The sequence below is a fragment of the Phoenix dactylifera genome, chromosome 2 (genome assembly GCF_051530095.1).
Source record: "Phoenix dactylifera cultivar Ajwa chromosome 2, Ajwa_hap1_PhDact_Kaust_v1.1, whole genome shotgun sequence".
Taxonomy (NCBI): Eukaryota; Viridiplantae; Streptophyta; class Magnoliopsida; order Arecales; family Arecaceae; genus Phoenix; species Phoenix dactylifera.
The window spans coordinates 56,796,386-56,857,333 of record NC_143191.1 but is presented as its reverse complement, the minus strand read 5'-3'; the positions used below and the strand labels follow the sequence as shown (position 1 = coordinate 56,857,333).

Genomic DNA, 60,948 nt, shown 5'->3' with positions numbered 1-60,948 from the left:
GTAATGCTACGAAATGCTTACGAAAAAGTTTTTCTATTTCACAGTGCTCATGTACCTAATTTGTTTATTTTCTTTTCCACTCAAAAAGGAGTCAAAATTTGGGGACTGAAAGTGGGAATGAAGAAAAAGTATACCTTAACATGGTTGTAAGGTCTTCATCCTCAAGATGGAGAAGTAGTTTTTACTTGAATTTCTTGTATGCATAGAGATGAAAAACTCCAAGGAAAAACCCCAAACATATTAGAGTTTCGAGATAAACATAGACTTGAATATTTACTTAGCATACTTTAGATAATAACACACGTGAAAATGTAGCATATGCTAGCTAAATATGTAAAATATGTAATTTCCATATTATAACTATAGGATTGTACGGTTTAATATGCAAATAAAAAGTTGTGAGAAATTAATACACAAATATAGAAATTGTGCGGACTAATATGAAGAAATTGATGAAATAAACATTCTTTAATTTTTGTATGTGGGAAGTTGTAGACCTCAAAAAATGAAGAAAATTACAACCATAATTGCCAACTTGAACAAGAATTAATAGCTCCAATGGAATACTGTCATGAGAAGGATAATTGGAGTTTGGAGCTTCTAGCTGCTAACCAATCTGTATGCTGATTAGGTTCTTGAAAGTATGCTCGAAGATCACCAAAAGGATGGATTCTAAAAAGATTAGTCACCCCTCCACCCAGACTAGACTAAAACACATTTTGATACATACGCATTATGTTAAGATATTGGAGAGCATAATCAGATTCTTCCAAATTCTTTTGGAAAATCAAAATCGGAGAAAGTGGTGATTTATCATTCTCGTCCATCATCTGACCAAGGAGACAATTTTGTGAAAAAAGAGTGTCCAACTGTGGCCGTTTTGTGTTTGATCAGGCTTGGTCAGTGTTGTGAAATTCTGTATATATGATATATCAATCTCTTGCTTATACTTCGGAGCCTTCTGTGTTTAACCCGGTTGGGCTTAAACCGTCTTCCCGGGCCGGTCCTCAGAAAGAAACTTGCCCTAATATCGTCACCTGGTTTGCCGACATTAAGTCCGTATGAACTGTACGAAGCCCTGGGCGACGGAGAAACTTGCCCTAATAGCGTCAACTTGTTTGCCGATATTAACTCAGTATGAAGTTACGAAGCCCTGGGGCGACAGAGTTGAACCCTGTCAAAACCCTACCGCTCGCTCGCGCTCTCTTTCTCTCTCTCTCACACCCCCGGCCATGGCCGACGGCGAGCGGACCTCATGGCGCCTCCGGTCTGGCCCCTACCTCGGCGAGATCTCCGCCCTCTCCTTCCTTCCCCTACCTTCTTGCCTCTCCTCTTTCCCCCTCCTCCTCGCCGGTAACCCCCTCTCCCTTTCCTCCTCCTCAATCTCTTTCGTTCTTTGAAAGCCTACTTGTTCTTATTTCCTTTATCTTTTCTCGATCAGGAACTGGATCACAGCTTCTGGTCTACGACGTGGAATCCGGGAATCTCCTCAACTCCTTCGACGTTTTCCAAGGGGTCCGGGTTCACGGCATCTCTTTGCGATTCCCCAACCCAAAGAAGGAGTCTTCCTCTCCGGACACCGCCTGTTTCTTGATTGCAGTGTACGGGGAACGAAGGGTGAAGCTGTTCCTCTTGCGTGTTGATGCAGCATCTAGCGGTCGGGTTCGGGATGGAGCGGGCGTCGGGCTCAAGTTAGTTTTCCGGTTACCAGCGTTCGACCACTGGGTCCTGGACGCGTGCTTTCTGAAGGTAAACTTTGGCATTTCCCATAATTGGATTTTCATTGGATGGTGTTTGTTGTTTGATTCTGATAGTTGGTGGCAGGAGGATAGTATTCTTGTTCTGGGTCTCAGTGATAATTCGGTTGCTCTCTGGGATCTTAGTATGTCCAATGTCGTTTCCCGAGTGAAATCCTCAGGTTTGATATCTCTTTGGAAACTTCACTTAGTTAGATTTAAGGAGATATTTATGTAATTGGCCTTTTACTTCTGCTCCATGAAGTAATTGGTCAGTATTTTGGTATATCTTGGTGAAAGTTGTTCTTTTTATGCGCATTCATTGTCTGCAGAGCGGTGCCTTTTGTACTCCATGAGGATGTGGGGAGACAGCATGAAGACTCTCCGTGTGGCTTCGGGCACTATTTTTAACGAGGTGTGTCTTTCTTATCATTTACTGTTTGATGTCTAAAATTGCTTTCTTTCATTGCCTTGGCAGTTTGGATCAAGGAAAGGTCTTTCTATGCATGAACTAGGTCTGTGGTTGACCTAGATGAGGTTTTCTAACTACTAAATTTTAGTATCTACAATTGTTTCGGAATCTTCAAGTTAGTCAATTTTTGGACTACTATGCTGCTGTCAATCTTCTTGCTTAGAATTCGATCAAGGCATCTAGTGCAGGGAATTAATCGTAACATTGATGAACTTCAATTTGAAGTTGCATGCTTGAGCCATATCTTGGACAATGAATGACTTTGTCTTGTTTCTTTGGAACACCCCGCTACTTCAACATCTTCTTGCATATTGTCCCTCTTTTACCTTTTATGTTTTGCTTACTAAAAGTTCAATTTGGCTGTGGACATTTCTTGATTCAGTGGTGTGTCATAAATGTGCTTTCATATGATTATAAAAGAAGGAAAGTCAATCAAAGATTCTGTACATTGGTGGTGGCTGAAAAAATGCATTACTTGTAAAAATATGCCCTCTATCACTTTTGACTTATTCTCTTTTTAAATACTACTCTCTTAGACATTTTTTGTTCTGTTACTAAATTAAAGGCAGTTCATATGTTGCTTTCAGGCAAATGCACTTGTATGTCGGCATATGCCTGTGAATGTATGCATAAGTGCATATACATGTGCGTGTTCGGATATAACTCATGGCAGTTTACCATCTATTTAGTCTTGGCCTTTATTGAGGTTTTCATTCTCTGTCTTGTCCTAGCTTTTGCAAAGAAGACAGAGATTATTTCATAGTATAGTCTCTTTCTTATAACTACTGGAAGTGTGTTGGTGTACACATGCATATGCATGCATGTCTATGTTTCAAAGAGTACTAGTAGCACACATTATGTGTTTGAAAGGTATTAAATCTTCAAATTTTTGAAACTAAGTGGCAATTTGACAGATAATTATTTGGAAGTTAATTCCACGTGCTCCTCTTCCATTATCTTCTGCGAAGGAGTCTTATAATCCCAGCGTATCGGGCACAAAAACTTGGCCTCATGATCAACAATACTTGGCCCTGCATTTAAGCAGACTCACCGGACATGAAGGTTCAATCTTTCGTATAACATGGTCCGCTGATGGATCAAAATTGATGTCTGTTTCTGATGATCGCAGGTGAATAAGCTGGCTAGCTTTATCTTCTATTATTTTTTTTCAATGACATGAGGCTTTTAGTACATTGGCCGTTGTATCCTAGGTCCTTAAGTTCTATAATAATTAGTGCATTCCTCATTGTTAGGACAGTGCTCGTGTCTGGATACTTAGTGATCAAAGGCAAGATTTTGGTGATCTCGGTGAGATTCCTGGTTATCATGTTGCAGGAAGCCTCACATTGTTTGGACACAGTGCTAGAATCTGGGACTGCTATATCTCTGATTCCGTAAGTTTCTTATTTTCTGTTTTTTTCTTGATTGGTTCTATGTATATGATTAGTATATAGTATCCGCTATCATATTTAACGCATTACCACCCTTTTGTTGAGTGGGATGCACTGCTTCTGCTGCATGTGTTTTGAGGTCCATAGTTGGAGATGCTGCTTGACATACTTGGGCATATTGTGTGTTCAGCTTATATATTCATATTATCTTGCACTTTTTGATTCATAGTAGCCTTGGTGGTTCTCAGTATATTTTTAACTTTATAGTTCTGGAAAGAAACATAGCTTGCTCATCACATTATCCTCAAACAATTATCTTTACAGAAACATAGCTTACTATTGTAATCTTGAAATAAGTTTCATCCGATAAACAAGTTCATCCAGCTCCAATTTATATTTTATTATTGGAAGTGCCTTAAACAAGGGAAAAAAACCAGTGTGGTAGTGATCTAGTAATGTGCTATTTAATTGTTTTGTACCTTTGGTGAGATGCCCCCACTCCAGCACCCCTGCCTGGTGGCAGAATGTTGGTGATATCAATAGGAGTGTTCATCTCAATGCTGAGAATCGTGCTGCATAGTCGACTCTGTTTTGATGGTTAATATCAAGTACCGTAAGAGATAGATTGGATACACTTTTTGGGTCTTCACAGTTTACATTTAAATCAACATCTCTAAGAGACGCAAATATGCATGTCAACAATTCTGCAGTTGTGCCAAGGATAAGTCTTTGAATGTGGTGTCAAACAATCCAAGCTAGCTCCCACTTATTCATGGCTCAGCCTTAATACGCCAATATATTACTTGGTTACATTTAGAAGGCTTCAGTATTCAAGTTCATGCGGTATGTGATCTGTAGGTATTTCTGTTGCTTGATAGGCAAAAAAGCATATTCTACATCTGATGGTGAGATGCTTGTCTTGATTTAAAAATTTGGTAGCATCCTCAAGTGTTGGGCCCTTGTAGGATCATGTTTTTCAAATTTTGCTGGGTATATGCACATAAAACAATTGTTTTGTCACTGTTTATCATATTCTAAAATTCATATGAGCATTCATGCATTTGCCATTGTTTCAATCCTTGTAATGAATTAAAGATGACCACTTGTAAGCTAAGATATTCATCGCGCCATTTTTTTTGAAAAGTTATAGGTGATTTGTCCAAAAGTAGTCGTCTTTCAGATTTGTAAAGAAACAAACAACTTTCTCAAATATCAATAGTCAGAGAGTTGAGAAGTACTGAGACCTTCTTCCAAGGGACCAGATTTTCATCATCGAGTAAAAAAGAAAAAAAAAAGAAACTGATTGGATCTGTGAGATCATCCTAAGGATGCAAGGAATCTCCTTGGAATTGCGACTTTACTATTGATAGATGAATAAATGATGTTGTGATGGTTATATTAGGCTCGACCTATTTAGAAAGTTCCGACAGAATGTAAAAGTGCCTCCGGATAATATATTTGAATTAACTTGTGGTATATTTTCTCATGAACTTTTTGTGATAGGAGACTGTACCATTAGTTCTCCAGTCCATAAATAAACAGTCTTATCTTAATAATCAATGTGTGAGAAAAGCTTTTTTAATGAAAACTATATATAAGGAACTGTTATACACAAAGTAGGTCGGGGAGATTGGCGTATGGAAACATTTGCATATGAGCATTTTGTGCTATTAGACGAAATCTTTAACTATAGATAAATGAATTAGGTTGCATATGATTCCTATTTATCTGTATTGCAGTCATACTTTGTCAAGTTGAGGTAATTGAATGACAGACCTTACATTCAGTGCAATGGCACATTTTCAATCACAACCCTATTTTATTCTGAGAAACATGGATCTCTGATTGCTACTTCAAACTGAATTTGCCATTTAGATAGTTATTACAGCTGGCGAGGACTGTACATGTCGTGTGTGGGGAATGGATGGTAACCAGTTAATGATGTTCAGGGAACATATGTAAGTAGTTGATATATTGTACTGAATTAAACTTCATAAATTAATGGATCTTTTGGTTAGCTTATATAAACTGCTATTGCAATTGTGATTCGTCTAGTGGAAGAGGAATATGGCGATGTGAATATGACCCAAGCTCTTCCCTTCTTGTTACTGCTGGATTTGATTCTGCAATCAAAGTGCATCGACTCCATTTCTTTTCATATGGCGAGGCAGCAGAACAGAATGTGGTGTCCAACGAGCCAAAGGACCAGAAAGAAATCTTTCAAATTTGTGCTCCTAAAGTATCAAAACATCTTGGTCTGATGGACAGGTAATATTTACTTTTGATTTATTTTACCTTCAGGTAATGTAGCTTCCTTTCCTTTCAATTAAGTGTGAAGGGATGATATTAAATAGAAAATTGGGAAAAAAGAAAGGTTAGCCTCCTTTACTTTTGATTTTTTACCACTCTATTTCTCAAAGCTCGATCTCCCCCAAGATAAACCATATGCCAAGAGAAACCATGAACCAGAACAAAACTTGCCCCACCCATGAGTAAATATTTCGTTGTAGCCTCGTTAGACTATACACTTCTCTTGGTCATGTTTTCAAAAATTGCCAAAATGGGATGGTACGATTGGTACCGTATTGTTTCAATGCAAAGCCGACATACTATTGATGCCGGAATGCTGCAATAGCTGTAGCAGTACATGCCAGTGTGTACCAGTGGACAATATCGGCCATACTAGTCCATGCTGGTGTGCACCGGTGGTATATTACCTACCACACCTATCAATATCAATGGGTTTATAATTTTTTGCAAGTTGTTGATTTTGGTACGTATTGTCAATACCAGTATAGTACCAATGCTGTACTGTTCTGATGAAAAATTGTACAAGGGTTGATCCTGGTTTTAATAAAACCCTTCTCTTGGTATATCCAGATAATAGCTAGGAGCATAAATTGAAACATTCTGGAGCTACAAAGATAGTTATTTAGTTGTTAGCACCAAATGTTATGCTAGTATATAGTCTAGTACTAATCAACTACTAAATGGATAATGTGAACTAATCCTATGTTTCATTATATAATGAAATAATGAAAATAGAAGAAAATGAAAACATATAGGAAATACAACATATAAAAATAGAATTAATATATCAATGCAATAATACAAAATAATTTCAAAACTGAAAAATTTAACTAGCCATATGGGGTAAAATATCTATGAATTTCTAGAATATTCTATTCAAAGTTTTTTTTCATTAATATCCACTTAGAAGATCATTGCTTCTACTGATTTGATGCTTTGCAAGCTTTATAGTTTGTTTTAACATACTAGTATGGTTAAATAGTCACTTGATTTTCTTTGAAGAAAGTAGAATTCTAGCATTGGTGAAGTTGGCAATGTAATGTTTCTTTACATTTATGAATTCTTAACCTTGTCATCTTGAACTTAAAGATGCATTTTGGGAAGAAGATATAAACTCATATTCTTATAAATTCTAAGTTTGGTGTGGTCTTGAAATCAGAATTCTAGGCTTCAAAGATGCTCCGATAGAGCATCTTTGGAGCACATGTTGGAGTACTTGCACATGCATCTGTTAGGGGAAATATTAAAGTACATGCACACATGTATGGAATGGAATGTTGACGCCAGCCGGCTTGAAAGATAATCATGCTATCAGGAAGTGAGGAAGGACTAAAAAGCAAAAAATTCAAATCAATCTCTCCAAATTCCATGGACAGGAAGCATCTTCTTATCATTGCATGCTTAACTCTTCATTGCAGCTGTATTTCGTTGATACTTCTTGGTCCAGCTCCTAATAGTAGACTATAGTTTAAATCTGAAATCTTTAGTTTTTGATCAGTCATGTAATATCAGGTTTTACTTTGATTGGACTCTTAAGTGAACAGTAATGCATGACAATAGTCGAATAGTCCTTTCATCAAGGTCCAATGTTAAATATGTTGGAATAACTCTCCTCCTCCTCCATTACTTTCTTGTATGAGTGAGTGACTATTCTTCTTTACACTCAGCAACAATGCATTAAAACAGCAGCAGACTCTGCACAGTAAAATTGAACTAGAGTATAAACACCATATCCATTAAATGTAAAACATGTTGCCCATTCAATTGCTGCATGAAGTTCCAAGTTCATAATCTTTCCATATGACGTCTTAATATCTGTGTTGTTGCAGCAAAAGTGAATATGTTCGATGCCTACAATTCACTCGAGAAAATATTCTTTATGTTGCCACAAATAATGGCTTCCTGCATTGTGCTGAATTGTGTATTCCTTGGAATGTGAGATGGACTGAACTTGCGCAAGTAAGTGGAGACGCACCAATCATTTGTATGGATATAATGGTCATAAACTCTTTAGAGCATTCTTTGGATATTGTTGCTGTTGGAGATGGTAAAGGAAATGTGACAGTAATCAGACTAATCAATGATGATTCCACCCCTAGAATGGCATTATCTTTCACTTGGTCAGCAGAGAAAGAGAGACAGCTGCTAGGAGTATACTGGTGCAAGTCTTTAGGATGTAGGTAAGTAATATTACGTTATATTATGCTCCACCCATTTGAAATTCTTAACCAATACTTGATTACTCTTTGTTTCCTTCATGCAGCCACATTTTCACTGCTGATCCTAGAGGAACACTGAAGTTGTGGAAAATAAAGGATGCTTTACTATCTGATGCTCATGATACTATTGCAGATCCTAAAGTATTTCTTATTGCAGCATACACATCATGTTTTGGGGCACGAATCATGTGTATCAATGCATCAGTTGAAGAGGAGGTAATAATTTGTGTTGTGTGTTTATATAAATCTAATAAGCAATACCCTAGTGTATATACTATAATGAGAAAACAAATAAAGTATCTGACAAACTGCTTCATACAATCTTCATTATTTCTACCTTGTTCATGTCATATCTCTTGACCATATCAAAAGGATCTATGCATTTCATTCCCCCCCCCCCCCCCCCCCCCCCTTTTGTTTTGCTTTCTGATGGATGGTGTAGCTCATCTTATGTCAGCTCATTTCTTTCCTCTTTGTTTAGATATTTTTCCAATGTATGGATGAACACAGTGTTGCTCCTTCATCACATGAGCTTATAATGCATAACCAATGAGATAGATCTACCTACTTATTCGCCTTTTAGTCTCTTTCCTAACTTCCTGAGTGCTGAGTCAGGTTAAGAGGATGATAGTACCTCGATCCATAAATTTGGAACCTTTTGATGTAATGTAGATTAAGTTAGACTAAACTTAAAAAACCAACTCAAGATTGTTGTGTTAGACATGGCAATACGTCATGGACAAAACAATTTGGTTTGCATTCATAGATTTTCTTTTTGTATTGTTTCTATTATGTAATATATCTTTTGCACATGCAACCCTATGTGGCTTGAGCATGTATAATTTAGATATGCATCTCATTCTTAGTTTGCTGCTATATAGCTTTTACATTGGAGTGACTTTGCATCATTGTGAATGCAAGTCTGGAAAGTTGGCATGATTCATATAAGGTTTACTCTAGGTTGAAAACATGTCTCAGTTATCCTCTTAGTCCTTTTGAGTGGGTCGGAATAAGGCTTTATTTTTGTTTTCTAAAGTCTGTCAAGAATTATTTCCTTGATGCAAAAGTTAGTAAAAGGACATTGAATTCTGTCATTGCTTAATTGACTGTGACTTCTTTGTAGATTCTGATATGTGGTGACAAACGTGGTAATCTTACTGTCTTTCCCTTGTCGGAGGGCTTGATGGCATCAAGTTGCAGTGAGACAGTGGAGATCCCTGTTATTAATCGTTTTAAAGGTGCCCATGGGATTTCTAGTGTCACAAGCATTTATATTGGTACACCAAATCTTGGCCATGTTGAAATACACACGGTAAGACAAAATTTGAACATGGATCGTGCCACCAAAAATAAGGACTGAACTCTTTTATGTTTCTCACTGCTTTTACAGACTGGAGGAGATGGATGCATTTGTAACTTTAAGTATGACAAGAATTTGCAAGAACTGGAGTTTATTGGGATGAAGCAAGTGAAGGAGTTAAGTACAGTCCAATCTGTTGTCACCAAATCGAACTGTGAGGAGGACTTAGCACTTGGCAGTTACACACTAGGTTTTACATCTGTAGATTTTATCATGTGGGACTTAACAAATGAGACAAAGGTGATTCCAGTCCAAAATGTTAGAGCTTTTGTTGTAAATTACATGCCCTTCTTTATGCAATTCTAATGCGCCTCTATACATGATTTGCAGATAATACAGATTCCTTGTGGGGGGTGGCGCCGTCCATATTCTTATCATCTTGGTGCAGTACCTGAATACCAGAACTGTTTTGCTTATCTGAAGGTTTGTAGCTGTTACTTGTTCTCGCACTTGTTTAGTAAGTTGCTTCACTTAACCAGCCTCTTTGATAAGCAGTACAGAGAAATTTCACAAAAACTTTGTGTGCAATGTTTCATCAGGCCTTTGAGGGGTTTGAAAATCTTTGGTTCACTATCTTTTTGCACATGAATATTCTGTAACAATTCAAATGTTATCATTAGCTAGTATAGTGAGTCAAGAAGGTGCATGAATTTTACAGTGAAATGAAGATGCAATGCAATATGGTTGCATCGCTGTTTAGGAGGAAACATATAAAGTTAAGTGACATGAAAATTTGATTGTTGGTAGCAAAGGAAACAATTTGATGTTTAAATGATTAACATGGTGGCACATATACAATCTGCATACTTGATCCTTTTAGAATCTGAGCGAAGAAATTTGCCATCCTTAATTATACATATATGGGTATCGTGTGATATCCAAAGGACTGACATTATTGTGCATTCTTAGAGAATATTTAGATTTCTTTGAATGTGTTGCTTTTTTCCATTTTCATCTGTCATTGTGTATGTTATAACTCCTTTAAATATTCAGATCTGATATTTTTTTCCATATATTTTCCTTTTGCTACCATAGCTTGTATTTTCTGTATATTTCCACACGATATTGGTGAATGATGCTTATCAATATTGTATCATTATCATGCCATATAAAGTGTTAACTTTTTTGTGTTGTCAGCTCCTATTCCCATTGCATTGACCAAATAAAGTTCAGATATCTGTTTCTAATTGCTTCCTCGAAAAAGTCAAAACACATGTCTGCCACTATGAAACACCCAATCACTATCAGCAAAAAATGAATAGGAAACAGAATCCTTTGGTACATCAGCTACTCGCCTTTTTATATATTGGAAGCTTATCTTTGTGTTCAATTGTGTTTTCATTTAAAGCACTCAAGGTTTTGACTTAAGTTTTGTAAGATATAACCCTTACATGCATAAATTCCTTCCACAAGGCTCAACAAGCTAACCATATAAAATATCAAAGGTGGAAAGCTCCTAGTGAAAATGTTAAATTAAAATTCAATTAAGTTCTTCGGTCAAGGATATACCTCATGATTCCTTAAATTTCATCAAAACCATGTTTTCTAAAGTTCAAAACTGTCTGTAAGTGTTCTGAAGGACATGGTTTTTTCTTTCTTTATCACTCTGTAATCTTAGATTCTGTAGAATTAAGTGCATATTCATATCTACCTTGCTTTGTGTGCCAGTCAAGAGCTTGTAATATCACTAATGTATGTTAAGTTTTGATAGTTCCCCCTATTCCATGACCATGCACTTCCTTGAGGAAGCTTAAAACTTAATATGAACTGCATTTTTGCCAACTAAGCAGGCAGTATTATGATATTAAAATAATATGTCTCTCTTTTCCAGGATCACACCATTCATATTCACAGATTATGGTTGTCCTCTGCGGGGAGTAAGTTATTTCCTCAGATTTTGCACATGCAAAGTCATGGAAGAGAGATGCATTCGCTACGTTTCATTTTTCCGGAGTTGCAGTCAAATCTAAAGAGAAGCCGTTATTTATGGGTTGCAACAGGCTGTGAAGATGGAACTGTGCGATTAACAAGGTTGGACTATGTGATTTTGTTTCTGAATAAAGCTTGAACTGTGCGATCAACTTTATTATATCATGTTAATGTTGATTCATGACTTTCGGTAGAAAGTTATTTACAAGTTATTTATCATCTCCATCCCCTTCTTTCTTCCCTTTTGCAATTTTGACTTATGCAACCCTAAGCTCATGGAATATAATATCTGCAATCTTGATTCTAGACAAGGAGATTTGACTAGGATGTGTCAATTTGATAAGAGAATTGATAGATCAGATATGTTGTATTGATGGCGGAAATGGGTTGCAAAGAAGTCATGTGAACAATGAACTATTGCAAGTTGAGTAGGCTTCATGATAAACCTAGAGGGAAATGAGAAAGTACACATGTAAGGAAGCTTATAAATTATGAACTGTGCCGATGATAAAGAATTATTTAGTTGACTATTGGATGTGCATTACATGTCATTGTTTGTGCTTCTAAATTGCATTTCTCTGGTTGAGGTTGAAGGGTCTGAAAAGAGGAGGGGATGCCAGTAATGTCTTACAAGTAACAAGAAGGAATTAGGGATGAATTCCGTTGCTGATTATTTTTCCTTTAACAAAACTCACAGAATGTAGGATTCATATAGCTGAATGTGAATAGATTGGATATAGCTGCATTATATTTATCATTGTCTCATCATACCTTGCACATAGAATTAAAAAAGAATGATGTTTGCTAGACCTGACAGGGAAGGATCCTGCATATATTTACTCCATGTCAGTTAACAGGTGATACCTTCAGTGCAATTTTTGAATTATTGAGTCACTTTGTCGTAAATATTGCAATTAACTTTCATTGTTTTATTCAAAGACCAGGAAACTTTAAGCTAATGGATGATAACTTTCAATATGATTGCTTTTAGCAAGAACTTCCTAGACATTCCTCACATTTTGTCAGTCTACAATAGTTTAATGTGATACTTGTCCATTTCTTCAGGACATCTGCCATGTTTAAAATGATTTATGTACATCCCAATTGCCTTGAAGAAAATGTTTTTGAGGGATTTTCTTGTTGCCTTCATCTACACGATTCAAGAATAAATTTATTCAGTTTCATTTCCTTTCTCCATAAACATGTCTTGAAAAATGACATGTCTGACATTTACTGATTTTCTATTAACCCCATAGAGCATTATATGATATGTGGTGAAAACTTAGGAGCGTGCAATCAAGTTCATGAGCATATCAAGAGGCATAGGAATTGGAAGAATTGGTAAAAATAATGGAGAAATAGTTGTAGTTATTTGTTTACAATGAAAACTAGAGCTAGCCCCTTAGAGGATAATTCCAATCAGTGTGGAAATGTTGGAAGAAAAGAAGATATAGAACTAAATGGAAGTGAGGAGATAAGGGATAAGCAAAACTTCCATTGGTATCGAATGCTGCCTGTGACCAAAACAGTTGGCAAGAAAGAATTAATGATGCTGAGCCCCAAGATGTATAGGATAGATATTTTATGGTCATGATATATGATAGCATGTGAAATCACGAATAAACCAAGTAGATACATTCCCATATTAGGTTTCTTGATTTTGTAAGCATGTTAGAATCTGCAAGCTAATTTGTATGTGCTTAAGGTTGTGCATGTTGAATATTTGCATGTTGTCTTTTCATTTTTCATTTTCTATGTTGGATGACTTCAAATTATTTTAAAAACATTATTTAACCAAGTTAGGCTAAACCCTGGATCTGTGTGATGCAGATACACACCTTTTGACATCAGAAGTTGGTGTGAATCTAAGTTGCTTGGTGAACATGTTGGTGGATCAGCTGTGAGGTCTTTATGTTTCATACCAAAGATTTATACATTCAGATGTGAAACTTATAATGGCTCTGGAAAATGTAAACGCCATCCTTCAGTGCCTAGGAAAGATGACCAGTTCTTACTTATATCTGTCGGTTCCAAGCAGGTCTTAACTTCTTGGCTTTTTCAAAATGAGACACCAGGCGGTGAACTAGCAAATTTAAATGGGATACTTGCAGAATCTGAATGTATGTCCGTTCCTTCCAAACGAGATTTTTCATCAATATCTTTTCAGTGGCTCTCCACTCATATGCCACCAAAGTTTTCTGGCAGTCAACGCAGGGTGGAAAAGCTGATGGAAATTTTTGAAAAGGAGAAGTCTTCCACTATAGAATCTACCCCATTTTGTAGATCACATTCAGTTGAAAACAGGGTGCAAGAGGTCAAATCTGCCTTCATTGATCAAACTGAAAATGACTGGAGATACCTGGCTGTCACTGCTTTTCTTGTGAAACATACAGATAGCAGGTAAACTTACATGATATCACATTCTAGTTTCCATTATTCCCAATTTCTGGGTGGACCTCTGTATTTTCTTTATTTTATGCGTATAACTCTATAATTTCTTTTTTGTTTGATTGATTCAACCTGATCATACATATTTCCATTTAAAATAATAACACAGTTTAGCGTTTCTTCCTTGATACATCAGGTTAACTGTGTGTTTCATAGTGGCAGCTTGTTCTGATGCTACTCTTATGCTGCGGGCTCTTCTTTTGCCTTATCGGTTGTGGTATATAATTTTCATCAAAGTGCAGTTGTTTTCATCTGTTCTCTTTTCCCTCTTTCCTTCAATAAAATCTTTTCTCACAATGATGTCTGAGAAAAACTTATGGCAGTATCCTTTTAATTATTTCCTTCTACTTATGATTCCTTTCTTATCGACATGCGGTTTTGCAGGTTTGATGTTGCTCTATTGGTTTCACAAATGTCCCCAGTTCTAGCACTACAACATATTGTTGTTGCTGGGCGTTCCCACTCTAAAGGTGAGTAGTTTATCACAGTAGTTTGGTAATATCTCTAACTCATTCCTTAGCACAACCTTAGTTAGATACAAAACATGTGCAGATTAAAAGTAGTTTAAGGTCATTTTCATGGTGTCATATTTGGCGTGTTAGGAAATTAATGCAGTAAGCAATTTGTGGAACTGAGGCGAAAAATGAATGGAGTTTAATGTAGTTGGGGAAGAAATAATTTGATAAAATATCCGGGACTCCAGAGTGGAGCACACTGAGGAAAGCAATGGAATATCAATCTGCAATATTTTTCCCAGTTCTGTTCTGTTTGTATAAAATCTTAAGGTCGTTAGCATTTGCATGTTCATGCGCTCAAGAGTGTTTTCCAAGCATTTTGCTGTTGAAGGGAAAGCGATTTATTTGGCATCCTAAACATCTTTCCCTGGAATGCTTGTAGATGCGTGAAAATTGAGCACATTAGCAGGTTTTATTGTTTCCATTTGAAATAAATAACGTCGGCAGGTTCATATAAACATGAAATTTTAAAATGTTTCTAATACAGAATCAACCATGATGTTTGGGTCTCTCTATCTGCATACTGCTTCTCCATAACCATTCTATTGCCTTTGCCTGTTTGCAGATGATTCTCACAACGGAAATGTGTATATTGTTATTAGTGGATCTACAGATGGAAGCATTACTTTCTGGGATCTTACAGAAATTGTTGAATGTTTTATGCAACTAGTTTTGGAGATTCAACCACAAATGCTTATTGATTGTCAAAGACGCCCTCTAACAGGAAGAGGTAGCCAAGGTGGGCGATGGTGGAGATCAATGACAACTCAATATTCAAAAAAGGGTGTGCAACATGCTTCTAGTAGAATTAAAGTTGGCAATGATGTTAATGGCCCAAGCCCAGATAAAACTGCAAATAAGGGTTTATCGGTGCAAGAAACTGATGCTGCGAACAGTGAAACAAGCTGTCGACAAACAATGGGGAGCTGCCATATGCCAGAACGAGTTTCCAATATGTTGGCTTCTGAAATACGTGAAGTACAACCCTTCTATGTCTTAAATTCTGTTCACCAATCAGGTGTCAATTGTCTGCATATTTCAGAGATGAAGGATTGCTTTCATTCAAGATCTGAAGGAGCTTACTGTGTCTTGAGTGGTGGAGATGATCAGGCAGTGCACTGTGTTTGCTTTAAGTTGGAAGTGCATTTGACAGACCTGGTTTCAAAACCCGGGGATCTTGGAAAGCAGGATGGGACAGTTCAGCAGCCATTGGGTATTCCACTGTGCATTTATTTTTCATATTTCTTACATCCCTTGGCAGTTCAGTAAATGAAAATTTATTTCTTGCAGGATCCAACTTCACCAGGAAGCGTTCTGATCTCAGTTTGAATAATGAAACTATGCTTAAAATAGTCAATCAAGATAGAGTTGCATCGGCTCACAGCTCAGCAGTGAAAGGTAGCTGCTAATTGTTCTTGTTTTTGTGCTTTTTCCACCGACTCATGGAGTCCTTCCACTTTCACCATGCCCAGCAATGCGAGTGCTCACTGCAACGTTAAAAGGGCACGTGGTTCTCACTTTGTTGCTTTGTTATGTAGGTATCTGGACAGATGGTATTTGGGCTTTCTCTACTGGTCTTGATCAACGGATCAGATGCTGGCAGATTGACCATTGTGGTAAACTAACCGAGCGTGCCCATTTGATCATTAGTGTGCCGGAGCCAGAAACGATGGATGCCATGGTCTGTGACAGGTAAAGCTTTTTGAGGATCTTTTCTGCTTTTCAGTTAATGTTTCTTGTATGAACCTGGTTGGCTAATATATCATTGATTCTTGCTATCTGGTCATCCAAAGAAACACATATCAAATTGCAGTAGGTGGCAGAGGCATGCAAATGGTTGAGTTCTATGCTTCTGATGAGGAGGATTAATAAATCTTGGTGTCCTTTTACCCGTAGTTCTGCAGGTTCTGAAACTTGCTAAGACTTTTCAAGTTCATTAATTGTATTTTTCATAGTTATAAATATTTGTTTTCACTCATTTTCTTCCTTTATTCTAACCTTTAAAAAAATCCAGAAAAGTAGTGTTTTCTATGTTCCAGTATTAATGCTCTCGTCCTTGCAGATATACTTTGGACTGACGTCCTAAGAGACTATCTTGTTATTGACTTTGGGGGCAATATTGAAGAGCATGCTCTTGAAAATAATTCTGATTCGGTGCAACAATTCTTATGCTTCATTTATTCTCAAAGAGAACTTGTAGATGCTGATGATAACTATTCAGCATATTGTGAAAATTTTTGCAGTCAACTTAAATGCAGATGCAGGTTTGAAGAAAGGCCTTGTTTCCATCTATTAAAAATCTAAGAGCTCAGGGTTGAGTTGGTCTTTGTAACCAAAGTTGTGTCCCGACTTACCCCTGTAAAAATATTTATTTGGTATAACTGCAGAATTTTCATGTAACATATGCAAACATAAACAGCATAAGAAAATACGGCGCATGCCTCATTCTTTCTTAAGAGTAACTTCAGCTTTACACAAGAATTTATCCTGCCACTTCTTTATTTAAAATTCGAGTCTTGTGATATTCTACACAGTATCATCAATAAATTTGGTCATTTCATGTCCAGAAAACAAATCCAGTATATGTTCTCTTTGGAACTGTTGCTTGGCTTCAGGAGTTGTAGAGAATATCATTCCGACATTTTACTTTTGTATGGTGAGTCTGAGACTAATTTCTTCTTTATGGCGGCTATGTATTTTATTCGGATATGGGCATTGCCGTGGGATTGAGGGCTCAAAGGCAGTGGCTTGCCCGCTAAAGATGGGAAGAGAGAGCCATGGCTTGTGGCTCAATATTTCCAACAATACTTTTAAATAAATAATTCAAATAATAATATTTTTTTTAACTCTATTTATTTGTCATTTATGGCATATTTACATAAACATGGTTAATACTGGATATTTCAAATATTAAAATATATTTACATAATTTAGTAAATATTTTAAAATTAATTATTCATATATTACAAAATATATTCTTTATTACAAATAAATTTTATTTGTAGTACAAATAATATATTATTATTAATAAATCCTATGTTAGATTTTTTGGATAACTAGTAAATATTTGGTAATCATTTACCGCTAATTAATATATTAATATATTAAATAATTAATACTTATAATTATTATTAATCAACAAGTTAATGTATTTATAATATATTTTCGTTGCAGGCTTTTTAGAAGCGCCACTATGTTTTCATGTTCTCTGCGGAAAAAGGTGACAAAAGGTTCAGAAAGCTGGCGTGGAAGTCCATTCCCAAATGCGTCGCAACCACGGTCCGCTTTCCTTACCACTGAGTCCATATAGGACTAGAGAAAGGCACGACTTGCAGTATCTTGATGCTTTCGAGCTCATACATTTTTTTTTATTTCTTATGAAAATAGAACTCTAACACCACTGAGACCCCTTACACAGGAGACGGTCAACAAAGCTTTCATAGTGGAGAAAAGGCTCCATAAATGCTAGGCAGAGAGAAATCTCCTAGGAAGCAGACTAGATCTGATATATAGAATTTAGTCTCGAGATGCTACCAGATGTTTTAGATGCGAGAGCTGTATTATCAACGAGAATGTATATAGCTTGAAGATATAAACTGTTTTGCATGCTTGTGTGGGAGGGGGTGTTGATCTAGCAAGATGCTTTGTAAAATATTTAAATCACATAAAAAAGGAAATCTAACAATTATAATAAAATAGTTGTAAGAAAATATCTGGCCTGTGAGGTGTGAGAGGCATGCCAAGACGCACTGTCCTAAAGCCGTTGTTGCCTCCCCACGTGCAGGTATTGGCGGTCAGCGACGGCTCCAAGATACAACCCAAACGGCTCACAGCGGGTCTAATCTACAGTGCACGTCTGTAGTAGGCAGATTACCTAGTCTATATCGGTTGCCCAAAATATAAAATAATATAGAAAATTATAAAAGAGAGAATGGTGGTAGAGAGAAACAATGAGAGCAAGAAGAAGACTCTTGTATATGTATTTTTGTTAGATGCAGGGAATGGCTCTTTTATAGGCCTTGTGTAATCCAACCATAACGGTTGAATACTTATGGCCTCATTAAGGCCATAATGAAAGATAATGGGAAGTTTTGAAACTTCCAAATGGAATTTGAAATACTTAAATGTTACAACAACTCTTTTAAAAATTTGGGGGTTACAAATCTTTTTTATTTACACCTCTTTAAAACTTTTCAAAATTCATTCAAATTCCAACAGTCCCCCACAAGTTTCAAAACTTTATAAAATCATATACATATATATATAGAGGAATTTGGGCAGCTTTATACTATGCAATGGGTGCAGGTGTCTTCCGGACTTGAACCTACACTTAGTGTTGACAGTTCTAACCTGAAGGATCATAGTGAACTAAGTCTTGAACTAGACCCTTTGGACCAGATTTTAACATGCCACACACATAGTATTGATATAGACTTGGTGCGGGTTAGCGCTATTTATGGCCATGCGCTGAATCTTGATTCTCATGAGAGTTATTAGAGAACAGCCCAATTCTCATAGTCGCGGCCTCACGACAACTCTCATTTAGGTGAGTCCTCCAAGAATACATGTGACCTGTATCCTGCAGGAGTATGCCTGCCTCGGGCTCATTCAGGGTAACACCCTTCCTTAACGTCACATATCAAAGCACTATTGCCATAGGGATGAGCATGAGACTTTCTCTTTAAAAGTAGTGCTGAAATGAGTCACGCAATATGGATTGTTTCTACCCATTGAACCTTCTTCATGGGATCTCCAATCACAAAGGTTGGGTTACCTCCCTAGGTGACTCCCTTATGGGCTTAAGCCCATCCCCCTCGACAAGTCAATGATAGCTCTCTTAGAAAGAGATTTGGTCAGTTGATCAGCTATATTTTTCTCAGACTTTACAAATTCCAAAGACACAATATTCTTATTCAATAGGCTTTTAACTGATTTATACCTCACTTGCAAATGCCTATTCATTTTCTTATTGGTATGTGCTTGCCTTACTAACTCTATTACTGCCTTACTATCACAATGTATGGAAATGGCAGGTATGGGTTTATTAACTAAAGGCATGTCAAGCATCAAGTTCTTCATCCACTCAGCCTCAGAGCAAGTTGTATCTAAAGCTATAAGTTCTGACTCCAAAGTACTGCGAGAGATAATAGTTTGTTTCTTAGATCCCCAAGATATTGCTGCTCCACCCAAAAGAAATACATACCCTGAAGTGGACTTTACATCCATATTGTCTGTTATCCAATTCGCATCACTATACCCTTCAACTACATTCGGAAATCCCTTATAACACAATGAGTATTCCAAGGTTCCTCTAAGATATTTAAAGACTCTCTCTAAAGCAACCCAATGATCTTTGCTAGGATTATGAGTATATCTACTAAGTTTCCCAACAGCATATGCTATATCAGGCCTAGTTTTATTTGCTATGTATAACAATGATCCAATCATTTGTGAGTACTTCAGTTGAGATACTGGTTCACCATTATTTTTCTTCAAATGCACATTTACATCATATGGTATTGATATAGATTTACAATCAAAATAATTAAACTTTTTTAACATCTTTTCTATTGTACTGGTTTGATTAAGAGTAATTCCATTAGGTGTTCTTTCCAACTTCATTCCTAAAATTACATAGGCTTCTCCTAAATCCTTCATGTCAAACTTTCTAGAAAGATAAGACTTAACATCATTTACTATCTCCAAATTTGTCCCAAATATTAATATATCATCAACATAAAGACATAAGATCACATGTTCTCCATTACTCTCTTTGTAATACACACACTTATCATATTCATTAATCTTAAAGTCATATTCTAAGATCACTTTATCAAACTTCTCATGCCATTGCTTAGGAGCTTGTTTTAAACCATACAAGGATTTAACTAACTTATAGACCTTATGTTCTTGACCTTTAACTACAATACCTTCAGGTTGCTCCATATATATCTCTTTATTTATGTCTCCATTTAGAAAGGCAGTCTTAACATCCATTTGATGAATCACTAGATTATGCACTGATGCTAAAGCAACTAAAATTTTATTCGTAGTTATCCTAGATACATGTGAATATGTATCAAAGTAATCTATTCCTTCCTTTTGTGTAAAACCTTTAGCTACTAGTCTAGCTTTGTACTTATCTATGGTTCCATCAGGTTTTAACTTCTTCTTGAACACCCATTTACACCCAATAGCTTTATTTCCAAGAGTTAAATTAGTTAACTCCCAAGTGTTATTTTGAATAATAGACTCTATCTCACTTTGTATAGCTTCCTTCCAAAATGGAGCATCTAAAGAAGACATAGCTTCCTTATAGGTAGTAGGATCTCCTTCTGTTAAAAAGGTATAAAATTCGTCTCCAAAGTTTTTCTCTATTCTAGACCTTTTACTCCTTCTTAACTCTAATTGTGTTTCTGGTTCCTTAGATGCACTTGTACTAGTGGAAGGTTTATCATTAGTAGATGATTTATCTATTACTTGGTGTGAAATTTTATTTTTATAAGGAAATATATCTTCAAAATAGGTAGCATCTCTAGATTCTATAACTGTGTTATTTGAAATTTCACTAATCTCAGAGTTTATAACTAAGAATCTATTGGCACTACTATTTTGAGCATACCCTATAAAGACAGCATCTATAGTTTTAGGCCCTATTTTCTTTCGCTTAGGCTCAGGGATTGCTACTTTAGCTAAGCACCCCCACACTTTCAAGATTTTAAGATTAGGTGTTCTTTTCTTCCAAATTTCGTAAGGGGTCTTATCATTATCTTTCACAGTTACTCTATTCAATATGAAACATGCAGTAAGAATTGCTTCTTCCCACAAATTCTCAGGTAGCCCAGAACTTATCAACATCGCATTAACCATATCCATTAAAGTTCTATTCTTTCTTTCAGCTACTCCATTAGATTGAGGAGAGTATGGCGGAGTTATTTCATGTACTATTCCATATTTCTCACAGAAGATGCTAAAATTAGTAAGGGTATACTCACCTCCTCTGTCGGATCTGGGTTTCTTAATCTTTCTTTCTAATTGATTCTCTACTTCGGTCTTATAAATCTTGAATTTATTAAACACATCATCTTTAGTTTTTATTAAGTACACATAGCAGAATTTCGAACAATCGTCTATAAAAGTCACAAAATACTTATTTCCTGCTCTAGTAGGTGGTCTGTTCGAATCACATACATCACTATGTATGAGCTCTAAGAGTTGAGTGTTTCTTTCTACAGACTTATAAGGCCTTTTAGGTTGTTTGGCTTGTACACACACTTCACATTTATGTTTGAAGTTTAGATTGGACTTAGGGACTAAGTCTAGATCCATCATTCTTTTAATTTTCTTTAAGTGTACATGTCCCAATCGTTCATGCCATACATTAGAAGATTCAACATTGAAAACACTTGAAGAGATAACTTTAACTTCTAAAAGTACATTTAATTTAAACAACCCCTCACTAATAAATCCTTTCCCAACAAATATATTATTTTTTGAAATTACAACTTTATTGGATTCCATAACAACCTCGTATCCTTGTTGGACTAAGGATGACCCACTAACTAAATTTCTTCTGATTTCTGGAACATGTCGCACTCCTTTCAAAGTTAAGATCTTTCCAGATGTCATCTTCAAATCTATGTCTCCAACTCCAAGCACACGTGCAACAGAGTCATTACCTAATGTTACACTTCCTCCACTTGATTTCTGATAAGTTTTATAATAACCATGATCAAAACAAATATGTACATTAGCTCCAGAATCTAACCACCAATCTTTATTTTCATAAGTAAAATTAATAGAAGAAGAACTAAAGTTATACCTAAAGGATGGCTCGGCTGAATTCTCTTGATCCATCAACATATAGACTTGGGCCTTTGGATCTCTTTGATAGTGATTTGATTTGGGCTTGGGCTTATACTCCTCAATCTTCTTGAAGAAGCAATCTTTCGCATGTGATTAGTTCTCCCACAAACAAAGCATAGCCTTTTCTCACTTCCTTTGCCCTTAAATGTTTTATTATTATTATTATTACGGTATTGGAAGTTTTGGTTTTGGTTAGAACGATTGTGGAACCTATTATTTTTCTTGAAGTTCTTACCCCTATGTTGGAAATTATTTCTTTTGTAAAAATTCTTAGTATTATTTTCAACTAGGTTCACCTTAGGAGTCTTTTCATCCTCTTTCTTAGTATTGGCTCTATGTTTTTCCTCAACTCTAAGAGAGTTTATGACTTGGGTTAAGGTTAACTCTCCTTGTTTATGCCTAAGGGTCCTAGCAAAATCATTCCAAGATGATGGCAGCTTATCTATAAGACAGGAGACTTTAAAATCTTCACTAAATTTGGTTCCCTTTTTCTCAACTCGTTTCAGAAGTTCTTGATACTCATGAATTTGATCTCCCACTAGTTTATTGTCTACCATTTTATAACTATTAAAATTTGAGACAGTAAACCGATCAATGCCAGCATCTATCATTCCATATTCAGCCTCTAAAGCATCCCAAAGTTCTTTTGCACTTGAGGTAGTGGCATGATACACATCATAAAGATGGTCAGACAAAGCACTAAGTATTCTATTATAGCAGTGATACTCTACTTGCTCATTAGTCATTCGAGAAGGTAACTCTTGATTAGACCGTGGTTCCTCTATTGCAGATACAAGTTCTAACATAGTCAACCAATATTTAAGTTGTCTTTGCCACCTACGAAAATTTTGTCCACTAAATTTTTCAGGCTTAATACTATTAGCTTCTTCCATATTTGCCATTCTAAATTTTAAAATTTAAACTCTAAGTTTTTAAAGTTTAAAAGGGCAGTAGAGTATTCAACTGTGAGGAAAAAAAAATAACAATAACGTCACTAATGAATAAATTTAAACAAGATGTTCCTAAGAGTATCTCTTAATAATATACTATGTAATAATAACTTTAAATAGTAAACTGTTTCTTTAAAATTAAAACAGTAAACTATTTTTTTTTGTTTAACAGTAAATTGTTTTCTTTGATTAAACAGTAAACTGTTTTTTTTATTAAACAGTAAACTGTTTTTTTATTAAAACAGTAAACTGTTTTTTTTAAATTAAACAGTAAACTGTTTTTGTTAAAACAGTAGACCGTTTTTTATTAAAACAGTAAACTGTTTTTTTAATTAAACAGTAAACTGTTTTTTTTATTAAAACAGTAAACTGTTTTTTTTTAATTAAACAGTAAACTGTTTTTTTTGTTAAAACAGTAAACTGTTTTTTTAACAGTAAATTGTTTTCTTTGATTAAACAGTAAACTGTTTTTTTCTATTAAACAGTAAACTGTTTTTTTATTAAAACAGTAAACTGTTTTTTTTATTAAACAGTAAACTGTTTTTTTTGTTAAAACAGTAAACTGTTTTTTTGTTAAAACAGTAAACTGTTTTTTTAATTAAAACAGTAAACTGTTTTTTTAATTAAACAGTAAACTGTTTTTTTTGTTGATTAAACTGTAAACTGTTTTGTGTTAAAACGGTAAACTGTTTTTTTATTTGATTAAAACAGTAAGCTGTTTTTTTTTTAATTAAACAGTAAACTGTTCTCTTTAATTAAGCAGTAAACTGTTTTTTTTTAATTAAACCGTATACTTTTTTTTATTAAAACAGTAATCTGTTTTCTTGATCAAAACAGTAAACTATTTTTTTTATTAAAATAGTAAAACAGTAAACTGTTTTTTTTAATTAAACAGTAAACTGTTTTTTAATTAAAACAGTAAACTATTTTCTTGATTAAAACAGTAAATTATATATATATATTTAAATTAAACAGTAAACTATTTTTTTTAATTAAACAGTTTAATATTAAAATTGAGAATCTAAAGCTAAACTATATATATATTATTATTTAAAGTGTATCCAACAATGATTTCTATCAAAGATGAACAAAAACAGTATTCAACAATGCATCTTGCAGAATATATAAACATATAGATGGAACAATATAACAACGGCTTTAGAATGTTGATCTAGCAAGATGCTTTGTAAAATATTTAAATCACATAAAAAAGGAAATCTAACAATTATAATAAAATAATTGTAAGAAAATATCTGGCCTGTGAGGTGTGAGAGGCACGCCAAGAGACGCACTGTCCTAAAGCCGTTGTTGCCTCCCCACGTGCAGGTATTGGCGATCAGCGACGGCTCCAAGATACAACCCAAACGGCTCACAGCGGGCCTAACCTACAGTGCACGTCTGTAGTAGGCAGATTACCTAGTCTATATCGGTTGCCCAAAATATAAAATAATATAGAAAATTATAAAAGAGAGAATGGTGGTAGAGAGAAACAATGAGAGCAAGAAGAAGACTCTTGTATATGTATTTTTGTTAGATGCAGGGAATGGCTCTTTTATAGGCCTTGTGTAATCCAACCATAACGGTTGAATACTTATGGCCTCATTAAGGCCATAATGAAAGATAATGGGAAGTTTTGAAACTTCCAAATGGAATTTGAAATACTTAAATGTTACAACAACTCTTTTAAAAATTTGGGGGTTACAAATCTTTTTTATTTACACCTCTTTAAAACTTTTCAAAATTCATTCAAATTCCAACAGGGGGCATATGGGAAATTAGTGCAGCTTCCCCCATTTTATCATTTAAGTCTTTGTTTCGAGTCGATTACCCTATCATAAGCTTGAAATGTGATATTATCGATTGTTCCATCATAGATAGAAAATGTGACCGTGGTTAATCTAAAGTTAAAATAATTTGATATATTTCATATGCATTTTTGAAATGAACGGATGGGTAAGGGCATTGGATTAGTTACATTAATAAAGTATGCCTGTTATAGGTCGAATGCGACACAATTGATTGCCCTATTATGTGCGAGAAATGTGACACTATTTGTTGCCCCATCACGAGCAAGAAAGACGAAGCTATCAATTGCTTCATCATGGGCGGGAAACATGACATTTTTGGGCGCCCCATTATGAGAGAAAGTGATTGTTGTTTATCCAAAGTCAGAAATAACTTAAATTACTTATGGACTACTGTCGAGATATTTGTCGAATTCGCGTGTCTTATGTTATGAAATGATTGTAAATTGTTTATGATGAACTACTATTGCAAAAGAAATTCATTTATTGTCTACTAAGTAGTAGAAATAAATTTTGAGTTCTGGATGATTGGCATGTGTATTTCATGATAATAATAGATCAATATGATTCTAATAACTATTTGTTACGGAAAGTTTGTTGTTGGTCATCAATTTATTTGTTCATTTATTTATATTGATGTTTGCATTTGAATGAGGATTCTTACCGAGTTATTAGCTCATGCCAATTCTTATCTTTCTTTTCAGAGCCACATGATTCTTAGTACTTGGTTGAGATTTGCAGTCTACTTTCTTAGTGAGAGGTGAAAAGAATTTAGAAGATCTTCAATACTATTGGATGTTTGGCCATTGTAGTTGGATTATTTTTTGTTAAAATGGTGGGCTCTAATTTTATTCTCCGAAATGGTGATTTAATTGATGTTTTGTTCATTCAATAAACCTCGCATATTTCATTGATGGAGATGCTTTCCTACACAAGAGTTCCAAACTCTCCGTGTCATTCAGAGTGTGCAGTTTATATGGAGGAAAGCTTGACCTGGCATGGTTTGCAACTTCCATCTCACGGGTAGTAACCGCCGTTGTTTCCATTAGGAAAGAATGGATGCATTTGTCTCCAAACATCAACACTCCATACATCATCCATCACGACCAAATACTTTTTGTCTCTTAGGAAATCATGGAGCTTCTCTCTCACTTCTTCTTCACCCATCTGCTCTAAGTCTTCTTCTGTAATTTCTGTAGTTGTTTCTTTCTTCTTTTTGATTCCCATTACTTTTTTCATGATGTCCTTCGCTAGCTCGATAACTTGGTAGTTCTGAGAAACTGAAACCCAAGCAGCGATATCAAAATGTTTTTTAATTGCAGGGTCATTATACACTCTAGAAATTACACATCGTGCTTTCTCATTCCCATCAAGCAATTGACTCACTATTTCTTTCGTATCATTCTCGAAGCCTGTAACTTTAATGTCATCATCATTCGAGTGAGGAGAGGATGCTATCCGTCGCTAATGGCCGGGGAATCTTCTCCATAGTCTGTGCAAGAAACTTTTTTTTTGTTAAAAAAAAAATCAGACTGTCTACATGAAAATTAATATAAGAAGTTCAATTACTTTAGCTACTCTTATTACCACGAGACTTGAGGATTAATTTATTCCGACATTCAGATACTTTCACGTGACTTGATGTTTAGTTTATTCCGACATTAAGACACGGTTGCCGACTTCAATTTTTAAGACTATCAGCCACTGACATCTAGCTCTATCCTAGCCATCACCCTTCTCCAATTGTCGAATTATTTCTCTCCCTCATCTTAAATATACTTACTCATCACTCCCAAAATATACCTTTTGTCCGCCCAGTGGAAAATCTCTCCCCCTGTCCATCTAACGCTTCCAATTGTTCCCACTTTTCCAAGGCCATCAGTGGAGTTCATCGATCATGGGTTTCACTTTTCTGTGGTGGCTGTGTTCTCCCGAGTCTGGTTATATATGTTGCTGTTCCTTCTTGTAAGTGATGTGATTTTAAGCTTAGAAAACTACCCTTAGATTCACTTTTTTAAGAAAATAGCAGCATTTATTGGAACAATAGATGTAGTGTTGAATGCCAGCTGGCCCGCGTAGGAGCCTGTGATCCAGCAAAAATTGTATGGGACAGGCATGGAAGGAAAAAATATAGAACGGATTTCCAATTTTGTCATGTTTTTTTTTAGTGTGTATCTTAAAAAACTCCCAAAAGTCATAAATTCTGTCTACTAACAGAGTCGTAAGTTTTGTAATTAAATTTTTTTTAAAAAAATTAGTTATTTAATAAGTCAATACATACATCTAAATAAATTTATATACAATTTGTAGAACATGGTTCAACATATACGATCAGATGATACACACTTAGCAAATTAGTCATCTAACAACCTAATACACATTTTCAAGCAAATTAATATATAGCTTCCAGAATATCATATTCACACAGTTTTAGAAAATGATCTACACATCTTTATGTGATAATTAGAAAGTGCAAAAAAAGAGATACCATTAAGCATCTATATTACCTTTTAAGTAACAACAGAAAAGCCACCCACAAGTTCTAAGACAAGGTTTGCATGGATCCAAATATTGCAACTGAAGTGCTAAAGCTATATATGATTCTGAAAGCTCCCAATGATATGGTAAGCTAAATACTTTGTTAGGGCCTAAGACAGGATGCAAATCAGTTAAATATGGAAAGAAATGAACCTATCACAAAAAAGACAAGCTTAAGAATTCTTGTGATAACAAGAGGAAATAATAATAATACTAATAAAAGAGGTTGGACCCTCCTAAGAGCTGCATCAACAAAAGATTTGTATCTTTTTTTTTTCAAATGAATACACCAAGCAGAAAAGGTATTGCTTTAGTTACTTTATGATAATGAGGCGTGGATCAAAGCAGCAGTTAGCGGAGAGGGCCATTGAGGTTTCGGGAGATCCACAACAGACACCAATCTGCTTTATAGAACTAGGCAGCAGCCATAGTACAATGGAAACAAGAAGAAAGAAACGAAGCTTTGACACAATCACACATGCAACTAACATAAGAAATTCTTAGATCACATTTTGTTTTTCCTTGCATAGGTACACAAGAGCTATTCAGTAATACTATCCAATTAAACAAATTACAATCCTAGGAAGGCGCATTGCTTTCTTGCATGCTCTGGAATCAACTTTGCTACGATCTCCATGGGAACTCCCTTCAACTCTGCTCAATGTAGTCAATAAGCAACCATGACTATCTTTTTTTTTTTTTTTTTTTGATGAAGAGGGAGGCAAAGCCATCCGGCCTTTATTAGAAAAAGAGAGTTTACAGAAACTATTTATAAAAGATTTAGAAGAAAGAAAAACACAAAAGAGCAATAAAAATCTTTTACCAAAGATAGTAGTCTGTAAGTAGACCTATTAAACTATTCAACAAGCTGAACAATTTCATAAGTGATTTGAAGGATCTCTATATCTTCAATGTGCAACTATATAAGCTATGTATCCTGATGTGAGTTAGCTTTTTTCTAAAGGATAGATCAACGTCTCTCAACGTGCGGCGCCAATATTATGAGGTTATTCCAAAGTTTGAGATGAAGATCAAGCAACTTCTCTAAACACAAATACTTTCTGGTGAAGAAGGTTGATAAGATTTTTTGGAAAACACAATAGATAGAACTTAATTTTTTAAAGAAAATTCAAGCATTTCACTCCTATATTTTTCAACAGATAGCAGCCATCAATTGATCCACCTCTTTTCTCATTGGTTGTTGGAATTTTTTGTTTCTCTATTTGGTCCACAAATCACTAATGCTGATAGGCCATCCTCTCAGATTTAGCTATACTTTAATGGTTGTCCATAAACTACGAGCAAATGGGCACCTAATTAGTAGATGGAAGATCGTTTCGGTTCTTTTTCCACACAAAACATCCATCACTAACTTGCCATTCTTTTTTAGCAAGAATCTCTCCTGTATGTAGTCGATTTCTAAGTTCAAGCCATATAATAATTTTTACTTTTTCTGGTAAAGCTGCCATCCACAGGCTCTTATAAAAAGGACAACAAAGGCCACCATTATTAAGAAATTTGTAGAGAGAGTTTACCATAAAACAACCTCTTTGTGAGAGTATCCACAGGGGGACATCTCTTACATGAGAGAGAGCTTCTTTGAGAGTATATAGTTGATCCATCTATTGTCTTGTAAGGGTCCTCGTACTTGAACTTTTCAAGAGAGTGTTCTCCATGACCCCTGCGAAGCAACCATGCAGTCATGCCTTATTGCATTAGCATATAGCTTAATAAACAAAGAGGAGAGCTTCAAGGGCCCCAGCTAACTATCCTTCCAAAAGTAGATATTCGTGCCATTTTTTAATTTAAACGACAGACAGTTCCAAAGGCTTTAAGTTGTTTGCTGATGTCTTTCCAAATAGGGGATAAGCTTTTGAGGCATTTCTAATCCTTATCCTATATTTCTTCCTCCAATAGCAAGCTCTTTGAATAAGCTTTCGCCAAGGGGAATCATTGCCCTGCAAAAACTTTCGAGCCCATAGATGGAACATGGGACGGTCATCTCATCTAGTACTTACCATGGGGCTTGAAGTTAAAGAGCGGAAAACAAAGTTTTCCTCGAACTTCTTGGTGTTCCTTTGCATGCTTGGGATGTGGAGTTGGTGAGAAGAATGATCGATGGCTTCGCACTCCTAGAGAGGGTCACACCAAAGACGCTTATTGGTAAGGACCTCTCAATCCTCGAAGAGCTTGCCTATGGCAACAAGCTCGAAGATATCCCGTAGATCATACGGGTGACTCTAGGCAAAGCTACTTACAAAGTTTGGGTAGTAATCAAGGATGCCACGGCCGGGAGTCCATTGTCCTCGGACATATGTCCAAGAATGGATTGGGAGGAAAACTGGATGCCAAGAAACCCCTTCTTCCAAAATCAAGATGATGCTCCTCGTCGGTGTAATGAGGATGCTCATGAAGGGCCCTCCTCGCATGGTGGGAATGGAGGGGAGGAAGCTACACTTGTGGAAGAGGATGATACAACCATAGAGATAACTAATTGGGATGACTCTAGTCTTGAGAATCCTCGTCAAAATAAGGCAGTTGGCCTCGTTTCTGTTACCCATTGCCCTATGTTGCTGTCTTCGCTGCCCTGCATGCCACCATCTCAAAAATTGCTTGTCGGACTACCGAGTTCCACCCCCTGCCGGCAGCTACGACCGGTCCATTTCTGAAATGGTCGCATAGTGAAGTAGGCCTTCCTATAGGATCCGGGTTGGAATAAATTTTAACTCGCCCTCCTGCTGACGAGGGACTCGAGAAGCAACCATTGATGGCTGATTTAATTTTACTGGACAGCCCTACCACACACAAGAGTACTAAAGCTTCTTGTCCTCTTCCTTTTCTTGGCAATATTTCAAATCTGTTGTTGTAGGGGAAAGAATATGCATTTAGTAACATTAATGAGTTGCTGGGAGAAGGCTGCCCAACCATTGACTCGTTTTTGCAAACGGACATGGATCGCTCCCCCCATATAGAATATGGTAATGGTGATGTGGAGATCTACAAAATCCCCATGATTCTCCTGTGTCAAGATAACTGAATAGACATTTTGGAAGGTTCCACGGGATCCCACTGGGAGTTACATGGTGCTGAAGGGGATGAAACCCAAGCATGTAGAGTTGACCAAGTCAAAAAGTGCTCTAACCTACTTGTTGTTGATGCCAGAGCATTGGGTGGCAACAAGATTGATGAGTGGGCCCATCTTGCTTTTGTTGGTTCTTCAGCTGGCATCATGATGGGATGGAATTTTGATTTCTTTTCCCTCAAAACCTCCTTTCAAAATTATTTTTCTCTAATTGTGACCCTATTTGCTCATGCCTTGAAGCAAGATCTGCTTATCAATGCTGTCTATGGGCTGAATGACAGATGCTTCATGGACCAATTTTTCCAAAGTCACACTGATATCAGAAGCATGCACCCAAGACCTTGGTTAATTAGGGGAGATTTTAATGTGACTAGGTCGCTGGAAGATAGAAAAAAAAGTTTGCAGTGTGTCAAAGACAATCTTGCTTTTATAGATTTCATTTCTTCCCTTAGCCTTATGGACTTGGACCTGAAGGGCCGTGATTTTACTTGGAGCAATGGACGGAAACGTCCTTCTCTAGCAAGATTAGATAGATTCTTTCTCTCCGCTGAATGGGAGGATTTATTCCCAACATCTTTCCAAAAAGCTCTGTTAAGCTCTTCCTCCGACCATGTACCAATTGCGCTAGACTGCCAGGTCAGTTTCAAAGGACCAAAATTTTTAGATTTGAAGCTTGGTGGAACAATGAGCCAGATCTTTATGATATTGTAGTTTGGAGAAAGATCAGTGGTTTGTCTAACACGGCAGCTCAGTGGGTTCAAAACCTAAAACGAGTTCGAAATGCTCTCAAAAAATGGGCGTCAAGTAAAAGAAATTCTAATAGAGAACTGAAAGAAACTTTACTTCATGAGGTGAATCTCCTTGATAAGAAGAAAGAAGGCATGGATCTCTCACCGGAGGAGTTTAATAAAAGAAGAATTCTAAAACAATCATTAGACAAGATCTACAAAAAAGGAGGAAGTATATTCGAGACAAAGGGTGTGAGGCCCAATAGTCCCACATCGAAAAGATTCGTTCCGGAGCCTGGGCATATGAGGCGGGTGTCTCCAAATCCTGCAGACGCGTTTTGGGTGGAAAACAAAACCGGGGAGGGATGAAGGACGCTTGCGTGAAGCCCCAGAACCAGACAATATCTAGCAGGGGGGCCCCGTGTTCCCCCTCATGTGGCCCCCACGTGGGCACTAGGTGCCTTACGTGCCTCGTAGAGACAGGGGCGTGATATTTGGTATCAGAGCGGACCCAGCCTATAACCTATGTGGACTAAGAAACACTGCAGCACGGATCCATTGGGGCTGACCACGGGCCAATCATGGTGTTGTGATTAGATTTGAATAGATTTGAACTTTTAGCCTGACGAGGATGTCAGGGCTTGAACGGGGAGAGTATGTGAGGACCCGTGCGGGCGTGTGTTTAGTTCCATATCGGTTATTCGCTGGATAGATCTTGGGTACTTATACAGGATCAAGGAACCCAAATAATAACTTCCGGCTAGCCATTTTGGGTGAGATCCTAGGTTGTTACAAATGGTATCAGAGCCGAGGACGGCTCTTGTTCGATGGTGGGAAGGGTGTGAGGCCCAATAGTCCCACATCGAAAAGATTTGTTCCGGAGCCTGGGCATATGAGGCGGGTGTCTCCAAATCCTGCAGACGCGTTTTGGGTGGAAAACAAAATCGGGGAGAGGAGAAGGACGCTTGCGTGAAGCCCCAGAATCGGACAATATCTGGCAGGGGAGCCCCGTGTTCCTCCCTCATGTGGCCCCCATGTGGGCACTAGGTGCCTTACGTGCCTCGCAGAGGCGGGGGCGTGACATTGGTGTGAGGCCCAATAGTTCCACATCGGAAAGATTCATTCCGGAGCCTGGGCATATGAGGCGGGTGTCTCCAAATCCTGCAGACGCGTTTTGGGTGGAAAACAAAACCGGGGAGGGGTGAAGGACACTTGCGTGAAGCCCTAGAACCGGACAATATCTGGCAGGGGAGCCCCGCGGTCCCCCCTCATATGGCCCCCATGTGGGCACTGGGTGCCTCACGTGCCTCGCGCAGGCGGGGGCGTGACATTTGGTATCAGAGCCGAGGACGGCTCTTGTCTGATGGTGGGAAGGGTGTGAGGCCCAATAGTCCCACATCGAAAAGATTCGTTCCGGAGCCTGAGCATATGAGGCGGGTGTCTCCAAATCCTGCAGACGCGTTTTGGGTGGAAAACAAAACCGGGGAGGGATGAAGGACGCTTGTGTGAAGCCCCAGAACCGGACAATATCTGGCAAGGGAGCCCCTCGGTCTCCCCTCATGTGGCCCCCACGTGGGCACTGGGTGCCTCATGTGCCTCGCGCAGGCGGGGGCGTGACAAAGGGCCAAGATAACAAGGCTCAAAGAAGGGGACAAAAACACTAACTTTTGTCATAAAGTTGCTTCAAGGAGAAAGAGGAGGAATATTATTGCTTCGATCACTGAGAATGGCATTGAATTCCAAACTCAAGATGGCATTTCCAGTAAACTTCATGATTTCTGTAAGAACATGTTTGGTGTACACTCTTTTCCCAAAATTAAAATTTAATGGCCCTATTTATATGGAGAATCCATGGATGATCTGAGCAATTTGACGGAGGATTGATGAAGTTAATAAAGTCGTCTTCTCATGTTGACAATGTCCTCTTTCATGTTTTTGCCCACATTTTTTAAATTTTTTGCTTCATATCCTCCCATGCAGGCTACTAGAATCGACCTTCTATTACCAGTATATGTTCTCTTTGGAACTGTTGTTTGCCTTCAGGAGTTGTAGAGAATATCGTTCCGACATTTTACTTTTATATGGTGAGGCTGAGACTAATTTCTTCTTTATGGCGGCTATGTATTTCATTGGGATATGGGCATTGCCGTGGGATTGAGAGCTCAAAGGCAGTGGCTTGCCCGCTAAAGATGGGAAGAGAGATCCATGGCTTGTGGCTCGGAAGGTTGGTTTAATGGTTAACCACAATATCTTTATCGGACGTTGAGTGGGTTAATTATGGAATGGTTGTTAATATTTGGGATCATTAGGGCCTTGTGTTTGTCCACGTGGATCACCATCTAATTTCTGATTGGTCCTAGCTAGAGTTTCAAGTTAAGCTTCTTACCCAATCTAGAAGGGATGTTCTGAATCGTAGCAGGCAATCTCTAACAAAGATTACATTTTGATAGGTCTTTTCTCACCTTCCAAGCGCAAATCTCTAACAAAACCTCTCATACTGTAAACTTTTGTCGCCCAGCCCGTGCGTTAACTATTTCCTCCACCTTTCCCCTCTACTTTTGAGGCTAGGAGTAAAATTTTCTACCTGTTTATTTGGTTGGGGTATGACAATTTTCTACAGAAGAGTAAATCTGTATGCAAATCTGTAGATGATAATTGGAAGTGGTTGGCATAATTGGAAGTAAAGTGATGCAATTCTGTGCCCCACGCTTCTGAATACCTTTATGATTCCTCTCTCTCTCTCTCTCTCTCTATATATATATATTTATATACTTCATATATATTTATGCAGTATAGTCTGTGGACCCAGATTTACATGAGTCCAGAGCCCAGTCTCCATAGCATAGTCTCTTTTATACCAGTCTTGGGTGGGGTAGAAGCTTTATCATCATGATTTCTCTTTAAATTCTCCAAACGAGATTAGGAGATAAAGATGAATTTGAATCCCACCAAATTCATTTGATTTAATTGGAGATATATATTCCTAGCAGTTTGGTTGGGTGGTGGAAGGGGGAAGACAGATGTAAAAAGTTGTTTCTAGTTCTAGATGAGGAAAGATAGGGAGTGAAGAGGATATCCAAGAAAATAAGATGAGGACATGGAACTGAGCCATCTTCTATAGTGCGAGATGGGGAGAGACATGACGTGCGAGGAACGAGTCAACATGAAGTCTTTGGAAGGATGAGGAGGTGGACCCCAACAAGATGAGAGACTGGGTCCATGAACACATGGGGAAGAATCCGGATGATCTTGACGGACGCCGCCCCATCCTTTTGGAACATGCCCGACAACTACTTTGACCAAAAGTTTGGAGAGACTTATATTTTGTAGGACCTTTGCCAGATATGTTTAGTCCCAAAGAGAACTTGTAGATGCTGATGATAACTATTCAGTATATTGTGAAAATTTTTGCAGTCAACTTAAATGCAGATGCAGGTTCGAACACAGGCCTTGTTTCCATCTAAAAAATCTAAGAGGTCAGGGTTGAGTTGGTCTTTGTAACCAAAGTTGTGTCCCGACTTACCCCTGTAACAATATTTATTTGGTATAACTGCAGAATTATCATGTAACATATGCAAACATAAACAGCAAAAGAAAATACTGTGCATGCCTCATTCTTTATTAAAAGTAACTTCAGCTTTACATAAGAATTTATCCTGACACTTTTATTTAAAATTCGAGTCTTGTGATATTCTACATGCACTACAGGAAAAAGGACCTATCCTGGCGCTTTTTTGGACCTTTAGCGACACCTTTTAGCGTCGGCTAAAGTACCGCCGACGCAACGACAAGCATCGCCAAAGCGTCGGAGATACCTGAGTGGAGAAAGTTTTTGCCGACGCCAAGCAAAAGCATCGGCAAAAGTCAAGCTTTGCCGACGCTTAGTGAAGTGGTTTTTTCCGACGCAAAAAAGCGTCGGCATAAACTACAACAGTAATAAGCGTCGGTAATTACCGACGCGTTTTCGCGTCGGCGAAAGCGTGCCAGCCTGTGCCAAAGGAGGTTTTTAACTACGCTTTAAAGCATCGGGAATGGTTTTTTTAATGAAAAAAATTAGAAAAACAAATACACATTAAGAAACATATTATAGCAATATGAACCTGCATTACATTTACATCAAAACAAACATTCAGATCATTCAAAAAATACATATTGTCATATATGATGAAATTTACATAATAAGTTTAGAATTACAATGTATTTTGAAAAATATAAGAAAAATACATATAAAACTTCTTAGATAACTATCTCAAAAATATCAGGGACCGGATTCAACACCATCATCATCTCTACGAGCTGTTGAAGTATCAGAAATCTACAAAAAAAAAAAACTTTAGAAGTTAGGAATATGAAAATCATTAACTAATGAAAATAAGTGATAATTATGTAAAGTCATCAAATATATATAGTTATTTACCTGAGGAGGGAGAAATCGCTGCAACATAGATGAAATATGCTCAAGCTGAGACTGCAAAGTTTGTTGGTTCTGCTTCAGCTCCGCCAACTCTGCCTGATGGCGATCCTTTATATCTTCAATTATTGTCCGAAGTCTACTAACTTTTGCATTGCTACTATCTTCTCCAGCATTTATTGTATACATTCCCACTGTAGACAACTGAGTGGGGGTAACTCCAACGCCATAACCCCTCACTCGTCCATAACGCTCTGGGCCCAATAATTCGGCGAGCACCTGAGCTTCGACATGACTGGTCGCGTCGGATGATGATGACTCTCCGACACGCTCTGAAATAAGAGTTGTTGCCCTGTCCTATAATGTACAAAAGAAAAAGTCATATTAATGTATGGCAATAATAGAACTAATAATAATATCGTTGAAAGATTCAAAGATTAATACATACAACTATATCTCTTGCCTCCTTCCGAACAAAACTGCCATCTCGGTGGGTGTGAGTCATCTTATAAAACTCCACCTTACCAGGCTCCCTCCCATTATCATCCATCTACAACAAAAAGTATATTGACAAGCTAGTTATCATGATACATGCTATATGATAGAACAATTTAAAATAGTTGTAAAGAGTTTCAAAAAAACTTACGAAATTCAGCTCTACGCCTTGCATAACTCATCGAGCCTGAAGTATGAGAAACAGTCTAAGAGGCTCGTGCAGCTCTACCAATGTTGAAATATGTCTTTCCAAAAAAAGAATAAACAATATAATATATTTAATGTATAAATTTGTAATCTATATTATTAGTAAATACAATCTAAGGTATTGAAAAAATATACACAACCTGAGCTTTCTCTGAAAACCAGTAGTGGACAAGCTCCCTCCATTGATGAGGGATTACATCAGGAGGACAAACACGAGCCACCTTCTCTTCAGTCATGCCCATGTGCTTCCAGTCCGCCTTTAGTTTTGCCTTATATTCTTTCCATTTGCGGTTGACGGACTTCAACACCCAATCATGGCTATTTGCAGGAAGGACAAATTTTTTCTACACCAAAGTCAAGAATGTTATAACAATGATAAATCAAAAAATAAAATTATGATAGTAAGCAAATTCAATTCTTTACCTCAATAACTTTAAGAAGCTCAACCTTATACGAAGGAAGTATTTCATTCCATTTCGTATAGTTGAGCGGACACAACTGACCCTTTCGTGCAACCGATCCTAGAAAAGTCGATAAAATGCTTGCAGCCCTCTTGATAGGCTGCCTCTGTTCATTGCATTGAACGACGATCTTCTCATCCTCATGTAGACTCCAGACGTCCTATGCTCGAGTGGGTCCTCGTGTCTTCCTCACTCTCCCCAGTCCATCTATAAAAATAAAATAAAATATCCATGGATTGTAAGAAAAATTAATATAAAAAATGTAAATCAAATTACCCTGGATGTGCATGTCATCCATGTCTGGACAATCAGCAGGTGGCACGTGCTCAGACTGAGACTCGTGCTGATGGGGCTCGCTGGGCTGCTGAGACTGTGGGGACTGATCGGAAGAAGATCCCACGGATGTGTGCTGAAACTCAACATCTCTGAATCGTTTTTCTCACGGCATGTTGTTACTTAGTATGCACAAAAAGAAGCAATATTAGTTAAATAATAAATAAAATCTAAATAAATTGCTAATTAATTCAATGTATAGAAGTAATTTCTATACATTAAGCAAATGTATAGAAATGCCAGAAATGCTTAGAACCTGCCACCATTCTCCAACTGATGAACAAATAGCCCACGATTTCCTAATGCTCAGCACAGAACACATCTCAAAGGCAAGTTCCAGTTCCTCTTTGTTTGATTCTCCACTGTTAATACTTTTTAATCAACAACAGCCTCCCAATATCTCTAAGCTTCTTCAGAATTGCACTCCTCCAAGTAGCATAAAAAATAGGAGGAACAGATCCCTCCGCAGTGGGAAAAAAAAAAATCATAGAAACCTTTCACAAGGAAGATCCCATATCCAAGTCACCCTGTCTATGCCCTCATTCAGAAGCACATGCTGTTGGATGCTAACCAAATCAGCAGCCTCATCTTGCTCCTCCTCAACTTGTAGAAGCTTTAGGAAATCAACTGGTTACAGGATTACTCTTAAGCTCTGAAAATGAAGGCATATCATTACAGGATTTTGCTTTCAGAACATGGTTCCAAAACACTTAAATGGTTTCTAAGAGCTCTCAATTTTAAAGTAAGTATTTATAGAATTTTAAAAGTTACATAGTTTCTATGAGAAACAGTTATAAGTTTATAAACTATCAAATTAATGAAGAAATAAGAGAATTATACAACATATTCTATGTTATGTGGATTGCATTATGTTAGATTTAATCTTATGTATCTAATTATGCACTTAGTTTCTATTCCAGCGTTAAATCAACAATAAAAGAATTAAAAAATTAAATAGTGATTTAGATGTTTAAGAGATTTGTACAGCTAAACATATTATGGCTTCCTAGTGTTTAAACCTTCATGCTTCAATCGAGTTCTGTTTTGGTGTTTAAGTGGCTGTTGTTGACAAATTTGATTGAGTAAATGATCAAGTTGCAGTGGCATGCTAATGTTTCAAGTCAGTCGTTCCTAAGATGAACGATCACTTTATTCATTTGTTGGCTGCTATAAGTCCACATTTCCTTTTGTTGATGAATTCATCTCATGAGTAGTCGTCAAGTTCATGGAACTGTAAAAGTTGAAGTAATCTTTGAAGTTCCTCTTTCCAATTCTTGTATTCATACTTTATAGGAATAGATTCATTTATCTACATAAACAAATAATGTATATTGTAAACAAACTGACAGCCTTACTCTTCTATACAAACTCTAACAATTTCTGATTCCATTCATAATCACAGAAAATAGATTTTAGACAATTAACTAATAATATCTTGTACCATCAAGCTCAACAAGCTGAATTTATGTATGCAATGGTTAAGTTAAAATTTGATAGTAAAAGAAAGAATGACAAAAAAATATCATTATTAAAGAGGCCAACGGTAACACTTCAGAAGTTACACATATTACCCTTGGCCAACCCACAAGCCAGCAATGCATCAACCATTGCAGTATATGCAGTTCTATCAATAACAAGATCAGGCAATGATTTCATCTCCACCACAATCTTCAGAACTGAAACTAGGTCTTTGTTGTTTCCTAAACCCTAAAGCACCTATCAGACACATGGGATACGCACCAAATGCGATGCCTATCAGGATTTTTGAGTCAGTGAACTGTTACACTCTGCTAAAGGTGAATCTAACACCACTCTTTGCAAATCCAAGCTCAAAAAAGAGGAGTCTAGGCATGGAAAAGGAAAGGAATGGAGGGGAAATAGAGAGAAGAAGATACAAGAAATCTAGTCTAGAAATACTACTAGTCTACCATCCAAAATCCCTTTGCTTTCTCATCTGCTGCTCAGCGCTCTCTCTTCCATTGTTCATTGTTTTGCCTAACCCCAATAACAGGAAAATGTGTATGAGGATCAAGACGGAGAGTATGAGGATCACTTACCTCAGACGACGGCGATGTCGACGGCGACGCAGTAGTTAGGGCTCGCTCGGGATGGAGGTGAGCTGTCGGAGCGCAGCTAGGGCATCGACCGGCAGAGGATGAGGAGACGGGGCCGGAAGAGAGTTAAAGACAAGAAGAAAACAAAGAGGAGGAGGAGGAGGAGGAGGAGGAGGAGGAGAAGAAGGAGGAGTAGGAGGCTTACCTCAGATGACGGCAAGGTCGACGACGGCGGAGAAGCGGAATCTTCGATCGCCGATCGGGGCTAGGGATGGAGGTGAGATTAGTTTGAGGAGGAGGAGGAGGAGGAGGAGAAGGAGGAAGCTTACCTCAGCCGAGGGCGAGGTCGACGGCAGCGGGGAAGTTGGCACACAGGTAGGGCATCCACCGATAGAAAATGAACTCGAGAGGGGGCCGAGCGAGCGGTCGGGGGTTTTATGTTTTTTAACGACGCTTATAAGCGTCGTCGTTTGTAAAAGTTTTAACGACGCTTAATAGCGTCGTTGTTTCTTGAGATTTCCTGATGCTAAGTAAAAGCGTCGGCAAAGCTTGGCGCTGAGCCAAACTTTACCGACGCTTTTTCCTAGCGTCGGGAAAAGTGAGTCGGCAAAACCCACATTTGTTGTAGTGATGGTATCATCATTAAATTTGGTCATTCATGTCAAGAAAACAAATCAGTTGTTGAGAATGTCCTCTTTCATGTTTTTGCCCAAATTTTTTTTATTTTCTGCTCTATATCATGTCATTCAGGCTGCTAGAATTGACCTTCTATTACTAGTTTATGTTCTCTTTGGAACTGTTGCTTGCCTTCAGGAGTTGTAGAGAATATCATTCCGACATTTTACTTTTGTATGGTGAGTCTGAGACTAATTTCTTCTTTACGGCGGCTATGTATTGCCTTGTATATATTAAAGAAAGCCAGAGAACCTTATTGACTAGGTCATCACTTCAGCTAATGCCAATTAAAGTAATCACCCTGCAAGACAAGAAACACCACAGTTGTTAATTACTTAGATGGAAATGATAAAGTTATTCGCTCGATTCTTTTTTAGATATTTCATAAAGCATAGGCAACCTTTGGCACAGTGGAAATTTAGCAAATAAATAAAAAACTCAGCCTTTTAGAAGGAACTAGAAATAAATTCCTTGATGCATTGAATTGAGAAAAAACTCAAAACTAGCGAGAACCAAGATTCTTTCCATGATATTCATCTTTACCCACATTGTGGATTCTAAATGAAGGGTGTATTTAGATTTACTAAAGTACCGACACTATATTAGTAGTTGGCATCATATTTAAAATTACAAAGTTATCTATGATTTGTAAAAGAAGAGTTGTGCCAAATCCTTTGCAATCATTTAACCTGAAAAGTCTACATTGAATAGAATATTCAATTTTTGTAACATATCTAGGTAGATAAAGTCATGATTGGAACTTTACAAAATGAAAGCAGTAAGAGAATTAGTGCATGTTGCTGTGCCATTTACGTAAGCACAAGAAACATATTAACAATCATTTACCCCTAATGTTTAGAGTACATACTCTGAGCTTTTTAATGTTTACTTTCTACTTTTTCTAACTGTTCTTGACCGGTCCCACGTTTATGAATAGTGTTGTCAGTGTCTTAATGCATGAGGTGTTGTAAGAGGTGGATTGATTTATCACATCCTGTTATTAAACTATTTGTATTTGACAACAACCAGAAATAGTGAAGATCAATCTGCAGTAAGATCAGCAGAAAAGGGAAAGAATTTTAGAATAAGAGTTTCAGCAATTAGAAATAAATCACAATATTCTGCATGATATTATGTCAAACATGTAACGTGCTGCAATTACAAGCTTTATGCAAGAAATTTATTCCATTAGTAGGATCTCAAGGGATGGAAATAACAGAGGAAATAGAGGAGAAAGGGAGGGACTTACAGGTGCTGCTGATATTATCTCTGATCAATCTCATCTTGAAAAATAATGGAGGGGATGTGCCGAACCTCATTTCTGACCCTGTCATTGAACTCACGGGACATTTGAATCAATTTCAGTTCTCAAAGTGTGGTCACCTGCTGCAATCCCTTGAGGAGCAACTTCAATTTCGGGCACCAATTGGTAGTTAAGTGGGTAATGCTGGGCATCACCCCAGCCTCCTGTCTCCATTCCTCTAAATTTTGAAGATCAAATAATATCAAGTATCGCAGCCGCAGAAAGCCACCAGTAGAACACGACATGCTCTTCCCTATGTATGCACGTAATAACAGTTGGACAAACCTGAGGTTTGGCAGCTTCTCCAGTGCCGGCATTGGGTCTTGCTCCAAAAAAGAATAAGATAATTTGAGCTTGGTGAGGTTTAGCGGAAATTGACTGCTGTCTAGGAGCTGCTGTTGTTGTTTGAGTAACAACCGTCCATGCAGTGTCAATGAACGGAGCTTGTGTAGGTTTGGTGCCCGAGCGATAAGGACGTCCCCAGGGATTATACATCCGGGCAAACTCAGGGTGAAGGAGATGAGGCTGTCCATTTTCTCGAATACTTTTCCAAGTGATTCTGCAAACATTCTGTCACATGCATTGTCAATCGTCTCCCTGGTAAAGTTTGGTGTAGTAGCCCAATTTTTGATGATTCTTATGCCTAGTAAACGGACAATATCCATATCTTCTATATGAAACTCAAACTCCTCGATTTTTAGAGTTTGCAAGTTCTTGCGATCACCACTCATCGGTGCGCTTAGAAACATATATGTATTAATATATACATGCCTCAGTGACCGAATTTTCCAAAATGATTTTGGAAGCCAATAAATGGGTGTATGTCTCGCATCCAAAGTCCGCAGATTCAGAAGAGTCTTCTATCTTCTTTCTCTCTCATCTCTCTTAATTTTCTCTCTCTTAGTTTTCTCTCTCTTGATTTTCTATCTCTATGGAACTTTCTCTTCCTATGGAACTTTCTCTCTCTACTGGACTTTCTCTCTCTACAAGACTCTCTCTATGAAACTCTCTCTACTAAACTTTCTTTCTCTATCTAGACTTTCTCCCTCTAACTTCTTTCTCTAGAGATGTTGGATCCAGATATGGTATCTCTCTCAGTGATTTTGTATCAACCCCGTGAAGGGCCCTAATCCGTGGCTGGCGGACGGCGTGCCAACTCCTACCTTAGCCCTTTCTAGATATTGTTAGAATTGGTCACCCTGATCTTTATCTAACCTTGATCTCTATCTAAACCCCTATATCCTAGTGCAAGTGTGATCATATGAGTTTCACTTTGAATAGACTGACTGGGGTGCCGGGCATTTACCGCTCAATCAGACCTATCCTTCTTTATTCTTATTGAGAATGAAGCCTTGTCTCTATTTGTTCGGATCTCAGTTGACCCCAAGGTGGAGGCCTTGCACCATACTGATACTTGGGGGGCAATCTGACCCAGTACCCCAGCCTTGTCAGGTACCTCTAGAATTTGATTCTCATTAACCTTTATTGAGCCATCTAAATCATAGCTCATCTTGATCAGTTTAGTTCACCTTGTTCGGACCGACTGGGACAGTCGGGCGCTATCACCTAATCGACTTGATTTGGGGCATGAGACCATTCTCTAGTAGTGTTTAGTTTTGATTTTTCTTAACTTTTGGAATGATGATAAAATTTATAATGTTAAAACAGGTGTACCTGACCCGTCTAACTGGAGTGAGATTTTGAAGTGATAAGAGGTAAGTAACCTAGTACTTCAAAGTGTGTTTTCTAAATATTTGGTAAAATAATTATAATTTGATTAAATTTGATTATGATATCTATTTTATACTTAGATAAATGGGTCGGGTAGGTTTTTATTATGATAATAATTATTTTAAAAATATGTTATGTGGTATGTTATAAAATATGAAAAATATGACTGGGCAAATTATAAAAAAATTATTTTATATGTATGAATTTTTAGCATGGTTATAATCTGGCCTCACCAATGGAGATTATTCGTCGTCCATGTCGACTTATAATCTGTGAAAAATTGGTTTCGACACCGCACCACCAGTAATTAGAATAGTGGTATTTGGACACCATATACCACTGGTGGTTAATAATAGTGGTATTTTTATTTTTGGCACTGAGTTACATGGCCATAGCCTGATTTCTGATTTCTAATTTTTATTTTTGATAATTCTTGTGAAAACTACAGTATATTTCAAAAGAAACATGCATTATTCGAGAAATGATTTATTTTTCAATCAATATTTTATGCTTTTAACTAAATTATTTGGCATGTTTTGATCCCACTTTAGGATATTATGTTGCTTACTAAGCTAGTGTAGCTCATTATTATGTTTCTTTATTGTTCAAATCTGAATGCATGATTGCTCGAAACTTGGGGAATGCTCTAGTTCTTTCGTAGATACTTTCAGTCATTAGAGTTTTAGTCAGTCTAATTAGAATATTTTATTTAAGTTGTATTAGTAGTTAACACAAGTTCACTTATGTTACTTTGGAGTAATTGTAAGAATTATTTGAATAAGTTCTTGATCAAATAAATTTTTAGAAATTATTATTGCTTTGATATGATTTGCAGCCTTGCATATCTGTATGGTCCGCCATATAGGTATGCGGCGTCTGTTTCGCTCTGGTTCGGGGTGTGACACCATGGTCTTGAAAATAATTCTGATTCGGTGCAACAATTCTTATGCTTCATTTTTTTCTCAAAGAGAACTTGTAGATGCTGATGATAACTATTCAGCATATTGTGAAAATTTTTGCAGCCAACTTAAATGCTGATGCAGGTTTGAAGACAGGCCTTGTTTCCATCTATTAAAAATCTAAGAGCATAGGGTTGAGTTGGTCTCAAAGGCAGTGGCTTGCCCGCTAAAGATGGGAAGAGAGATCCATGGCTTGTGGCTCGGAAGGTTGGTTTAATGGTTAACAACAATATCTTTATCAGACGCTGAGTGGGTTAATTATGGAATGGTTGTTAATATTTGGGATCGTTAGGGCCTAGTGTTTGTCCACGTGGATCACCATCTAATTTCTGATTGGTCCTAGATAGAGTTTCAAATTAAGCTTCTTATCCAATCTATAAGTGATGTTCTGAATCCTAGCAGGCAATCTTGAAAATTAGGCCCCCAGGCCTTCCTCCATGGATTACATTTTGATATGTCTCTTCTCACCTTCTAACTGCAAATCTCCAACAAAACCTCTCTCATAGTGTAAACTTTTGGCGCCCAGCCCGTGCGTTAACTACTTCCTCCCCCTTTGCCCTCTACTTTTGAGCCTCGGAGTAAAATTTTCTGCATGTTTGTTTCGTTGGGGTGTGTCAACTTGATGATTCTTAGAAATCATTTATCTAAAAAAATAATTATAGGTGAAAATAAATTTTACTATATTTAGTTGGTAGAAAAATTACTTCAAAAAATCATACTGAAAAAAATTACTATATTGGGTTAGAAGTAATCTTATATAGGAATATTGTTAAATTTTCAACAATACTTTTAAATAAATAATTCAGGTAATAACATTTTTTCTCAGTCCACTTATTAATCATGTCACGCCCTAAACCCATCACTCGGGTCGACCACGTGACACGGCCACATAATCCCTAAAGTAAAACCCTAGAGATCATGTAAGGCCTAAAAGGTACAATATTCACATAAATGCCAAAATTAATGATTAATGTAATTAAATCAAATCCAACTAAAATATACTGATTAATTACATGATTTCAAATGTCCACGGATCCGAATCACGACCTACGAGCTGGGGTGCTGAGTCCCCTGATCAAAACCTCCTGGCACCGCTGACTCTTCCCCTAAAATATCAATTATAATTCACAAACTAAATTATTTAATATTTAAATATTCTAAACCATAATCCACATCTACTATGGGGCCCATTACCAGGTCCCCAATCATCTCAATACCTCCAGATCTAAGGACAGTCGGGGTGGCCCGACTCCCACCCTTGTACCACCGACAATGTCGTCGCCAGCCGTGGCCGCTGCCATGCCGGCGACGATGGCCGGTCTCGGTGAAGAGACCAAGAGAAGGGTGGATGAGAAAGAAGGGTTCTTCCCTTCCCTTCTCCTTTCACGGATGGGAGTACATCTCCCATCCTCCACCTCTTTGGTCCAAGGGCAACAGCCATGATGGCTGTGCCCTCACTTTCCCCAACCCGACAACGACTCGGCCACCATTGGCCGAACCATCATCGGCCACCACTCTGGCGATAATGGCCGGCCAAGAGAGGAAGGGATGAAAAAGTCGGTAGAGGTCGGAAGGCCCTCTATCTTCTTCTTCTTCCCTAAGACCCCAAAGGACCCCCCCCTCCTCCAACATCAATAGAAGGCCATCCTCATGGTGGCTCGGCCTTCATCCGACGGCAGCCACACAGTGGCTCAGATCTCCCCTTTGTCACCGGCCGGTGGCCAACCAACGAGAGGAAAAGAAGGGAGTTGGATTGATAGTCAACTTTAAAGACCACGCAATAGCACGTATCTGGTAGGATATTGGAAGGATGCGGAGGAGGCTCGGATTAGAAGAAGAATTCTGTTTTGAGGCAGGGGATGACGCTGATGAAGCTCACGGTTGAGAGGACTTGATCCTTTGATGCGGGTGCTAAGAATTGCTGGGAAGAGCGCATACGGTTGCTGGATGACTGGAAGATTATCCAGAAGTTGGGAGGAAAAACTTGGATGCCGTGAAGCTCGGGAGGATGAAGATGGGTTTGTTCAGAAGCAGAGGAAGATGAAAAGCTGGGAGCTGATCGCATGTTGGTTTAGGATGCGGGATGAAGATAGATCACGGACGGGATGAGCGTGGAATCTAGCGGAAGAAGGATACGGCTGAATGCTGGGATAGCTTGCGGTTGAGATGAACTTGAATATGGCTCGGTTCTGGTTGAATGTCGTGGAACAGGGGAGTTGGGAAGGACGTGGAGGTTTGGATTCGGCTGATGGTTTGGTTTTGTTATGGGACACGGGATTAATCTAGAAGATGGCTGGATGTGGATGCAATGGGAGAGAAGAAGATGGGATAAGCTTGTATTTGCTGGGAAGACGTGGAGAAGATCTCGGACGCGGGAGGAGATTTTTGGAATGCAGACGATGCTGGGAACAGGGAGCTGATCTTTATCCATGGACGCTTGAAGTGTTCTGAAGAAGAAATAAGGATGCAAGCGGCTGGATATGAGATGAACTTGGGATGCTGGGATCTAGCGGAAGAGGCAAGACACGCGGATGGGAAGAAATCTGGGAAGAATCCGGGTGAAGAGGATTTGGCTCAATCTCGGGAGGATAAACTTGGGAAGAAACGGGAAGAGGACGCGGAGAAACAGGGGAAAAGAATGACTTGGAAGGGGCTTTGGATGCGGACGAGATTGGCTTGGTTCTGTTCGTGGGAGCAGCTGGGAGATGAGTGGATCACGGGAGGATGAACTTGATTCGGTTGGGAACAGGGGAGATGATCCTTCAGCTGGGAACGGGAAGATAATGCTTTGCTGGGACCAAGATAGAAGGAGAGCTGAGATCCATGTTTGGGAGTTTGAGGATTCTGCCGATGGCTAAATGCGGCTGGGATCTAGCAGAAGAATATAAGGCTGGTGGTTGTTCGGCTAGGAAGTCATCACGGAATATCCAGACACGGAGGATGGAATGAACGAAGTGAAGGATGCCTGGTGACGTGGATGCAAGATGAATGGCTGAGATGGGATGAGGCTTTGGGATCCGTGCAACTAGATGGTATACTTTGAGATCGGAGAAACAAATAATTTGAAGGGATTTTATTAAAATAGGAGAGTTGGATTATGTGGAAAAAGTTGGAACGAGTGGGAAGAAATTTAGGTAAACGTGTGAAGAGTCAGAAATTAATGGGAAGCACTGGGTTTTGGAAAAGAGTTCTTGGAGTCGACTCTGGAGGATGTAAAATTGTGAAATAATGCAGTGTAGTTTAGGCTTTACCTAACTATGCGTGACTTGACCTGCATACATTAAGCTCAATCAGTAAATAAGTAAAACTCGAATTACCTTTAATAATTTATTAAAATGCAATGATGATGGTAACATAATTTTTTAATTGAATTTCAAAATATGTGCACTAAAATAATGATAAGTGCTATGAATAAGATATTAATTTATGCATTATTTAGCACTTATCAGGGATCACGAGAAAGATGACCTCGGATCCACTACTCCCCATCACCAATCAAACCAGAAACCCTCATCAACTCCTCCCACAATCCCGATTCAACCCCCAAGGCCATAGATCCCGGCCAACCCGGCGGCTGGCGGCGGCAAGCTCCGGAAGAGAGAGGCCGAAACAGGGTTACCCTGTTTCAGACTCTTCTCCGATGATTCACCGGCCAAAACCCAGGCAAAACGACCCAAAAACCTAGCAAATGAATTTCAAGGAACGGAACCACACTTACCTCAGCCCGACGGGGTGTTCCGGCGATCTTTCCGACGAGAAATTGGAAGGAGCGAGCTCGGATCAAACTCCTCTCTTCATCCGATTTGTGGATGGTCTTCACCGAAGGAAAGGGTGCTTTAGGGCTTTCTCCGCGGCCGGCCGGATCTCGGAACCGTCGCCTCTCCGGCGCTCGGTCTCCTCCGGTGGATCAACTCACGCTGTCGCCCCCTCCTGTAACTCCTCCCTTCCACGATCGTGCCTAGGGCACGATCGTAATAAGGGGGATGGACCCGGTCTTTTCGGGCCAACTCGTCAACCCTTTCCTTTTTTTTTTTCTGGATTTTCACATTCTCCCCTCCTAAAAAAAAGATTTCGTCCGCGAAATTAACGTACCTGGAATACCAAAGAGTTGAGGGTGTTTGGCTTTTAGTTCTTCCTCGAGCTCCTAAGTGGCCTCTCTTTTTGAGTGGTTGCTCCATTGCACCTTTACATACGGAATGGTTCGACGTCGCAACACTTGATCCTTTCTATCCACAATCCATATCGGGTACTCTTCATAAGTTAGGTCCTCATGCAGACTTATAGGCTCAAAATCTACCACATGGTTCGGATCCGGAATATATTTTCTTAGCATTGAAATATGGAATACATTATATACGCCTGATAAAGCTGTTGGTAGAGCCAAACGGTATGCCACTTCTCCTACTCTGTCCAGGATCTCGAACGGACCAACATACCCAGGGCTCAATTTGCCACGAACCCCGAACCTCATCACACCTTTAGTAGGAGATACTTTCAAGAAAACATGATCACCAATCTGAAACTCCAGTTCCCTCCTCCTATTGTCGGCATAACTCTTTTGTCTACTCTGAGCTATAAGAAGCCGTTCTCTGATCACCTGTATCTTATCCATAGTTTGCTGTACTATCTCTGGACCCAATACTTTTCTTTCTCCCACATCATCCCAACAAATAGAAGATCAATGTTAAAATATTCCAAGTCTAAGACCAATCAAGGAATCATCAACCATTTACGCTAAATTTAAGATGCCCATAATTCTTCCAAAAGTTGGGATCACCTTGCATATCTGTATGGTCCGCCATATCTGTATGGTCCGCCATATAGGTATGCGGCGTCTGTTTCGCTCTGGTTCGGGGTGTGACACCATGGTCTTGAAAATAATTCTGATTCGGTGCAACAATTCTTATGCTGCATTTTTTTCTCAAAGAGAACTTGTAGATGCTGATGATAACTATTCAGCATATTGTGAAAATTTTTGCAGCCAACTTAAATGCTGATGCAGGTTTGAAGACAGGCCTTGTTTCCATCTATTAAAAATCTAAGAGCTCAGGGTTGAGTTGGTCTCAAAGGCAGTGGCTTGCCCGCTAAAGATGGGAAGAGAGATCCATGGCTTGTGGCTCGGAAGGTTGGTTTAATGGTTAACAACAATATCTTTATCAGACGCTGAGTGGGTTAATTATGGAATGGTTGTTAATATTTGGGATCGTTAGGGCCTAGTGTTTGTCCACGTGGATCACCATCTAATTTCTGATTGGTCCTAGATAGAGTTTCAAATTAAGCTTCTTATCCAATCTATAAGTGATGTTCTGAATCCTAGCAGGCAATCTTGAAAATTAGGCCCCCAGGCCTTCCTCCATGGATTACATTTTGATATGTCTCTTCTCACCTTCTAACTGCAAATCTCCAACAAAACCTCTCTCATAGTGTAAACTTTTGGCGCCCAGCCCGTGCGTTAACTACTTCCTCCCCCTTTGCCCTCTACTTTTGAGCCTCGGAGTAAAATTTTCTGCATGTTTGTTTCGTTGGGGTGTGTCAACTTGATGATTCTTAGAAATCATTTATCTAAAAAAATAATTATAGGTGAAAATAAATTTTACTATATTTAGTTGGTAGAAAAATTACTTCAAAAAATCATACTGAAAAAAATTACTATATTGGGTTAGAAGTAATCTTATATAGGAATATTGTTAAATTTTCAACAATACTTTTAAATAAATAATTCAGGTAATAACATTTTTTCTCAGTCCACTTATTAATCATGTCACGCCCTAAACCCATCACTCGGGTCGACCACGTGACACGGCCACATAATCCCTAAAGTAAAACCCTAGAGATCATGTAAGGCCTAAAAGGTACAATATTCACATAAATGCCAAAATTAATGATTAATGTAATTAAATCAAATCCAACTAAAATATACTGATTAATTACATGATTTCAAATGTCCACGGATCCGAATCACGACCTACGAGCTGGGGTGCTGAGTCCCCTGATCAAAACCTCCTGGCACCGCTGACTCTTCCCCTAAAATATCAATTATAATTCACAAACTAAATTATTTAATATTTAAATATTCTAAACCATAATCCACATCTACTATGGGGCCCATTACCAGGTCCCCAATCATCTCAATACCTCCAGATCTAAGGACAGTCGGGGTGGCCCGACTCCCACCCTTGTACCACCGACAATGTCGTCGCCAGCCGTGGCCGCTGCCATGCCGGCGACGATGGCCGGTCTCGGTGAAGAGACCAAGAGAAGGGTGGATGAGAAAGAAGGGTTCTTCCCTTCCCTTCTCCTTTCACGGATGGGAGTACATCTCCCATCCTCCACCTCTTTGGTCCAAGGGCAACAGCCATGATGGCTGTGCCCTCACTTTCCCCAACCCGACAACGACTCGGCCACCATTGGCCGAACCATCATCGGCCACCACTCTGGCGATAATGGCCGGCCAAGAGAGGAAGGGATGAAAAAGTCGGTAGAGGTCGGAAGGCCCTCTATCTTCTTCTTCTTCCCTAAGACCCCAAAGGACCCCCCCCCCTCCTCCAACATCAATAGAAGGCCATCCTCATGGTGGCTCGGCCTTCATCCGACGGCAGCCACACAGTGGCTCAGATCTCCCCTTTGTCACCGGCCGGTGGCCAACCAACGAGAGGAAAAGAAGGGAGTTGGATTGATAGTCAACTTTAAAGACCACGCAATAGCACGTATCTGGTAGGATATTGGAAGGATGCGGAGGAGGCTCGGATTAGAAGAAGAATTCTGTTTTGAGGCAGGGGATGACGCTGATGAAGCTCACGGTTGAGAGGACTTGATCCTTTGATGCGGGTGCTAAGAATTGCTGGGAAGAGCGCATACGGTTGCTGGATGACTGGAAGATTATCCAGAAGTTGGGAGGAAAAACTTGGATGCCGTGAAGCTCGGGAGGATGAAGATGGGTTTGTTCAGAAGCAGAGGAAGATGAAAAGCTGGGAGCTGATCGCATGTTGGTTTAGGATGCGGGATGAAGATAGATCACGGACGGGATGAGCGTGGAATCTAGCGGAAGAAGGATACGGCTGAATGCTGGGATAGCTTGCGGTTGAGATGAACTTGAATATGGCTCGGTTCTGGTTGAATGTCGTGGAACAGGGGAGTTGGGAAGGACGTGGAGGTTTGGATTCGGCTGATGGTTTGGTTTTGTTATGGGACACGGGATTAATCTAGAAGATGGCTGGATGTGGATGCAATGGGAGAGAAGAAGATGGGATAAGCTTGTATTTGCTGGGAAGACGTGGAGAAGATCTCGGACGCGGGAGGAGATTTTTGGAATGCAGACGATGCTGGGAACAGGGAGCTGATCTTTATCCATGGACGCTTGAAGTGTTCTGAAGAAGAAATAAGGATGCAAGCGGCTGGATATGAGATGAACTTGGGATGCTGGGATCTAGCGGAAGAGGCAAGACACGCGGATGGGAAGAAATCTGGGAAGAATCCGGGTGAAGAGGATTTGGCTCAATCTCGGGAGGATAAACTTGGGAAGAAACGGGAAGAGGACGCGGAGAAACAGGGGAAAAGAATGACTTGGAAGGGGCTTTGGATGCGGACGAGATTGGCTTGGTTCTGTTCGTGGGAGCAGCTGGGAGATGAGTGGATCACGGGAGGATGAACTTGATTCGGTTGGGAACAGGGGAGATGATCCTTCAGCTGGGAACGGGAAGATAATGCTTTGCTGGGACCAAGATAGAAGGAGAGCTGAGATCCATGTTTGGGAGTTTGAGGATTCTGCCGATGGCTAAATGCGGCTGGGATCTAGCAGAAGAATATAAGGCTGGTGGTTGTTCGGCTAGGAAGTCATCACGGAATATCCAGACACGGAGGATGGAATGAACGAAGTGAAGGATGCCTGGTGACGTGGATGCAAGATGAATGGCTGAGATGGGATGAGGCTTTGGGATCCGTGCAACTAGATGGTATACTTTGAGATCGGAGAAACAAATAATTTGAAGGGATTTTATTAAAATAGGAGAGTTGGATTATGTGGAAAAAGTTGGAACGAGTGGGAAGAAATTTAGGTAAACGTGTGAAGAGTCAGAAATTAATGGGAAGCACTGGGTTTTGGAAAAGAGTTCTTGGAGTCGACTCTGGAGGATGTAAAATTGTGAAATAATGCAGTGTAGTTTAGGCTTTACCTAACTATGCGTGACTTGACCTGCATACATTAAGCTCAATCAGTAAATAAGTGAAACTCGAATTACCTTTAATAATTTATTAAAATGCAATGATGATGGTAACATAATTTTTTAATTGAATTTCAAAATATGTGAACTAAAATAATGATAAGTGCTATGAATAAGATATTAATTTATGCATTATTTAGCACTTATCAGGGATCACGAGAAAGATGACCTCGGATCCACTACTCCCCATCACCAATCAAACCAGAAACCCTCATCAACTCCTCCCACAATCCCGATTCAACCCCCAAGGCCATAGATCCCGGCCAACCCGGCGGCTGGCGGCGGCAAGCTCCGGAAGAGAGAGGCCGAAACAGGGGTACCCTGTTTCAGACTCTTCTCCGATGATTCACCGGCCAAAACCCAGGCAAAACGACCCAAAAACCTAGCAAATGAATTTCAAGGAACGGAACCACACTTACCTCAGCCCGACGGGGTGTTCCGGCGATCTTTCCGACGAGAAATTGGAAGGAGCGAGCTCGGATCAAACTCCTCTCTTCATCCGATTTGTGGATGGTCTTCACCGAAGGAAAGGGGGCTTTAGGGCTTTCTCCGCGGCCGGCCGGATCTCGGAACCGTCGCCTCTCCGGCGCTCGGTCTCCTCCGGTGGATCAACTCACGCTGTCGCCCCCTCCTGTAACTCCTCCCTTCCACGATCGTAATAAGGGGGATGGACCCGGTCTTTTCGGGCCGACTCGTCAACCCTTTCCTTTTTTTTCTGGATTTTCACATTCTCCCCTCCTAAAAAAAAGATTTCGTCCGCGAAATTAACGTACCTGGAATACCAAAGAGTTGAGGGTGTTTGGCTTTTAGTTCTTCCTCGAGCTCCTAAGTGGCCTCTCTTTTTGAGTGGTTGCTCCATTGCACCTTTACATACGGAATGGTTCGACGTCGCAACACTTGATCCTTTCTATCCACAATCCGTATCGGGTACTCTTCATAAGTTAGGTCCTCATGCAGACTTATAGGCTCAAAATCTACCACATGGTTCGGATCCGGAATATATTTTCTTAGCATTGAAATATGGAATACATTATATACGCCTGATAAAGCTGTTGGTAGAGCCAAACGGTATGCCACTTCTCCTACTCTGTCCAGGATCTCGAACGGACCAACATACCCAGGGCTCAATTTGCCACGAACCCCGAACCTCATCATACCTTTAGTAGGAGATACTTTCAAGAAAACATGATCACCAATCTGAAACTCCAGTTCTCTCCTCCTATTGTCGGCATAACTCTTTTGTCTACTCTGAGCTATAAGAAGCCGTTCTCTGATCACCTGTATCTTATCCATAGTTTGCTGTACTATCTCTGGACCCAATACTTTTCTTTCTCCCACATCATCCCAACAAATAGAAGATCAATGTTAAAATATTCCAAGTCTAAGACCAATCAAGGAATCATCAACCATTTACGCTAAATTTAAGATGCCCATAATTCTTCCAAAAGTTGGGATCACCTTGCATATCTGTATGGTCCGCCATATCTGTATGGTCCGCCATATAGGTATGCGGCGTCTGTTTCGCTCTGGCTCGGGGTGTGACACCATGGTCTTGAAAATAATTCTGATTCGGTGCAACAATTCTTATGCTTCATTTTTTTCTCAAAGAGAACTTGTAGATGCTGATGATAACTATTCAGCATATTGTGAAAATTTTTGCAGCCAACTTAAATGCTGATGCAGGTTTGAAGACAGGCCTTGTTTCCATCTATTAAAAATCTAAGAGCTCAGGGTTGAGTTGGTCTCAAAGGCAGTGGCTTGCCCGCTAAAGATGGGAAGAGAGATCCTTGGCTTGTGGCTCGGAAGGTTGGTTTAATGGTTAACAACAATATCTTTATCAGACGCTGAGTGGGTTAATTATGGAATGGTTGTTAATATTTGGGATCGTTAGGGCCTAGTGTTTGTCCACGTGGATCACCATCTAATTTCTGATTGGTCCTAGATAGAGTTTCAAATTAAGCTTCTTATCCAATCTATAAGTGATGTTCTGAATCCTAGCAGGCAATCTTGAAAATTAGGCCCCCAGGCCTTCCTCCATGGATTACATTTTGATAGGTCTCTTCTCACCTTCTAACCGCAAATCTCCAACAAAACCTCTCTCATAGTGTAAACTTTTGGCGCCCAGCCCGTGCGTTAACTACTTCCTCCCCTTTGCCCTCTACTTTTGAGCCCCGGAGTAAAATTTTCTGCATGTTTGTTTCGTTGGGGTGTGTCAACTTGATGATTCTTAGAAATCATTTATCTAAAAAAATAATTATAGGTGAAAATAAATTTTACTATATTTAGTTGGTAGAAAAATTACTTCAAAAAATCATACTGAAAAAAATTACTATATTGGGTTAGAAGTAATCTTATATAGGAATATTGTTAAATTTTCAACAATACTTTTAAATAAATAATTCAGGTAATAACATTTTTTCTCAGTCCACTTATTAATCATGTCACGCCCTAAACCCATCACTCGGGTCGACCACGTGACACGGCCACATAATCCCTAAAGTAAAACCCTAGAGATCATTTAAGGCCTAAAAGGTACAATATTCACATAAATGCCAAAATTAATGATTAATGTAATTAAATCAAATCCAACTAAAATATACTGATTAATTACATGATTTCAAATGTCCACGGATCCGAATCACGACCTACGAGCTGGGGTGCTGAGTCCCCTGATCAAAACCTCCTGGCACCGCTGACTCTTCCCCTAAAATATCAATTATAATTCACAAACTAAATTATTTAATATTTAAATATTCTAAACCATAATCCACATCTACTATGGGGCCCATTACCAGGTCCCCAATCATCTCAATACCTCCAGATCTAAGGACAGTCGGGGTGGCCCGACTCCCACCCTTGTACCACCGACAATGTCATCGCCAGCCGTGGCCGCTGCCATGCCGGCAACGATGGCCGGTCTCGGTGAAGAGACCAAGAGAAGGGTGGATGAGAAAGAAGGGTTCTTCCCTTCCCTTCTCCTTTCACGGATGGGAGTACATCTCCCATCCTCCACCTCTTTGGTCCAAGGGCAACAGCCATGATGGCTGTGCCCTCACTTTCCCCAACGCGACAACGACTCGGCCACCATTGGCCGAACCATCATCGGCCACCACTCTGGCGATGATGGCCGGCCAAGAGAGGAAGGGATGAAAAAGTCGGTAGAGGTCGGAAGGCCCTCTATCTTCTTCTTCTTCCCTAAGACCCGAAAGGACCCCCCCCCTCCTCCAACATCAATAGAAGGCCATCCTCATGGTGGCTCGGCCTTCATCCGACGGCAGCCACACAGTGGCTCAGATCTCCCCTTTGTCACCGGCCGGTGGCCAACCAACGAGAGGAAAAGAAGGGAGTGGGATTGATAGTCAACTTTAAAGACCACGCAATAGCACGTATCTGATAGGATATTGGAAGGATGCGGAGGAGGCTCGGATTAGAAGAAGAATTCTGTTTTGAGGCAGGGGATGACGCTGATGAAGCTCACGGTTGAGAGGACTTGATCCTTTGATGCGGGTGCTAAGAATTGCTGGGAAGAGCGCATACGGTTGCTGGATGACTGGAAGATTATCCAGAAGTTGGGAGGAAAAACTTGGATGTCGTGAAGCTCGGGAGGATGAAGATGGGTTTGTTCAGAAGCAGAGGAAGATGAAAAGCTGGGAGCTGATCGCATGTTGGTTTAGGATGCGGGATGAAGATAGATTACGGACGGGATGAGCGTGGAATCTAGCGGAAGAAGGATACGGCTGAATGCTGGGATAGCTTGCGGTTGAGATGAACTTGAATATGGCTCGGTTCTGGTTGAATGTCGTGGAACAGGGGAGTTGGGAAGGACGTGGAGGTTTGGATTCGGCTGATGGTTTGGTTTTGTTATGGGACACGGGATTAATCTAGAAGATGGCTGGATGTGGATGCAATGGGAGAGAAGAAGATGGGATAAGCTTGTATTTGCTGGGAAGACGTGGAGAAGATCTCGGACGCGGGAGGAGATTTTTGGAATGCAGACGATGCTGGGAACAGGGAGCTGATCTTTATCCATGGACGCTTGAAGTGTTCTGAAGAAGAAATAAGGATGCAAGCGGCTGGATATGAGATGAACTTGGGATGCTGGGATCTAGCGGAAGAGGCAAGACACGCGGATGGGAAGAAATCTGGGAAGAATCCGGGTGAAGAGGATTTGGCTCAATCTCGGGAGGATAAACTTGGGAAGAAACGGGAAGAGGACGCGGAGAAACAGGGGAAAAGAATGACTTGGAAGGGGCTTTGGATGCGGACGAGATTGGCTTGGTTCTGTTCGTGGGAGCAGCTGGGAGATGAGTGGATCACGGGAGGATGAACTTGATTCGGTTGGGAACAGGGGAGATGATCCTTCAGCTGGGAACGGGAAGATAATGCTTTGCTGGGACCAAGATAGAAGGAGAGCTGAGATCCATGTTTGGGAGTTTGAGGATTCTGCCGATGGCTAAATGCGGCTGGGATCTAGCAGAAGAATATGAGGCTGGTGGTTGTTCGGCTAGGAAGTCATCACGGAATATCCAGACACGGAGGATGGAATGAACGAAGTGAAGGATGCCTGGTGACGTGGATGCAAGATGAATGGCTGAGATGGGATGAGGCTTTGGGATCCGTGCAACTAGATGGTATACTTTGAGATCGGAGAAACAAATAATTTGAAGGGATTTTATTAAAATAGGAGAGTTGGATTATGTGGAAAAAGTTGGAACGAGTGGGAAGAAATTTAGGTAAACGTGTGAAGAGTCAGAAATTAATGGGAAGCACTGGGTTTTGGAGAAGAGTTCTTGGAGTCGACTCTGGAGGATGTAAAATTGTGAAATAATGCAGTGTAGTTTAGGCTTTACCTAACTATGCGTGACTTGACCTGCATACATTAAGCTCAATCAGTAAATAAGTAAAACTCGAATTACCTTTAATAATTTATTAAAATGCAATGATGATGGTAACATAATTTTTTAATTGAATTTCAAAATATGTGAACTAAAATAATGATAAGTGCTATGAATAAGATATTAATTTATGCATTATTTAGCACTTATCAGGGATCACGAGAAAGATGACCTCGGATCCACTACTCCCCATCACCAATCAAACCAGAAACCCTCATCAACTCCTCCCACAATCCCGATTCAACCCCCAAGGCCATAGATCCCGGCCAACCCGGCGGCTGGCGGCGGCAAGCTCCGGAAGAGAGAGGCCGAAACAGGGGTACCCTGTTTCAGACTCTTCTCCGATGATTCACCGGCCAAAACCCAGGCAAAACGACCCAAAAACCTAGCAAATGAATTTCAAGGGACGGAACCACACTTACCTCAGCCCGACGGGGTGTTCCGGCGATCTTTCGACGAGAAATTGGAAGGAGCGAGCTCGGATCAAACTCCTCTCTTCATCCGATTTGTGGATGGTCTTCACCGAAGGAAAGGGGGCTTTAGGGCTTTCTCCGCGGCCGGCCGGATCTCGGAACCGTCGCCTCTCCGGCGCTCGGTCTCCTCCGGTGGATCAACTCACGCTGTCGCCCCCTCCTGTAACTCCTCCCTTCCACGATCGTGCCTAGGGCACGATCGTAATAAGGGGGATGGACCCGGTCTTTTCGGGCCGACTCGTCAACCCTTTCCTTTTTTTTTTCTGGATTTTCACATTCTCCCCTCCTAAAAAAAAGATTTCGTCCGCGAAATTAACGTACCTGGAATACCAAAGAGTTGAGGGTGTTTGGCTTTTAGTTCTTCCTCGAGCTCCTAAGTGGCCTCTCTTTTTGAGTGGTTGCTCCATTGCACCTTTACATACGGAATGGTTCGACGTCGCAACACTTGATCCTTTCTATCCACAATCCGTATCGGGTACTCTTCATAAGTTAGGTCCTCATGCAGACTTATAGGCTCAAAATCTACCACATGGTTCGGATCCGGAATATATTTTCTTAGCATTGAAATATGGAATACATTATATACGCCTGGTAAAGCTGTTGGTAGAGCCAAACGGTATGCCACTTCTCCTACTCTGTCCAGGATCTCGAACGGACCAACATACCCAGGGCTCAATTTGCCACGAACCCCGAACCTCATCACACCTTTAGTAGGAGATACTTTCAAGAAAACATGATCACCAATTTGAAACTCCAGTTCTCTCCTCCTATTGTCGGCATAACTCTTTTGTCTACTCTGAGCTATAAGAAGCCGTTCTCTGATCACCTGTATCTTATCCATAGTTTGCTGTACTATCTCTGGACCCAATACTTTTCTTTCTCCCACATCATCCCAACAAATAGAAGATCAATGTTAAAATATTCCAAGTCTAAGACCAATCAAGGAATCATCAACTATTTACGCTAAATTTAAGATGCCCATAATTCTTCCAAAAGTTGGGATCACCTTGCATATCTGTATGGTCCGCCATATCTGTATGGTCCGCCATATAGGTATGCGGCGTCTGTTTCGCTCTGGTTCGGGGTGTGACACCATGGTCTTGAAAATAATTCTGATTCGGTGCAACAATTCTTATGCTTCATTTTTTTCTCAAAGAGAACTTGTAGATGCTGATGATAACTATTCAGCATATTGTGAAAATTTTTGCAGCCAACTTAAATGCTGATGCAGGTTTGAAGACAGGCCTTGTTTCCATCTATTAAAAATCTAAGAGCTCAGGGTTGAGTTGGTCTCAAAGGCAGTGGCTTGCCCGCTAAAGATGGGAAGAGAGATCCATGGCTTGTGGCTCGGAAGGTTGGTTTAATGGTTAACAACAATATCTTTATCAGACGCTGAGTGGGTTAATTATGGAATGGTTGTTAATATTTGGGATCGTTAGGGCCTAGTGTTTGTCCACGTGGATCACCATCTAATTTCTGATTGGTCCTAGATAGAGTTTCAAATTAAGCTTCTTATCCAATCTATAAGTGATGTTCTGAATCCTAGCAGGCAATCTTGAAAATTAGGCCCCCAGGCCTTCCTCCATGGATTACATTTTGATATGTCTCTTCTCACCTTCTAACTGCAAATCTCCAACAAAACCTCTCTCATAGTGTAAACTTTTGGCGCCCAGCCCGTGCGTTAACTACTTCCTCCCCCTTTGCCCTCTACTTTTGAGCCTCGGAGTAAAATTTTCTGCATGTTTGTTTCGTTGGGGTGTGTCAACTTGATGATTCTTAGAAATCATTTATCTAAAAAAATAATTATAGGTGAAAATAAATTTTACTATATTTAGTTGGTAGAAAAATTACTTCAAAAAATCATACTGAAAAAAATTACTATATTGGGTTAGAAGTAATCTTATATAGGAATATTGTTAAATTTTCAACAATACTTTTAAATAAATAATTCAGGTAATAACATTTTTTCTCAGTCCACTTATTAATCATGTCACGCCCTAAACCCATCACTCGGGTCGACCACGTGACACGGCCACATAATCCCTAAAGTAAAACCCTAGAGATCATGTAAGGCCTAAAAGGTACAATATTCACATAAATGCCAAAATTAATGATTAATGTAATTAAATCAAATCCAACTAAAATATACTGATTAATTACATGATTTCAAATGTCCACGGATCCGAATCACGACCTACGAGCTGGGGTGCTGAGTCCCCTGATCAAAACCTCCTGGCACCGCTGACTCTTCCCCTAAAATATCAATTATAATTCACAAACTAAATTATTTAATATTTAAATATTCTAAACCATAATCCACATCTACTATGGGGCCCATTACCAGGTCCCCAATCATCTCAATACCTCCAGATCTAAGGACAGTCGGGGTGGCCCGACTCCCACCCTTGTACCACCGACAATGTCGTCGCCAGCCGTGGCCGCTGCCATGCCGGCGACGATGGCCGGTCTCGGTGAAGAGACCAAGAGAAGGGTGGATGAGAAAGAAGGGTTCTTCCCTTCCCTTCTCCTTTCACGGATGGGAGTACATCTCCCATCCTCCACCTCTTTGGTCCAAGGGCAACAGCCATGATGGCTGTGCCCTCACTTTCCCCAACCCGACAACGACTCGGCCACCATTGGCCGAACCATCATCGGCCACCACTCTGGCGATGATGGTCGGCCAAGAGAGGAAGGGATGAAAAAGTCGGTAGAGGTCGGAAGGCCCTCTATCTTCTTCTTCTTCCCTAAGACCCGAAAGGACCCCCCCTCCTCCAACATCAATAGAAGGCCATCCTCATGGTGGCTCGGCCTTCATCCGACGGCAGCCACACAGTGGCTCAGATCTCCCCTTTGTCACCGGCCGGTGGCCAACCAACGAGAGGAAAAGAAGGGAGTGGGATTGATAGTCAACTTTAAAGACCACGCAATAGCACGTATCTGGTAGGATATTCGAAGGATGCGGAGGAGGCTCGGATTAGAAGAAGAATTCTGTTTTGAGGCAGGGGATGACGCTGATGAAGCTCACGGTTGAGAGGACTTGATCCTTTGATGCGGGTGCTAAGAATTGCTGGGAAGAGCGCATACGGTTGCTGGATGGCTGGAAGATTATCCAGAAGTTGGGAGGAAAAACTTGGATGCCGTGAAGCTCGGGAGGATGAAGATGGGTTTGTTCAGAAGCAGAGGAAGATGAAAAGCTGGGAGCTGATCGCATGTTGGTTTAGGATGCGGGATGAAGATAGATTACGGACGGGATGAGCGTGGAATCTAGCGGAAGAAGGATACGGCTGAATGCTGGGATAGCTTGCGGTTGAGATGAACTTGAATATGGCTCGGTTCTGGTTGAATGTCGTGGAACAGGGGAGTTGGGAAGGACGTGGAGGTTT

The 60,948-nt window shown here is 39.4% G+C and overlaps 1 protein-coding gene across 2 annotated transcripts; it reads left to right on the top strand.

Annotated features, from left to right (window-relative positions):
• The first annotated feature begins 1,134 nt into the window (after nt 1–1,134).
• LOC103721829 (Transducin family protein / WD-40 repeat family protein) lies at nt 1,135–16,842 on the top strand. 2 transcript variants are annotated; one of them, XM_008812185.6, is made up of 22 exons: nt 1,135–1,353; nt 1,442–1,749; nt 1,825–1,918; nt 2,069–2,151; nt 3,123–3,337; nt 3,467–3,602; nt 5,475–5,557; nt 5,655–5,867; nt 7,739–8,089; nt 8,173–8,344; nt 9,252–9,440; nt 9,519–9,728; nt 9,819–9,911; nt 11,320–11,519; nt 13,248–13,817; nt 14,002–14,082; nt 14,250–14,335; nt 14,946–15,593; nt 15,671–15,778; nt 15,919–16,072; nt 16,174–16,284; nt 16,443–16,842. In XM_008812185.6, exons 1-21 carry the CDS (start codon nt 1,233–1,235, stop codon nt 16,247–16,249), a joined length of 4,191 nt encoding a protein of 1,396 aa, XP_008810407.4. In that variant the 5' UTR covers nt 1,135–1,232; the 3' UTR covers nt 16,250–16,284; nt 16,443–16,842. The 2 variants fall into 2 exon arrangements, with proteins under 2 accessions (XP_008810407.4, XP_089785389.1); XM_089929263.1 differs by having other exon boundaries at nt 1,151–1,353; nt 1,442–1,918.
• The last annotated feature ends 44,106 nt before the right edge of the window (nt 16,843–60,948 follow it).

What these genes read in the sequence shown, in the direction of transcription:
- LOC103721829 (XM_089929263.1), top strand. Translation starts at nt 1,233, where the DNA reads ATGGCCGACGGCGAGCGGACCTCATGGCGCCTCCGGTCTGGCCCCTAC. An exon ending in TCTGTTTCTGATGATCGCAG is followed by an intron (nt 3,338 to 3,466) that starts GTGAATAAGCTG and finishes TTGTTAGGACAG; the next exon opens with TGCTCGTGTCTGGATACTTA. An exon ending in ACTTAACAAATGAGACAAAG is followed by an intron (nt 9,729 to 9,818) that starts GTGATTCCAGTC and finishes CATGATTTGCAG; the next exon opens with ATAATACAGATTCCTTGTGG.